This window comes from Triticum dicoccoides, chromosome 7B (genome assembly GCF_002162155.2).
Source record: "Triticum dicoccoides isolate Atlit2015 ecotype Zavitan chromosome 7B, WEW_v2.0, whole genome shotgun sequence".
NCBI classification, from domain to species: domain Eukaryota; kingdom Viridiplantae; phylum Streptophyta; class Magnoliopsida; order Poales; family Poaceae; genus Triticum; species Triticum dicoccoides.
Genome location: NC_041393.1, coordinates 539,077,020 through 539,148,275, shown reverse-complemented (window position 1 = coordinate 539,148,275; position 71,256 = coordinate 539,077,020). Strand labels below are relative to the sequence as shown.

The 71,256-nt window shown below is 44.8% G+C and overlaps 2 long non-coding RNA genes across 7 annotated transcripts; one reads left to right on the top strand and one right to left on the bottom strand.

Annotated features, from left to right (window-relative positions):
• The first annotated feature begins 14,808 nt into the window (after positions 1–14,808).
• LOC119338053 lies at positions 14,809–61,879 on the top strand. 6 transcript variants are annotated; one of them, XR_005163774.1, is made up of 16 exons: positions 14,809–15,080; positions 15,551–15,623; positions 16,692–16,832; positions 17,860–17,953; positions 27,276–27,370; positions 47,437–47,525; positions 48,207–48,308; positions 48,406–48,487; positions 58,978–59,034; positions 59,318–59,359; positions 59,558–59,634; positions 59,719–59,901; positions 60,061–60,283; positions 60,372–60,561; positions 60,939–61,041; positions 61,471–61,879. It is a non-coding gene; the product is annotated as an uncharacterized LOC119338053 (long non-coding RNA). The 6 variants fall into 6 exon arrangements; XR_005163773.1 differs by lacking the exon at positions 47,437–47,525 and having other exon boundaries at positions 48,207–48,487; XR_005163775.1 differs by lacking the exon at positions 59,719–59,901 and having other exon boundaries at positions 48,207–48,487.
• On the bottom strand, positions 27,287–30,423 carry LOC119338054. The gene is made up of 3 exons (XR_005163779.1): positions 29,403–30,423; positions 28,873–29,066; positions 27,287–28,332 (listed from the first exon to the last, which is right to left on the bottom strand). It is a non-coding gene; the product is annotated as an uncharacterized LOC119338054 (long non-coding RNA).
• Positions 61,880–71,256: the final 9,377 nt, after the last annotated feature.

Genomic DNA, 71,256 nt, shown 5'->3' with positions numbered 1-71,256 from the left:
CACCGACGTACTTCTTCCTCCTATATAAGCCTACATACCCCAAAAACGTCCAGGGAGCAACCGAAACACAATTTCCACCATCGTAACCTTCTGTATCTGCGAGATCCCATCTTGGAGCTGTCACCGGCGTTCTGCCGGAGGGGGATTCCACCACGGAGGGCTTCTACATCAAGACCATAGCCCCTCCGATGAGTTTTGAGTAGTTTACCACAGACCTTCGGGTTCATAGTTATTAGCTAGTTGGCTTCTTCTCTCTTTTTGGATCTCAATACAATGTTCTCCCCCTCTCTTGTGGATATCTATTCGATGTAATCTCTTTTTGCGGTGTGTTTGTCGAGATCCGATGAATTGTGGGTTTATGATCAGATTTATCTATGGATAATAATTGAATCTTCTCTGAATTCTTTTATATGATTGAGTTATATTTCCAAGTCTCTTTGAATTATCGGTTTGGTTTGGCCTACTAGACTGATCTTTCTTGCCATGGGAGAAGTGCTTAGCTTTGGGTTCAATCTTGCGGTGTTCTTACCTAGTGACAGAAAGGGTTGCAAGACACGTATTTATTGTTGCCATCGAGGATAAAAAGATGGGGTTTATATCATATTGCTTGAGTTTATCCCTCTACATCATGTCATCTTGCTTAATGCGTTACTCTGTTCTTATGAACTTAATACTCTAGATGCATGCTGGATAGCGGTCGATGTGTGGAGTAATAGTAGTAGATGCAGGCAGGAGTCGGTCTACTTGTTGCGGATGTGATGCCTATATACATGATCATGCCTAGATAACGTCATAATTATTCGCTTTTCTATCAATTGCTCGACAGTAATTTGTTCACCCACCGTAATACTTATGCTCTTGAGAGAAGCCACTAGTGAAGCCTATGGCCCCCGGGTCTATCTCTTATCATATTTGCTTCCAATTTACTTTTATTTGCATCTTTATCTTCTGCATCTATATTATAAAATACCAAAAATATATTTATCTTATCATATTATCTCTATCAGATCTCACTCTCGCAAGTGCCCGTGAAGGGATTGACAACCCCTTTGCCGCATTGGTTGCGAGTTCTTTGTTTGTTTTGTGTAGGTTCGTGGGACTTGTTAAGAAGCCTCCTACTGGATTGATACCTTGGTTCTCAAAAACTGAGGGAAATACTTACGCTACTGTGCTGCATCACCCTTTCCTCTTCAAGGAAAACCAACGCAAGCTCGAGACGTAGCAAGAAGGATTTCTGGCGCCGTTGCCGGGGAGGTCTTCGCTCAAGTCAAGACATACCAAGTACCCATCACAAACTCATCTCCCTCGCATTTACATTATTTGCCATTTGCCTCTCGTTTTCCTCTCCCCCACTTCACCCTTGCCGTTTTATTCGCCCTCTCTTTCCCAATCTTCTCCTCTCTTTTCCGTTTGCCGTTTTCTGTTTGCTTGTGTGCTTGTTTGTCCTCATAGCTTTGCCTAAGAGTACCGACCTCCTTCTTAGGAGGTTCGAAGAGATTGAGTCGAATATTAGAAACTTTATGAATTTGCAATTTGAGCATAATAATTTCTTCAGAAAAGAGTTTAAAGAACAAAGAGATTTTTTGGGTCTTATGAATAAGGAGCTTGATGATATGAATAAAGAATTTTATGGCGTGAACTCTCAAACAATCCGGCTTGAGAAGGCTATAGCTCAAATTTCTGATAAGCAAGCCACCTTAGTCAATAAGATGGCTGTCAAACCAGAAAAGTTAGATGAAAATAATGATGAAGATCTCAAAGTTATTGATGTGTCCCCTATTAGATCTTTGTTTTGTAATTTGAATCTTGAAAATAATGGGACTGGAGATGAGTCAACTTTATTTAGAAGGCATCCCAAGAATTCGGAGTTTTTAGATCTTGATGCTAAATTTGGTAAAAGTGGGATTGGAGAGGTCATGACTTTAAATAGCATTAAACCCACTATCTCGGATTTCAAGGAATTTGATTATGATAATTGTTCTTTAGAGAGTTTTATTTCCTTGTTGCAATCCGTTGTTAATTCTCCACATGTTTATAGTCAAAATAAAGCTTTTACCAAACATATTGCTGATGCCTTGATGCAATCTTTTGATGAAAAACTTAATTTGGAAGTTTCTATACCTAGAAAACTGAATGATGAGTGAGAACCTACTATAAAGATTAAAATTAAAGATCATGAGTGTTTTGCTTTGTGTGATTTGGGTGCTAGTGTTTCCACGATTCCAAAAACTTTATGTGATATTCTAGGTTTCCATGATCTTGATGGTTGCTCTTTAAATTTGCACCTTGCGGATTCCACCATTAAAAAGCCAATAGGAAGGATCAATGATGTCATTATTGTTGCAAATATAAATTTGGTGCCCGTTGATTTTATCGTTCTTGATATAGATTGCAATCTTTCTTGCCCTATTATTCTTGGTAGACCTTTCGTTAGAACGATTGGTTTGATTATTGATATGAAGGAAGGGAATATTAGATTCCAATTTCCATTAAAGAAAGGCATGGAGCACTTTCCAAGAAAGAAAGCCAAATTACCTTATGAATCTATCATGCGAGCTACCTATGAATCAAGTGCCAAAGATGGCACTACTTAGATCTATCTTCGCTTTTATGCCTAGCTAGGGGCGTTAAACGATAGCGCTAGTTGGGAGGCAACCCAATCAAGTGCCAAAGATTTGATGGACTATGGAATAAAGGGTGGCAAAAGTCTAAGCTTGGGGATGCCCATGGCACCCCAAGATATTCAAGAATAGCCAACAGCCTAAGCTTGGGGATGCCCCCGGAAGGCATCCCCTCTTTCGTCTTTGTTCATTGGTAACTTTACTTGGAGCTATATTTTTATTTGCTACATGATATGTGTTTTGCTTGGAGCATCGTGTATTATATTAGTCTTTGCTTGTTAGTTTACCACAATCATCCTTGCTGTAACACACCTTTTGGGAGAAGCCTATTTGTTTAGGATTTGATAGAATACTCTATGTGCTTCACTTATATCTTTTGAGCTTGATAGTTTTTGCTCTAGTGCTTCACTTATATCTTTTAGAGCACGGTGGTGGATTAATTTTGAAGAAATTGTTGATATATCATGCTTCACTTATATTATTTTGAGAGTCTTTTAGAACAACATGGTATTTGCTATGGTTATAAATTGGTCCTAGAATGATGAGCATCCAAATTGGGTATAATAAGAACTATCATAGGAAGTGAATTGGATGCTATGATCAACTTGATACTTGATGATTGTTTTGAGATAGGGAGGTAGTGATATTAAAGTCATGCTAGTTGGGTGATTATCAATTTAAAGAATGCTTGTGTTGAAGTTAGCAAGTCCCGTAGCATGCACGTATGGTTAAAGTTGTGTAACAAATTTGAAACATGAAGTGCACCTCGCTTGTGCATCCTTATGAGTGGCGGTCGGGGATGAGCAATGGTCTTTTCCTACCAATCTATCCCCCTAGGAGCATGCGCATAGTGCTTGGTTTTTGATGACTTCTAAATTTTTGCAATAAGTATATGAGTTCTTATGACTAATGTTGAGTCCATGGATTATACGCACTTTTACCTTTCCATCATTGCTAGCCTCTTCGGTATCGTGCATTGCCCTTTCTCACCTTGAGAGTTGGTGCAAACTTCGCCAGTGCATCCAAACCCCGTGATAACGCTCTATCACACATAAACCTCCTTATATCTTCCTTAAAACAGCCACCATACCTACCTATTTATGGCATTTCCATAGCCATTCCGAGATAATATTGCCATGCAACTTTCCACTGTTTTGTTTATCATCATCATGACATACATTACTTTTGTCATATTGCCATTGCATGATCATGTAGTTGACATCGTATTTGTGGCAAAGCCACCATGCATAATTTTTATACATGTCACTCTTGATTCATTGCACCATCCCGGTACACCGTCGGAGGCATTCATATATAGTCATATCTTGTTCTAGTTTCGAGTTGTAATTCATGTGTTGTAATCAATAAAAGTGTGATGATCATCATTATTAGAGCATTGCCCAAAAAAGGCCAAAAAGAAAAAAAAGGCCAAAGAAAAAAAGAAAAAAGAAAAAAAGGGGAAAAGAAAAAAATAAAAAGAAATAAAATAAAATAAATAAATAAAAGGGCAATGCTACTATCTCTTTTTCCACACTTGTGCTTCAAAGTAGCACCTTGTTCTTTATTGAGTCTCATATATTGTGCTTCAAAGTAGCACCATGTTTTCATGTAGAGAGTCTCATGTGTTGTCACTTTCATATACTAGTGGGAATTTTTCATTATAGAACTTGGCTTGTATATTCCTACGATGGCCTTCCTCAAATGCCCTAGGTCTTCGTGAGCAAGCAAGTTGGATGCACACCCACTAGTTTTCTTTTGTTGAGCTTTCATTCATTTATAGCTCTAGTGCATCCGTTGCATGGCAATCCCTACTCCTCATGTTGACATCAATTGATGGGCATTCCCATAGCCCATTGATTATCCTCGTCAATGTGAGACTTTCTCCTTTTTTGTCTTCTCCACACAATCCCCAATCATTATTCTATTCCACCCATAGTGCTATATCCATGGCTCACGCTCATGTATTGCGTGAAGGTTGAAAAAGTTTGAGATTATTTAAGTACGAAACAATTGCTTGGCTTGTCATCGGTGGTATAGAAGTTGGGAACATCTTTGTGTGACGAAAATGAAGCATAGCCTAACTATATGATTTTGTAGGGATGAACTTTCTTTAGCCATGTTATTTTGAGAAGACATGCTTGCTTTTATTAGTATGCTTGAAGTATTGCTATTTCTTTTGTCAATATGAACTTTTATCTTGAATCATTTGGATCTGAACATTCATGCCACAATAAAGAAAATTACATTGAGAATTATGCTAGGTAGCATTCCACATCAAAAATTCTGTTTTTATCATTTACCTACTCGAGGACGAGCAGGAATTAAGCTTGGGGATGCTTGATACGTCTCCAATGTATCTATAATTTTTGATTGTTCCATGCTATTATATTACCTGTTTTGGATGTTTATGGGCTTTATTTTATACATTATTATAATTTTTGGGACTAACCTACTAATCGGAGGCCCAGCCCGTATTGTTGTTTTTTTGTCTATTTCAGTATTTCGAAGGAAAGGAATATCAAACGGAGTCCAAACGGAATAAAACCTTCGGAAGTGTGATTTTTGGAACTAACGTGATCCAGAGGACTTGGAGTGCAAGTCAAGAAGCAGTCGAGGTGGCCATGAGAGGGTAGGGTGCCCCTCCCCCTATAGGGCGCTCCCCCTGTCTCGTGGGCCCCTCGGGCAGCCACCGACGTACTTCTTCCTCCTATATAAGCCTACATACCCTGAAAACGTCCAGGGAGCAACCGAAACACAATTTCCACCACCGTAACCTTCTGTATCCGCGAGATCCCATCTTGGAGCCGTCGTCGGCGTTCTGCCGGAGGGGGATTCCACCACTGAGGGCTTCTACATCAACACCATAGCCCCTCCGATGAGTTGTGAGTAGTTTACCACAGACCTTCGGGTCCATAGTTATTAGCTAGTTGGCTTCTTCTCTCTTTTTGGATCTCAATACAATGTTCTCCCCCTCTCTTGTGGATATCTATTCGATGTAATCTCTTTTTGCGGTGTGTTTGTCGAGATCCGATGAATTGTGGGTTTATGATCAGATTTATCTATGGATAATAATTGAATCTTCTCTGAATTCTTTTATATGATTGAGTTATCTTTGCAAGTATCTTCGAATTGTCGGTTTGGTTTGGCCTACTAGATTGATCTTTCTTGCCATGGGAGAAGTGCTTAGCTTTGGGTTCAATCTTGCGGTGTTCTTACCCAGTGACAGAAAGGGTTGCAAGACACGTATTGTATTGTTGCCATCGAGGATAAAAAGATGGGGTTTATATCATATTGCTTGAGTTTATCCCTCTACATCATGTCATCTTGCTTAATGCGTTACTCTGTCCTTATGAACTTAATACTCTAGATGCATGCTGGATAGCGGTCGATGTGTGGAGTAATAGTAGTAGATGCAGGCAGGAGTCGGTCTACTTGTTGCGGATGTGATGCCTATATACATGATCATGCCTAGATAACGTCATAATTATTCGCTTTTCTGTCAATTGCTCGGCAGTAATTTGTTCACTCACCGTAATACTTATGCTCTTGAGAGAAACCACTAGTGAAACCTATGGCCCCCGGGTCTATCTCTTATCATATTTGCTTCCAATTTACTTTTATTTGCATCTTTATTTTCTGCATATATATTATAAAATACCAAACATATATTTATCTTATCATATTATCTCTATCATATCTCACTTTCGCAAGTGCCCGTGAAGGGATTGACAACCCCTTTGTCGCGTTGGTTGCGAGTTCTTTGTTTGTTTGTGTAGGTTTGTGGGACTTGTTGAGAAGCCTCCTACTGGATTGATACCTTGGTTCTCAAAAACTGAGGGAAATACTTACGCTACTGTGCTGCATCACCCTTTCCTCTTCAAGGAAAACCAATGCAAGCTCGAGACGTAGCAGTCATCAGCTTCGTGGCATCCATCTTTGCCCAGTGCATCTTGGCACGGGCAAAGGCCATCCGCGCACCCTCAATGCAGACCGATCGCTTGATGACTTTGAGCCATGGGCAAGCACTGACAAGCCGCTTCACGAGTCCGAAGTAGCTGCTGGGCATGGGCTCGACAGGCCATAGCCGGACTATTAAGTCCTTCATGGCTAGTTCGGCCGCTTTATGCAGCTCGACCCGTTGTTTCAGCTGGTCGCTAAAGGGCACCGAAAGTTCTGGTACAAGGTATTGAGACCAGAACAGCTTCTCCATCGATCTCCCTTCTTCGGCTCAATAAAATGCTGCATCATCTAATATGCTGCGCGGCAAATCCATAAATGCCCCTGGAGAGCTTCAAACCCGGGTATGTAACAAGAATGTTTCCTTCACATATCTGCTTTGCAAAATGAAAGCCTTACCCGCTGTAATTTTCTTGGCCGCCTGGATCTCCTGGAGGGCACCCTGGGCTTCGGCTCGGGCGTCTTGCGCGCTCTGGGGGGCCTTGGCAAGTTCGGACTCTTGAATTTTCGAATCATGCTCCAAGGACTCGTACTTCTTTACAGTGTCCTGGAGCTCTTGCTGGACCTCGCTGACCGGGCCACTTGCTTTTCGCGTGCGGCGAGTTCCTTGGCCGCTTTGTCCTCGGCCTCGGCTAACGCCTTCTTGGGGGACGCCACCTCGATCGTGGCCCCTAATAAAGTTCATGACACTTTAGTCAGCACGAACCATTTATCCTTCCTAAAATATACACGCAGGTTAACAACATACCTTTGCTTTCCTCTAGCTGCTTCTTCAAGAGGCCGAGCTCTTGCTCGGCCCGCTCCAGGTTCTGCTTTAGTCCGGAGACCTCCGCAGTATGAGCGGCAGCTGCTAGCAGCGACACCTACTTATTCACATAGACATATTATGTTATACTCCTGCGAAAATTATTTTTGATCCTCTATTTAGCTTTTCTTTCCGAACACCGAACAAAGCATCAAGGGCTACTGTCTACACTAGGATATTCTTTTACAATCACATTACTTACCTCAAAGCCTATTAGAAGGCTAATATAGGCCTCGGTCAGTCCGCTTTTAGCGGATCGAACCTTCTCAATCACCGCACTTCATCCAATGAGCTCACAGTTTCATCAATTTCTTCTTCCATAGACTCCTGCAAAATATTACTCTCTTCTTGGACAGCGGAGGAGTCCTCAATATATGGTTTAACATAGCTAACAATATTTAAGTATGGCAAAATTTTCAGATTTGTAGAGAGTAGCATCATACTTTTCAATCAAAGAAGCAATTTCATAAGCACCCTTAAAAGCAACAAATTCTTCAGTTTGTTGAACATCATAGTAATTATAAACACCCATAGCATACGAAGATACGATTCCATTATCACTAAACTCACATTGGTAGGGAAGGTGTTTCTTAGGGTTTTTAGAACAACAAGTAACATCATATATTTCGCATAAATTCCAAGCATAGCATTGCAAATGATGAATTTGATCCAGTAAAAGTTTCCCTTTTTTAGATATACGATGTCGCACATAACAAGCATGCTCATCCAAAGCTCAACTAAGCTAGTTGGGATTTCAGCACGAGCACAAAGGGATCAAAGATGATCCAAGTAAAAAGCTTCAAGGGTGTGATATATTTTGAGTGGTTCTTCAACCATTGGTGTAGTAGGTACAACTATTTTTTTGGTATTTTGCATTTCCTACCATAACTAAAGATAGAAAACAACTAAGAACAGCAAATAAAAATTACTTAGTGATAAAGCAAACAAGCACACACGAGAACATTCACCCCACGCTATAACTCCCTGGCAATGGCGCCAAAAAAAGGTCCTGATAACCCACAAGTATAGGGGATCAATTATAGCCTCTTTCGATAAGTAAGAGTGTCGAACCCAACGAGGAGCTAAAGGTAGAACAAATATGCCCTCAAGTTCTATCGACCTCCGATACAACTCTACGCACGCTTAATGTTTGCTTCACCTAGAACAAGTATGAAACTAGATGGTTTTTGTAGGTGTTGTTGGATAGGTTTGCAAGATAATAAAGAGCATGTAAATATAAACTAGGGGCTGTTTAGATAAAGAAGAAATAAAGTAAATATAGCGAGTGTGGAAAAGTGGTGGTAGGAGTTGTGAAATTGTCCCTAAGCAATTGACTACTTTACTAGACCGATAGCAAGTTTTATGTGGGAGAGGCATAAGCTAACATACTTTCTCTTCTTGGATCATATGCACTTATGATTGGAACTCTAGCAAGCATACGCAACTACTAAAGATCATTAAGGTAAAACCCAATCATAGCATTAAAGTATCAAGTCCTCTTTATTCCCATACGTTGTGACCCACTTATCTGTGTTTGTGTTTCAGTAACTCATGCAACGCAAACAATAAGCAAACCATGAACATATTGCAACACCCTACAGCGGGAATCCCTCACGCTTGCGCGAAACGGGGAGCACCATAGGACAACAACATAACCAGAAGCAAATTAAACCAATCATAGCAATTCACCAATTACCGATATGACAACGAAAATCTACTCATACATCATAGGATGGCAACACATCATTGGATAATAATATGAAGCATAAAGCATCATGTTCAAGTAGAGGGTACAACGGGTTGAGGGAGAGTGGACCGCTGAATATAGAAGGGGGGAAGGTGATGGAGATGTTGGTGAAGATGGCGGAGGTGTTGGTGTAGATCGCGATGATGATGATGGCCCCCAGCAGCGTTCTGGTGCCACCGGAAGCAAGGGGGAGAGCCCCCCTTCTTCTTCTTCTTCCTTGACCTCCTCCCTAGATGGGAGAAGGGTTTCCCCTCTGGTCCATGGTCTCCATGGCATGGGAGGGGCGAGAGCCCCTCCGAGATTGGATCTGTCTCTCTGTCTCTCTCTGTTTCTGCGTTCCCTGATTCTGGCCTTTCACCGTTTCTTATATTCCCGAAGATCCGTAACTCCGATTGGGCTGAATTTTGGACACGATCTCTATCTGAATATTAGCTTTCTTGCAGCGAAATAAGGGCACCAACCACCTTACAGGGTGGCCACGAGGGCCCAGGGCGCGCCTGACCTCCTGGGGCGCGCCCCTGCCTCATGGCCCCTGTCGGTGTCAAAACCGGCGGATCTCGGGTAGGGGGTCCCGAACTGTGCGTCTAGGCGGATGGTAACAGGAGACAAGGGACACGATGTTTTTACCCAGGTTCGGGCCCTCTCGATGGAGATAAAACCCTACTCCTGCTTGATTAATATTGATGATATGGGTAGTACAAGAGTTGATCTACCACGAGATCAGAGAGGCTAAACCCTAGAAGCTAGCCTATGGCATGATTGTTGTTCGTCCTACGGACTAAAACTCTCCGGTTTATATAGACACAGGAGAGGGCTAGGGTTACACAGAGTCGGTTACAATGGGAGGAGATCTTCATATCGAATCGCCAAGCTTGCCTTCCACGCCAAGGAAAGTCCTATCCGGACACGGGACGAAGTCTTCAATCTTGTATCTTCATAGTCTGGGAGTCCGGCCAAAGGTCATAGTCCGGCCATCTGGACACCCCCTAATCCAGGACTCCCTCAACCCCCTCGGGCATCATCTCGCGTTGATTCTTCTTCCCAAAAATCATAAATATTCCCCAAAAAATCTTCGTCAGTTTTTATCCCGTTTGGACTCCGTTTAATATGGGTTTTATACGAAACAAAAAACATGCAACAAACAGGAACTGGCATTGGGCACTGGATCAATATGTTAGTCCCAAAAATAGTATAAAAAGTTGCCAAAAGTATATGAAAGTTGTATAATATTGGCATGGAACAATCAAAAATTATAGATACGACGGAGACGTATCAAGGCGCTGCACCAAGCCCTCCGGGTGTTGAAGTAAACTTACTAGTAGTACTACCGCACTTTTGTTCAGCATGCTGAGGAGTGCCGGACTCGACGGCAAGCCTGTTTCCATCGAGCTACGTATAGTGAGTAGGTTTGTTTGGAGTCCCTGCTGCTTGCTATCAACGTGTCGTGTCGTGGGATGGCATGACAACGTCCGGGTCCGGGTCACAAGTGGTATACGGGCAAACATAGGTCTCGCAAACATGTTCTAGTTTGTCGTACGAGAGCGTCTACAGCTGGCGTCTCGAACCCGCCACAAACATTTGGGCAGGCCGTCCAGTCACTAATTGGTCACAAAAAAGCGACTCACTTGGGCATCTAAAACTGGCCTCAAATGCCCAGTCTGTCCGGTGTCCCTCGTATCCAGCCCTACATCGGTCACAAAAAAGCGACCCACTCGGACGTCTCAAATTGAGGCCCCTCATATCCAGCCCAAATGTAGGGCGGATATGAGGCGGCCTGGGCATGCCCAGGCGCATCCGCGTCTGACAAGCCCTGCCCATCACCGACCCACTCAGTCCCCACAAAAACCCTAATCTAGAAACCCTAGCTTAGTTTCACTCCATCTCTTCTTATCCCCTGCATTAATTTCTTTGATTTCGTTCCACTCCGGCGACCATGTTGAGTTCCGGCAGCCGCTCCGATTCAGACCTCGATGTCGATGAAGAGCTGCCCCTCCTTATTGCCCTCGAGAGGTTCAAGATGAACACGGGGGTAGTTTTGGATCTGTCGCCTAGCCTCCCCCACCGGCGCAGCGAGGAAGATAGGGGCTTAATGCTTCAACTGCCAACTTACTTATCATAGAGATAATTGATTCATGATCACATATATTTGACTGGATATATGTGCCTGGATCTTTCCTCACCACATGATGATTGCCAAGAGGAGAATAATTGAGGTTGGAATAATAAGTTGACTCAACATAAAAATTAAATAGATAGACCGTTCATAGAGGGAAGTAGGGATTTGCTTATGTGCCAGATCTCATTGCTTAAAACGGAGGTAATTTCATTTAAGAGGTGTGCTTTTCTTGTCAACGATTTAACAATAAAGTTTTCAATATCTTCCATGCTAAACACGTTAATGTCGGTTCTCATAATAAAAAAGGTTTTACTCCCCACAATCATACAAACACAAGCCACGACTAGCCGAATCTATGAGTGCCCTCCAGTCAATCAACTTTACAGGGGGAGTTTTGTTTTTTATTAAGTTAAGCAGGACCGGGCATCCCTTTTACCAGCCTCTCTCAAATTTGACAAGTGAATAAACTTTTGTCGGTGAGTAAAACACACTTAGCATGGAAGATATTTACTACACAATCGCTCCATGAGCTGTGCAGGTACAATAAATAGATGTTCATTTGAAGGTTTTAGAGATGGCACATGCAAAATTTATTGGAACGACAGGGTAATACCGTATATAGGTAGGTATGGTGGACAACCATGGAAAAAATTTAGCTCAATAATTTTGGATGCACAAGCAGTATTCCCGCGTAGTACATAAATATTTTGCTAGCAAAGAGTATAAACAAGCATCACATGTTGAAGGGTCCATAACAATATAACTTCTATGCAATATATCCAAACATAACACATTACATTATCTTGCTTGTCCAACTTAAACTTATTTGATCAAGTTGGGAAAATAATTAATGGATACTCATAATCATAAAAAAAAAGTCCATGATAATACATTTGTATGTGAACTTTCTCTTCCATATATACTAATCTTTCATTAATTGCTTGTATGATCAATATTGTGATTGTCAAATTTCAATATATTTAATTAAACCCAATGTGAAACTAATACTAAGCATATAAAACATATATGATTTGAGGTTTACCAATTCATTCAACAAATTACTCTTAGGATATAAGTGAAGCACAATAGTGCATGATAATCTACATCAAAGAGTAGTTAAGCAAATTAAGTAGTTATGTAAAGATTCTCTCCAAATCAAAAATTTCAGATCCTATTCAAACAACAAACAAAATGAAAAGATGCTCCAAGCAAAACACATATTATGCGATGAATAAAAATATAGTTCCGAGAGGTTACCGGTAATGTTGAAGAAAAAAGAGGGATGCCATTCAGGGTATCCCCAAGCTTAGATGGTTGAGTCTTTCTTGAATATTACTTTGGGGGTGCCTTGGCATCCCCAAGCTTATGGTCTTTTCACTCCTTATTCTCCTCATATCGATATCTCACCCAAAACTTGAAAACTTGAATCACAAAAAACTTAAAGAAATTTCGTGAGATTGGTTAGTATGATAAAGAGCAAATTAAATCATTCACTTAGGTACTGTCAATTCGAGATTCATAATTGTTCTCACACAATGCCTACTGCACTCTATCATTAGGACAAGAATCATCACCGTCCTCATCCACCTTCCAATGATGAACCCAACTTTCCCACACCAGGCGACAACGACTCTGTATTTTTCCTACTTCCTGGACTAACATCCTAGGCCAAGGTTCAGGTACTTTCGTTAGTCTAAGGCCAAGGCTCAGGTTTTCACCTAACTTCCTATACCATGGCAGAGCGTGCCTCCGTAACGAAGCCGCACGACATTCGTTCAAGAGGATAGCCCGCCATACAGAAAAGGCCCACTGTAGCACACTGTACCTCCTTGTATTGCTAGGGTATCTTATTTTTTCGTGGACCAACAGTGTTGCGTCAAGGGCACTTTCTCGCATCTAAGCCCGGGCACCGAAATGCCTCGTCTAGTCTTCTTCTTCCTCCAATAACACCGCCCGCCGGAGATTGAAAATCGCACTAAACCAACAGTAAAGGAAGGCGACACCTACAAACACCCTCACCATACCAAGCTTTGAAGATCACAGTATTCACTCGCCCCTTGAGATGAGGATTATAAATCGCTAAAGCAACATCAACTAGAGCATCATCTCATGCAAAACAGACTTGCAACCCATCATCATCAGTTGAGAGGGTTAAAAAATTAGGCTAAACCATATAACAACACTAAAGATGTCAAAGTCACCACACCAATAACCAGCTAATAGCTCTTCCTAAAAGACACACAAATTGCCAAGATATGAAGGGAACCTATAGATCTAGGGACACAAACTCTCACAACCCTTCGTTGGCGCCAATCGGACGTTGCCGAGGTAGGAACAAACCGGAGAAACTTTATTCCAACACGCTATCATTGCCACCACCTCGTCAATGTCAGCAGAAAAACACAAACCTAACGAAAAATGGGATGAACGGGTCCCCACTCCTCTTGCTGCTGCTGAGGCCGCCTGACAGGAAAGTGGAGGGCGGTCGACGCGGTGGCGTGTAGGGAAGCTGTGACGACGGCGGTTCGGGATGGGGGAGAAATTTGCACTAGTTGTACGCCGGGAGCTCCTAAGGCGCCACTTGGAGGAACGGGCACACACTGTGCCTTGGCGCTGGGCTGGCCCATGTAAGGCAAGCGCTGGGTTCCCCCATGGTCGCTCGTGCATAGTTGATTTTTTATAAAAAAATAAGGAAAAAAGCAAAAGAAAAGAAAAATTCGCAAAAAAATAGAAAAAATTGTGAATTCAAAGATGTTAATGGATTTTGAAAAAATGTTCGCAAACTTAAAAAAAGTTCATGAATTTGAAAAAATCATCAAATTTGAAAAAAGTCATCAATTAGAAAAAAGCTCATGGAATTTGAAAAAAAGTTCATCAACTTTGGGAAAAAGGTCATAGAATTTTAAAAAAGGTTCATTGAATTGAAAAATAGTTCATCAATTTTGAAAAAAGTTCATCGATTTTGAAGAAAAGTTCATCAAATTTGCAAAAAGTTCATTAAACTCTCAGAAAGCATCAATTTTGAAAAATTCATCAATTTTGGAAAATTTTCATCAATTTTCAAAAACACTCGTGAAATTGACAATTGAAAGATAAAAGGAAAAAGAAAAAAGAAAAAGGGAAAGAAAAGGGAAAAAGAAAAAGATAAAATAAAAAGAAAAGAAAGAAGAACAAAGGAATAGAAGGGTTGTAACTAACCACATCGGTTTTTGATATAATTCACATCGATGTGATGGTTTAGTTAGGCTACCGCCTCTTTTTATTTTTGCAGCAGTTTAAAACAGAAATAGGAAGGGGATATGGACCGGTCCAGCACGGCGCGGGGAAGAAACGGGCGTCTTAAGCGCCGTTTAGGAATTGTCCTCCAAGGAAGCCGCCGATTCCAACGCCCGCTTGGGACTCCACATATGGCCCAACGAAGCCCAACTCCAACCCAGTTCTTTCGGCACGGCACCGCACAGCGCAAACCGGGCCGGAGTCCTCCTTCCCCACGGAGTTCCCCGCCGCCGCCGCCTCTTCGTCTTCGATTCCCCAATCCCACTTCCCCGTCTCCGTCTCCTCCCTTCCCCCCCACCCCCCCAAAAAAAAATCCTCCTAAATTGCCAGTCTGCGCACCTGCCGGCGGAACCCTAGCTCCGGAGCTACTTGCCAGATCAGGGCGGCTGAATCGGCGGCTCCTTCCCTAGCGCCGCACTTTCGGAGGCTTGCGCCGCTCGGCGCGTCCCCAGCCCGCATCTTTCCTCCGTCTGCACCTTCAGGATTCGCGCCGCTCCGGCCTGAGGGCTTTGGAGGCTTGCTGTTGCTGCCCTCCTCTTCACCGCCGTGCGTGCAGATGTATGATTTTGACCTTGGTAGCACTAGTCTCTCTCTCTCTCTCTCTCTCTCTCTGATCTTGGCCCTTCTGTCGTTGATGCCCCGATGCTGTTGCTGCCGTCTTTGTGCAATGCAATTCATTCACCAGCACAATTGATTCTGATTCATGCGCCAACTACTATTCTACTATGCAATTAGTATTTGCTGTTAGATGTCAATGGACCATCAAAACTTCAGAATTTTCTTCTTATAAGCTGCTAACCCTTCAATCCTTGCTAGATAGTCTATCATGCTTTCAATTTTCAATGTAAATAGGCACTATTTCATAGCTCACGGACCCCATGTTTAATACTAGTCCGTTGCAAGAATTTACAATATTCAAGGAGGTGTCCAGGCTCAATAGTGGTCTGTATTTCATAACCATAGGTTTATGCTACCTCTGATGAATTCCTAATAAAATGTTATTTCTGTTGCAACTTCACACTTTTCAGGAGTCCGATATGCTTGGTCAAGTTTAGTGCAGCTGCCCCCTATTAATTCCATTTTCAGGAGTCCGATATCCAGGTCAGCATTGTGGCTTCCTCCACACTAAACTTATGGAACCGTCCACCACAATTTTTCCTTTGTGACCTATATATATATATACTCGGCTTCAGTGACAGTCTTGCTGATCTTAGGCAATCAACATTCTCTCTGCTTACTTATCAGATGGGCGTTGCTTTGATGATTTAATCTGATATAAAGATGACACACTAGTACGTAGATGTACACAGAAAATTTCCAGTTAGTTTGTACATGACTGGATCCTCCGTGCAAAAATTGATGATACATAGTTGGTAGGAAAATCTGTGAGGGGCTAAAACTGCAGTCTTCCCTTACCGCCCAATGCAAGTTCTCGAATTAATTCTGGATTATTATTGTAGCCTTTAGGTTAAGTTTTTATTTGGTAAGCATAGCACCTAATTTATGATGAAGTGCATCCATCATGCAAATTGTTTTGATTGTTAATACAGAGCAAACATATCAGAATAGGTGATATTCAAGTCTATTGGAAGTTGCTCCAATTAAGTTAAGATCAACTAAGTTACTAGGGATCTGGATGCCCTGCAAGATACACAAATCTATCTTTGAAGCAAGTGAGATCTAGATGTGCATCCTTCTATTCAAGGATTCCTGTCTGGTCATAATATATTGTGGTTTAAATGTGGGGTTTAAGTGCACAACTGAACTTTAGCTCAAACGAAACAATGGTGTGTTGGTCAGTTGGTCTGCACAGCCGGACATTTTTGTTGCATTCCATGCTTTTCGATCAATGATTTTGACGTGTTCTTCCAGCATGTTTACTGTTTTTGTTGTTGTACCCTTTATACATATATTGATGGTCAGTTATGATATGGTTGTCTGTTTGCATAATGGTCAGTTATGTAATGGAGGTCTCTTAATGATGTACTAGGGCGTAATGTCATTGTAGTCAAAGAGTTGCTATTCTTTGTGCACTTGTTGGATGGAACCGGTAGAAGCCATTCTTTAATGTGTGGTTATTCTTAATTTACATCTTCCTTATTTCACATCACGAGAAGTGTTAAGTCCCTCTTTTGTCCACATGAACTGCCCTGCTTTGCCACATAGAAGGCATCGAGCACTCTATGCACCATCCAATCTCGCCGCTCTACCAACTTCGCCTAAACACCGACTGCCAATGCTCCATATACCATCATACAATCTTGCCATTCTACCTCCTTCGCCGGAACACCGACCGCCGCTCCATCTGAGGTATGCTTGATCACATGCCAAGCTAAATGTGTCTCCGTTGTTTTTGAAAAAGACATGATTTTTAGCTTCCATTGTTATTACCTTGCCATGTACGTACAGTCTGCAAAGTTTGCAAACAAAAAGTGAAACCTGTAATGATGAGTGATGACTATGGTATTATATCTATTTAATTACCAGGATTAAATCTTCATGATTGCAAACCTTAGACGTGTAGTATGCAAGTTTAGAGACTAGAGAGGGACATATCAAGTTTACTATGAACTCAAACAGGACAGGTTTGACAAACAACACACTTCAGGCTCTTTATTTCATTATTATTATTTTAGGGAGCAAAGATGCACACCTGCCTTTCTTGCAATGTGCTGAGAGTATATAATTTCATTCTGATTAGCTTGTTGGTTGGTAACCTATACTGCTACTAAGTTGCCATTGCCTTGTCTGATCTGATACTTGTTAGTTGCCAAGCTGTAGTTCTAGATTGCAGCCCTAATATGATGTCGATTATATCTAAAATCAGTGTACACTATGTTTCTGTAGTTATGCTAATTGGACCTGCTCATTTTATGTTATTTGTTGGATGACATAATGTATTTTTATGTATTCGGTTGTCAAATGGTTCTGTATCAGCAGATCCCTCTGGGTTCTGCAGGTGTATTGTTGATACATGTGAGTTTGGATGATTTAGTTAGATGATGTATTTGTGGGGTCTGGTGCTCATTATAATTGTGTACCGCTAACAAGGATAAAAGAGAAATTCTCCTGCGTTGCGATTAATGTGTATGACCCTACTCAGCAGGAGCTTAACAGTTAGTGTTTTTGTGGTACTTATCTTGCTTGCAGTATGGTTTATATGGCTTCTTTGTTAAACGTACAAGGAATGCTTATTGTGATATGTCTTAGCAATTTTATAAGCTGACCTCCTTGATTCCGTTTAACAACAATGGTAGATATAGTGGCAAAGTTCCATTATTGTATATAGCATCAGGATTTTTACAAGAACTTAACATCTCTTTGCTTTACATTTCAGTTACAAATTGAATTCAACATGTCAGTTGAGGAAGCTGCTGAGCTAGCATGGCAGGCTATTTATCATGCAACATTCCTTAACGGAGGTAGTGATGGTATGCATTCTGTTTCTTAGCATCTATCATGATATTTGTTTTGTTCACTCGATAAGCACGATACAACATGCATGCATATTTGTTAAACACCTTATCATTATATCTTCCTTTTGAAATAGCAAACATAACTATTTGAGTTGCAATTACTTCCGTAATTTTTTTTTGAAGTCTCACAAAGTTCAGAGATTTTTGTATTTTTCATCATGCAATGCACACCCCTAGCTTGGTATAGAGATTACGATGGTGTAAATTAAGCCACACCTTTCTGTTTACAAACGTACAGTGTTGTAGAGTATAGATATGGGTCTTGACATCTAGGCAAACCTCCCTATGATTTCTAAAACAATATAAAGCATTATGGTGAATAGGCGTAGAGAACTGAGTGTGAACCATGACGACAAAAGGCTTATAGATAAGACCTCACTACGAGAAGAAATAAAGCATTTCCAGGTGTGCCAAGAGAAGTCACTAGCGGAGGCAAAGGGAGATGGACCCCTGAGATCAGAGTAAACAAGGTCGAAAGGACACTTAGACACTGTCTTGCTATGACTAGGTAATTGGACCACGAATTAGAGACATTGTCGGAGACGGATCCAAGAAGACCACATTGAACTAAGGATGAGAGATCACAAGTACCCACGACGATGATGCCACTGCGGAAAATAGCCGGTACACAAGGCAACAGAGGCAGAGAGACTGGCGGCGGTGATGGCAGAGGGACTTGATCCAACATCCCACGTGCCTGTGCACTCTTCGCACCCCGCTGATTCGGCTTGGTGTTCTTCTCCTGCTTGCGGGTTGTGTGCCACGCACTTGATTAAGCACCCTAGGTTCTCCTACTGTGCGCCCTTGGCCTCGACTTTAGGTAGCGCCTGTCATCTGCTCGCCCCGTTCATAATTCGTGTATGCGTTGACTGTCCAGCTCCTGGTCACATTGGTGGTGCTCGATGTGCGGTTATGGTGTCGCACAAAAAGGGAACACGGGATGTGGGATTTAGACAGTGCTCATAAAAACCTGCAGCAAGGCAAAGGGTTCCTATGCAGACTCGTAGGGAGCGGAGGTGGTCACAAATGTGGACGTTGGCTCCATAGGAGTCTCAACAATGCGCTCATCACTAAGCGCAACGTGAGCAAGAAGGTCCTGGATATACTTCTCCAGGAAATACGGAACAATCTCAAGGAAGTAGCGAGGACCAAGATAAACATACAAACTTCACTATGACGAGCCTTCACAAAGGTAATGTACTTAAGAGTCGTCGCCGGTGATGATCGACATGTAGAAGAAGTGTTTGTCACGAGTTGAATGGTGGACCAAAAGTGCAGGATCATGAGCACTCGCCAAAACCAGTCGCAATCACTACGAGAACTGAGTGTGAACCATGACAGCAAAAGACTTATAGATTAGACCTCACTACGAGAAGAAATAAAGTATATCTAGGTGTGTCGAGAGAGGTCACTAGCGGAGGCAAAGGGAGATGGACCCCTGAGATCAGAGTAAACAAGGTCGAAAGGACGTTGAGACACTGTCTCGCTATGACTAGGTAACAGGACCACGGATTAGAGACACCGTCGGAGACGGATCCAAGAAGACCATGTTGAACTAAGGATGAGAGATCACAAGCGACCCAAGGCGATGATGTCACTGCTGAAAATAGCTGGTAGACAAGGCAACAGAGCCAGAAACTGGCGGTGGCAGCACAGGGACTTGATCCAGCATCCCACATGCATGTGCACTCTATGTACCATGCCATTCGGCTTGTTCTTCTCTTGCTTGCGGGTTGTGTGCCACGCACTTGATTAAGCACCTCAGGTTCTCCTAGTGTGCGCCCTTGGCCTCGACTTTAGGTACCGCGTAGTCGGCTCGCCCCGTTCATAATCCAGGTACGCGTCGACTGTCCTTGCTCCTGCTCACCATTGGTGATGCTTGAGCGTGCGGTTATGGTGTTGCACAACAAGGGAATGCGGGGTGTGGGATTGAGACAGTGCTCATAAAACTCGTAGCAAGGTAAAGGTTCCTATGCAGACTCGCAGGGAGCGGAGGTGCTCACAATTGTGGATGTTGGCTCCATAGGAGTCTCAACAACGCGCTTATCACTAAGAGCAACATGAGCAAAAAGATCCTGGATATACTTCTCCAGGAAATACGGAACAATCTCAAGGAAGTAGCGAAGAGGACCAAGATCAAACATACAAAATTCATTATGACGAGCCTTCACAAATGTAATGTTCTTAAGAGTCGTCGCCGGTGATGATCGGCATGTAGAAGAAGTGTTCGACCACGAGTTGAATGGTGGACCGAAAGTGCAAGATCATGAGCACTCGCCAAAAACCAGTCGCAATCACCATTGAGACATCGCTCAAACGAGGCACAAGGGTTTGCTTAGGGCCATATAGACAACGACGAAGACGACAAACCATGCCATCTGGAAGAGAACCCAGGTGGTGGCTACATGTTGGCATTCTTGACATCAAGCCGAGAGACAAACTAGCAACGAATAGAAGCCACATTGAGAAGTGTGCGATGAGTGGTCGTGTGGGCCATATATATATATGAGATAACGTCTTATCGTAGTCATGACCATGTTCTCACCACTAAACGAGTTGTGTAATGCTCGAGAGTATCATCAGTCTTAACCTTGTAAACCCACTTACAAGTGATGAGATGAGCACGGGGAAGAAGGGAAATGGTATTCCATGTGTCGAGCGGGCAAGAGCATCAATCTTTGATGCCATCACATTTAACCATTTGGGATGAACAAGCTCATGATAAGAAGTCGTCTCGGGAAGAGCTGCACAGTAGCCATAGCAGTCAATAGGCAAAAGCGAGGTAGAAGCGGGCGAGCTCGAAAGCCATCAGTAGGCTAGGTTGGAATAGAGATTACGATGGTGTAAACAAGGTGTGTCGAGAGAAGACCCCTGAGATCAGAGTAAACAAGGTCGAAAGGACGCTGAGACACTGTCTCGCTATGACTAGGTACCTGGACCACGGATTAGAGACATCGTCGGAGACGGATCCAAGAAGACCACGTTGAACTAAGGATCAGCGTTCACAAGCGACCCAAGGCGATGATGCCACTCTTGAAAATAGTTGGTAGACAAGGCAACAGAGGCAGAGACTGGCGTTGGCGGCAAAGGGACTTGATCCAGCATCCCACGTGCATGTGCCTCTCCGTACCCTGCCGATTCGGCTAGGTGTTCTTCTCCTACTTGCGGGTTGTGTGCCACGCACTTGATTAAGCACCCCAGGTTCTCCTATTGTGCGCCCTTGGCCTTGACTTTAGGTAGCACCTGTCGTCGGCTTGCCCCGTTCATAATCCAGGTACGCGTCGATTGTCCTTGCTCCTGCTCACCATTGGTGATGCTTGAGCGTGCGGTTATGGTGTTGCACAACAAGGGAACACGGGGTGTGAGATTGAGACAGTGCTCATAAAACTCGTAGCAAGGTAAAGGTTCCTATGCAGACTCGCAGGGAGCGGAGGTGGTCACAAATGTGGATGTTGGCTCCATAGGAGTCTCAACAACGCGCTTATCACTAAGAGCTACATGAGCAAGAAGATCCTGGATATACTTCTCCAGGAAATACGGAATAATCTCAAGGAAGTAGCGAAGAGGACCAAGATCAAACATAGAAATATCATTATGACGAGCCTTCACAAATGTAATGTTCTTAAAAGTCGTCGCCGGTGATGATCGACATGTAGAAGAAGTGTTTGACCACGAGTTGAATGGTGGACCGAAAGTGCAGGATCATGAGCACTCGCCAAAAACCAGTCGCAATCACCACTGAGACATCGCTCAAACCAGGCACGAGGGTTTGCTTAGGGCCATATAGACAGCGACGAAGACGGCAAACCATGCCATCAGGAAGAGAACCTAGGTGGTGGCTACATGTTGGCATTCTTGACATCAAGCTGAGAGACAGACTAGCGACGAATAGAAGCCACATTGAGAAGTGTGCGAAGAGTGGTCGTGTGGGCCATATATATATAGGAGAAAACGTTTTATCGTAGTCATGACCATGTTCTCACCACTAAACGAGCTGTGTAACGCTCGAGAGTATCATCAGTCTTAACCTTGTAAACCCACTTACAAGTGATCAGATGAGCACGGGGAAGAAGGGAAATGATATTCCATGTGTCAAGCGGGCAAGAGCATCAATCTTCGATGCCATCACATCCAGCCATTTGGGATAAACAAGCTCACGATAAGAAGTCATCTTGGGAAGAGTTGCACAGTAACCATAGCAGTCAATAGGCAAAAGCGAGGTAGAAGCGGGCGAGCTCGAAAGCCATCAGTAGGCTAGGTTGGAATAGAGATTATGATGGTGTAAATTAAGCCACACCTTTCTGTTTACAAACGTACAATGTTGTAGAGTATCAAAGGTGTTGTAGAGTATCGAAGGTGTTGTAGAGTATAGACATGGCTCTTGACATCTAGGCAAACCTCCCTACAATATTTTAAACAATATAAAGCATTATGGTGAATAGGCGTAGAGAAGAGAACTGAGTGTGAACCATGACAGCAAAAGGCTTATAGATAAGACCTCACTACGAGAAGAAATAAAGTATATCTAGGTGTGTCGAGAGAAGTCACTAGTGGAGGCAAAGGGAGATGGACCCCTGAGATCAGAGTAAACAAGGTCGAAAGGACGCTGAGACACTGTCTCGCTATGACTAGGTACCTGGACCATGGATTAGAGACATCGTCGGAGACGGATCCAAGAAGATTACGTTGAACTAAGGATCTGCGTTCATAAGCGACCCAAGTCGATGATGCCACTCCTGAAAATAGTTGGTAGACAAGGCAACAGAGGCAGGGACTGGCGCTAGCGGCAAAGGTACTTGATCCAGCATCCCACGTGCATGTGCCTCTCCATACCCTGCCGATTCGGCTTGGTGTTCTTCTCCTACTTGCGGGTTGTGTGCCACGCACTTGATTAAGCACCCCAGGTTCTCCTAGTGTGCGCCCTTGGCCTTGACATTAGGTAGCACCTGTTGTCGGCTCGCCCCGTTCATAATCCAGGTACGCGTCGACTGTCCTTGCTCCTGCTCACCATTGGTGATGCTTGAGCGTGCGGTTATGGTGTTGCACAACAAGGGAACGCGGGGTGTGGGATTGAGACAGTGCTCATAAAACTCGTAGCAAGGTAAAGGTTCCTATGCAGACTCGCAGGGAGCGGAGGTGCTCACAATTGTGGATGTTGGCTCCATAGGAGTCTCAACAACGCGCTTATCACTAAGAGCAACATGAGCAAAAAGATCCTGGATATACTTCTCCAGAAAATACGGAACAATCTCAAGGAAGTAGCGAAGAGGACCAAGATCAAACATACAAAATTCATTATGACGAGCCTTCACAAATGTAATGTTCTTAAGAGTCGTCGCCGGTGATGATCGGCATGTAGAAGAAGTGTTCGACCACGAGTTGAATGGTGGACCGAAAGTGCAGGATCATGAGCACTCGCCAAAAACCAGTCGCAATCACCATTGAGACATCGCTCAAACGAGGCACAAGGGTTTGCTTAGGGCCATATAGACAACGACGAAGACGACAAACCATGCCATCAGGAAGAGAACCCAGGTGGTGGCTACATGTTGGCATTCTTGACATCAAGCCGAGAGACAAACTAGCGACGAATAGAAGCCACATTGAGAAGTGAGCGAAGAGTGGTCGTGTGGGCTATATATATATTATATATATATCGTAGTCATGACCATGTTCTCACCACTAAACGAGTTGTGTAACGCTCGGGAGTATCATCAGTCTTAACCTTGTAAACCCACTTACAAGTGATGAGATGAGCACGGGGAAGAAGGGAAATGATATTCGATGTGTCGAGCGGGCAAGAGCATCAATCTTCGATGCCATCACATTTAACCATTTGGGATGAACAAGCTCACGATAAGAAGTCGTCTCGGGAAGAGCTGCACAGTAGCCATAACAGTCAATAGGCAAAAGCGAGGTAGAAGCGGGCGAGCTCGAAAGCCATCAGTAGGCTAGGTTGGAATAGAGATTACGATGGTGTAAATTAAGCCACACCTTTTTGTTTACATACGTACAGTGTTGTAGAGTATAGACATGGCTCTTGACATGTAGGGAAACCTCCCTACAATTTCTAAAACAATATAAAGCACTATGGTGAATAGGCGTAGAGAAGAGAACTGAGTGTGAACCATGACAACAAAAGGCTTATAGATAAGACCTCACTACGAGAAGAAATAAAGTATATCCAGGTGTGTCGAGAGAAGTCAATAGCGGAGGCAAAGGGAGATGGACCCCTGAGATCAGAGTAAACAAGGTCGAAAGGACGCTGAGACACTGTCTTGCTATGACTAGGTAATTGGACCACGGATTAGAGACATCGTCGGAGACGGATCCAAGAAGACCACATTGAACTAGGGATCAACGATCACAAGCGACCCAAGGCGATGATGGCACTGCTGAAAATAGTTGGTAGACAAGACGTACAGTGTTGTAGTGTCAAAGGTGTTGTAGAGAAGTCACTAGCGGAGGCAAAGGGAGATTGACCCGTGAGATCAGAGTAAACAATGTCGAAAGGACGCTGAGACACTGTCTCGCTATGACTAGGTACCTGGACCACGGATTAGAGACATCGTCGGAGACGGATCCAAGAAGACCACGTTGAACTAAGGATCAGCGTTCACAAGCGACCCAAGGCGATGATGCCACTCTTGAAAATAGTTGGTAGACAAGGCAACAGAGGCAGAGACTGGCGCTGGCGGCAAAGGGACTTGATCCAGCATCCCACGTGCATGTGCCTCTCCGTACCCTGCCGATTCGGCTTGGTGTTCTTCTCCTACTTGCGGGTTGTGTGCCACGCACTTGATTAAGCACCCCAGGTTCTCCTATTGTGTGCCCTTGGCCTTGACTTTAGGTAGCACCTGTCGTCGGCTCGCCCCGTTCATAATCCAGGTACGCGTCGACTGTCCTTGCTCCTGCTCACCATTGGTGATGCTTGAGCGTGCGGTTATGGTGTTGCACAACAAGGGAACGCGGGGTGTGGGATTGAGACAGTGCTCATAAAACTCGTAGCAAGGTAAAGGTTCCTATGCAGACTCGCAGGGAGTGGAGGTGCTCACAAATGTGGATGTTGGCTCCATAGGAGTCTCAACAACGCGCTTATCACTAAGAGCAACATGAGCAAGAAGATCCTGGATATACTTCTCCAGGAAATAAGGAACAATCTCAAGGAAGTAGCGACGAGGACCAAGATCAAACATACAAAATTCGTTATGACGAGCCTTCACAAATGTACTGTTCTTAAGAGTCGTCGCCTGTGATGATCGACATGTAGAAGTGTTCGACCACGAGTTGAATGGTGGACCTTAAGGGCAGGATCATGAGCACTCGCCAAAAACCAGTCGCAATCACCACTGAAACATCGCTCTAACCAGGCACGAGGGTTTGCTTAGGGCCATATAGACAGCGGCGAAGACGACAAACTATGCCATCAGGAAGAGAACCCAAGTGGTGGCTACATGTTGGCATTCTTGACATCAAGCTGAGAGACAGACTAGCGACGAATAGAAGCCACATTGAGAAGTGTGCGAAGAGTGGTCGTGTGTATATATATATATATAGGGTTGCGCTATTCGTCACCCAGGGGGAAGAATTCTGATTCTTCACCCCAGCCATTTCAGCGTCCAATCCATCCCCGTTGTAGAAAAGTTGGTCGCCGAGGTAAGATTATGGTTTGCCTTCGTGAGCCAACCATCAGGCATCAGCAAACTAGACGAGGTAACTTTCCTGTTGCTAACGTAATATTATGGAACCACCACCGTGACACCAGATTACGTACAAAATCCTTTTTTTAGCCGTCGTGAGCCAACACCCCGAAACAGATTTCCTGTTGCTAACGTAAATACAAAATACTCCGTGTTACGGGACACCACCCTGAAACCAGATTTCGACAAATTTCATTTTGTTTAGCCATCGTGAGCCAACGCCACGAAACTGATGTAACAACCCACGTAAAATTCTTGATGTACGTTTTATATAGAGATAAATGTAAGCAATCTGCTGTTTATACTATTTATAAAACCGATATTGCGCACATCAGAAATAAAAAAACACAATGAAGGATACATCGCTATAGCTTATTGCTTAATTGTACTTGTCAGCATAAAAACACACGAAACAAGAATAATCAGCAAAACCTTGAGTACTCTTAAAATCACACAGACATCAAAACTTTTGACATGGCCTCATGTGCCCATAAGATTTTGCAACGTAAAACCATTTTCTGTACATTCGTGCAACAAGGACTATGAGCTATATCTCCCGTGCATTGATACTATACAACTAAAAGTGGCACATCTTGTAATCTGCACATGAGTGCCTCTAGATACTTCGTCTCCAACTCACTCACAAACAGCATGTTCCTTCCTCGATTACAGTGGAATCCCTATTTGCCATTTTCCTGATAAAATAACAAAACCTGGATCGGCGAGATATATAGATCACCTACACTTGCAATTAAAAAATTATCGACTTCTAAAAAATGCATGCATATTTGCATATGGTGCAGCCGATGAACCAGAATTGCAACCAATTCATAAACGAGATTTGCCCATGACATATTATGGTACAAAGGTACATATTTACAAAAAAAAATCTTTCTCCTACACCTTACAAAATTCAAGCGATGACTTTCTTTGAGGCAATTATGCTATAGCCGTAAAGTCGGTTCACTAGGGGAATTCTGCAAAGAGGAGAAAACAATATGTTTCATGCAGTTCACCATGATTGATGACAATAACTAGAGCTTAGTTATATGGTGCGGCCTCACCTGGATCACTCCAACAACAAAACTGAACTAAAGAATGAACCGCGCTTCAATTTATACAAACCACAGCAAGACATAATGCTAGTTGGAGACAAATACCTTTTTTTAAGGGAAATACCTTTCTTTTAAAATTGGATATTTGTACTACCATGAGAATCAGGAAACAGTAGAAGAACATGCCAACAAAATTAACAGCAAACTACAAGCTAAAGAAAATTTGCAAGTGGCTAGATACCATGGAACGAAAATTTGTGGTAGTTGCCGCAGACACCAATGCAATTTCTGTTGACAACCACGATACCAACATAGAACTGCTACCTAATTAGAGGTCAAAGAGGCATCACAGGACATGTGAAATTTAATAATGGTGTCTGCAATTTTATTCCACTAGTTCAAAACAGTCGAACACATTACAAAATATGCAACCCAAAAATGCTGGTTCTGAAATTAATAAATGGGTTCTTCCCCACTACAATTTCCAGGAACTAATGGTTGTAACATGGTGATTTTTGGCAGAAACTTTTGGAGAAACTTACAACTACTACTATTGTTCTCTAGTGAAAGAGCACACTGAATATACGTGGACATATCATGCCAAGGCAGATTAAAGGGTAATGCCATCATCCAGATCATGTTTTACACTAAAATGCTTATGTAATTCGGTTTTACAAGACATCTTCTTTGGATCAATAAACATGTAGACAGTTACTATGAGCTAACTAAAGGCCATGTATTTTCGGTCATATGATGTGCTGATCCGAGAATGATTAGTTTTGCGAAGCATACCTTGGAGTGTCCAAAACTGGAATGCATAGTGCTAATGGAAATAGTATAGTACAGGTTAAGCTCAAACTCGGAAGAGAATGAATGCGTGTTCCTTGAGAGGCAAAACCTAGACATGCCCATTCAAATGTGATTGTGTCACCTGTTCTCAGTTACTGTAAGCTACTAGCAACAATATCAAGCTATGTTTCTTTAAAACAAACATCAATTGGTTAGATTTGCCATGTTTCTTCAATGGATCTTCCAAGAAGGCAAGTGTGGCAGCTTTATTACGGTAATTATTGCTAACTTGCAAAATCATCTTGCGTTTCTCGATTCCTGGATCCATGAACAAGGTCAGTAGGAACTAAAACAAGACGAACCAAAGTACAAACAGGATTAGGACCTCTCATCAGTTAAATTGATCCTTTAGTGAATTTTGTTTTATAAAATTACTTGACAGATTTACAAGGGTAACCTACCTTTTCCTTGTTAAGTTCAATAATTTTTTTGCAGCTTCGCTACAAGTCTCACACAAGCTATGTTTCACAAAAGTTTCTGTCTCCGGCCCTATGTTATGTGCCACCTCTACAGCTTGGATATCATATTCTGAACAAAAGATTGACACCTCTGCAGCTTTATAGCAAAGGACAGTATATACTTAAAGTTTGAATTAACTAGCATCTTGCAAAGGATAGGCGCTAAGCATCATACGTACCTTAGATTTGGCCAGTGTAAAAAATGAACCATGAGGCAATCACACTTATATTGCGTATTTCTCTGTAAATTGTGGAGCCTTAAGTTCCTGCATCTTTTGATACAGAGACATGGGGTTTAATTTTCTTCTGTTATCAAATGGGTAGTGAGAAGGGGAGCCTTGGCGCAGTGGTAAAGCTGCTGCCTCGTGACCATGAGGTCATGGGTTCAAGTCCTGGAAACAGCCTCTTACAGAAATGTAGGGAAAGGCTGCGTACTATAGACCCAAAGTGGTCGGACCCTTCCCTGGACCCTGCGCAAACGGGAGCTACATGCACCAGGTTGCCCTTTTTTTTTATCAAGTGACTCGTCATGTTTGACTAATCACCCTTTTTCAGAACAACACACTTAATTTCTTTCTCCCATGTAGCAAACAGAGAGCCTACAATGGAATAGGAGCTTTCTCCTAGAGAAATACTGCAGCCTCCATCAGGAAAGGGTACAATAGGGAAGCCAATCTTTATTTAAATTTCACTATTATCTTCTTTTTCATGACAATTAATTGATTAACCAAGAGCCAGTCCAGTTCATCGGAAACACTGGAGCTGGTAAGAAGGAACAATTCATCTAAACTGAGAAGAGTTAGAGCTATTACCTTTGGCTGTAACAAAGAAGATAATCTTGTGATGTTCTTCCTCCTCACGGGCCTTGTTGTGCTCCTCTTGTTCTTTGCCATTGACACGGCCTCCTTCTCCTCCATTGACATAATGGCATAGTGTCATACTGCCATCCTATTGGTCCTGCCTCTTCTTGATCCCCCTATTCAGCAGCTCCTTTGCAGCACCTCCGCTGTCCATATTTGTTATTTCACACAAATAAGAGTCCACCTAATAAAATTGCTAATCTCACAGCCTAGAGCATAGGCATCTCAAGAAAAATGCGAAAGAGGAACTTTTACGATCCAATTTGGAAGCATCAGTCTCCAAGAAAACAAGAATAAGAACTATATTAATTTAGCTTCTAAGATTGAATGAAGAAATCAAGTGAGGGCCTAGAACAAGTAGGCGATAGCCCTAAAATTGGAAGCACTCGTTATTTACTTATTTTCTTCCATAGGTATGCATCGGATCTGGATCCATGGAAAGGGAAGAGAAATACGAAGTTAGAAAGGGGAAGAGCGCATACCTTACGGAAGATGGCTGGCACCAGCGTATTCTCCTTTCGACGGCTGGCTGTCGCCGGCGCCTTCTCTGACGGAGCAGCCGGGTGATTTGGCAGTGGCCGCCGCCATAGCAGCCGCACCCGAATCGCCGACCGCTCCGTAACCTTCGCCGCCGACCGCCGTTGTCGCCTCCGGATAACACGAGAGATCGGAGGAGAGGAGGATCGGGAAGCGAGCGAATCCTCCACCGAGCACAACGAGCCCATCGGCCGCTGACCGCGCACTATCCGATGTCGAAAGTGGAAACCGCTCGCACCTCCCAATTCCCACGACCAGCCGACCAATTCCTGCGTCAAATTAAAATTACGACGGTCGGCGGCGGGGTATAATTTTACCTGGTTGAGCCGGTTGTCTGTCACTCGGTCGGTCGACTAGGGTGAGGAATAAGTTATTCTTCACCCTGCGTCTTAAATAGACTTTCTCTCTCTCTCTCTCTCTATATTAGTCATGACCATGTTCTCACCACTAAACGAGTTGTGTAACGCTCTAGAGTATCATCAGTCTTAACCTTGTAAACCCACTTACAAGTGATGAGATGAGCACGGGGAAGAAGGGAAATGATATTCCATGTGTCGAGCGGGCAAGAGCATCAATCTTGGATGCCATCACATTTAACCATTTGGGATGAACAAGCTCACGATAAGAAGTCGTCTCGGGAAGAGCTGCACAGTAGCCATAGCAGTCAATAGGCAAAAGCGAGGTAGAAGCGGGCGAGCTCGAAAGCGATCAGTAGGCTAGGTTGGAATAGAGATTACGATGGTGTAAATTAAGCCACACTTTTCTGTTTACAAACGTACAGTGTTGTAGAGTATCAAAGGTGTTGTAGAGAATAGACATGGCTCTTGACATCTAGGCAAACCTCCCTACAATTTCTAAAACAATATAATGCATTATGGTGAATAGGCGTAGAGAAGAGAACTGAGTGTGAACCATGACAGCAAAAAGCTTATAGATAAGACCTCACTATGAGAAGAAATAAAGTATATCCAGGTGTGTCGAGAGAAGTCACTAGCGAAGGCGAAGGGAGATTGACCCGTGAGATCAGAGTAAACAAGGTCGAAAGGACGCTGAGACACTGTCTCGCTATGACTAGGTACCTAGACCACGGATTAGAGACATCGTCGGAGACGGATCCAAGAAGACCACGTTGAACTAAGGATCAGCGTTCACAAGCGACCCAAGGCGATGATGCCACTCTTGAAAATAGTTGGTAGACAAGGCAACAGATGCAGAGACTGGCGCTGGCGGCAAAGGGACTTGATCCAGCATCCCACGTGCATGTGCCTCTCCGTACCCTGCCGATTCGGCTTGGTGTTCTTCTCCTACTTGCGGGTTGTGTGCCACGCACTTGATTAAGCACCCCAGGTTCTCCTATTGTGCGCCCTTGGCCTTGACTTTAGGTAGCACCTGTCGTCGGCTCGCCCCGTTCATAATCCAGGTATGCGTCGACTGTCCTTGCTCTTGCTCACCATTGGTGATGCTTGAGCGTGCGGTTATGGTGTTGCACAACAAGGGAACGCGGGGTGTGGGATTGAGACAGTGCTCATAAAACTCGTAGCAAGGTAAAGGTTCCTATGCAGACTCGCAGGGAGCGGAGGTGCTCACAAATGTGGATGTTGGCTCCATAGGAGTCTCAACAACGCGCTTATCACTAAGAGCAACATGAGCAAGAAGATCCTTGATATACTTCTCCAGGAAATACGGAACAATCTCAAGGAAGTAGCGACGAGGACCAAGATCAAACATACAAAATTCATTATGACGAGCCTTCACAAATGTATTGTTCTTAAGAGTCGTCGCCAGTGATGATCGACATGTAGAAGTGTTCGACCACGAGTTGAATGGTGGACCTTAAGGGCAGGATCATGAGCGCTCGCCAAAAACCAGTCGCAATCACCACTGAAACATCGCTCTAACCAGGCACAAGGGTTTGCTTAGGGCCATATAGACAGCGGCGAAGACGGCAAACCATGCCATCAGGAAGAGAACCCAGGTGGTGGCTACATGTTGGCATTCTTGACATCAAGCTGAGAGACAGACTAGCGACGAATAGAAGCCACATTGAGAAGTGTGCGAAGAGTGGTCGTGTGGGCCATATATATAATAGAAAACGTTTTATTGTAGTCATGACTATGTTCTCACTACTAAACGAGCTGTGTAACGCTCGAGAGTATCATCAGTCGTAACCTTGTAAACCAACTTACAAGTGATGATATGAGCACGGGGAAGAAGGGAAATGATATTCCATGTGTCGAGCGGGCAAGAGCATCAATCTTCGATGTAATCACATTTAGCCATTTGGGATGAACAAGCTCACGATAAGAAGTTGTCTCGGGAAGAGCTGCACAGTAACCATAGCAGTCAATAGGCAGAAGCGAGGCAGAAGCGGGCGAGCTCGAAAGCCATCAGTAGGCTAGGTTGGAATAGAGATTACGATGGTGTAAATTAAGCCACACCTTTCTGTTTACAAACGTACAGTGTTGTAGAGTATCAAAGGTGTTGTAGAGTATAGACATGGTGTTGTAGAGTATCAAAGGTGTTGTAGAGTATAGACATGGCTCTTGACATCTAGGCAAACCTCCATACAATTTCTAAAACAGTATAAAGCATTATGGTGAATAGGCGTAGAGAAGAAAACTGAGTGTGAACCCTGACAACAAGAGGCTTAAAGATAAGACCTCACTACGAGAAGAAATAAAGTATATTCGGGTGTGTCGAGAGAGGTCACTAGCGGAGGCAAAGGGAGATGGACCCCTAATATCAGAGTAAACAAGGTCGAAAGGATGCTGAGACACTGTCTCGCTACGACTAGGTAACTTGACCACGGATTAGAGACATTGTTGGAGACGGATCCAAGAAGACCATGTTGAACTAAGGATGAGAGATCACAAGCGATCCAAGGCGATGATGTCACTCCTGAAAATAGCTGGTAGACAAGGCAACAAAGCCAGAGACTGGCGGTGGCGGCAGAGGGACTTGATCCAGCATCCCACGTGCATGTGCACTCTATGTACCATGGCATTCGGCTTCTTGTTCTTCTCTTGCTTGCGGGTTGTGTGCCACGCACTTGATTAAGCATCTCAGGTTCTCCTAGTGTGCGCCCTTGGCCTCGACTTTAGGTACCGCGTGTCGTCGGCTCGCCCCGTTCATGATCCAGGTACGCGTCGACTGTCCGAGCTCCTCCTCACCATTGGTGGTGCTCGAGCGTGCGGTTATGGTGTCGCACAACAAGGGAACGCGGGGTGTGGGATTGAGACAGTGCTCATAAAACTCGTAGCTAGGTAAAGGTTCCTATGCAGACTCGCAGGGAGCGGAGGTGGTCACAAATGTGGATGTTGGCTCCATAGGAGTCTCAACAATGCGCTCATCACTAAAAGCAACATGAGCAAGAATATCCTGGATATACTTCTCGAGGAAATACGGAACAAACTCAAGGAAGTAGCGAAGAGGACCAAGATCAAACATACAAAATTCATTATGACGAGCCTTCACAAATGTAATGTTCTTAAAAGTCGTCGTCGGTGATGATCGGCATGTAGAAGAAGTTTTCGACCATGAGTTGAAAGGTGGACCGGAAGTGCAGGATCATGAGCACTCGCCAAGAACCAGTCGCAATCAGCACTGAGACATCGCTCTAACCAGGCACGTGGGTTTGCTTAGGGCCATATAGACAACGACGAAGACGACAAACCATGCCATTAGGAAGAGAACCCAGGTGGTCGCTACATGTTGGCATTCTTGACATCAAGCCGAGAGATAGACTAGCGACGAATAGAAGCCACATTGAGAAGTGTGCGATGAGTGGTCGTGTGGGCCATATATATATAGGAGAAAACGTCTTTTTTTATCGTAGTCATGACCATGTTCTCACCACTAAACGAGCTGTGTAACGCTCGAGAGTATCATCAGTCTTAACCTTGTAAACCCACTTACAAGTGATGAGATGAGCACGGGGAAGAAGGGAAATGACATTCCATGTGTCGAACGGGCAAGAGCATCAATCTTCGATGCCATCACATTTAGCCATTTGGGATGAACAAGCTCACGATAAGAAGTTGTCTTGGGAAGAGCTGCACAGTAACCATAGCAATCAATAGGCAAAAGCGAGGCAGAAGCGGGCGAGCTCGAAAGCCATCAGTAGGCTAGGTTGGAATAGAGATTACGATGGTGTGAATTAAGCCACACCTTTCTGTTTACAAACGTACAGTGTTGTAGAGTATCAAAGGTGTTGTAGAGTATAGACATGGTGTTGTAGAGTATCAAAGGTGTTGTAGAGTATAGACATGGCTCTTGACATCTAGGCAAACCTTCTTACAATATCTAAAACAATATAAAGCATTATGATGAATAGGCGTAGAGAAGAGAACTGAGTGTGAACCATGACAACAAAAGGCTTTTAGATAAGACCTCACTACGAGAAGAAATAAAGTATATCCAGGTGTGTCGAGAGAAGTCAATAGCGGAGGCAAAGGGAGATGGACCCCTGAGATCAGAGTAAACAAGGTCGAAAGGACGCCGAGACACTGTCTTGCTATGACTAGGTACCTGGACCACGAATTAGAGACATCGTCGGAGACGGATCCAAGAAGACCACGTTGAACTTAGGATCAGCGTTCACAAGCGACCCAAGGCGATGATGCCACTGCTGAAAATAGTTGGTAGACAAGGCAACAGAGGCAGAGACTGGCGCTGGCGGCAAAGGGACTTGATTTGGTTTGCTGTTCTTCTCCTGCATGCGGGTTGTGTGCCATGCACTTGATTAAGCACCTGCTCACCATTGGTGATGCTCGAGCGTGCGGTTATGGTGTCGCACAACAAGGGAACATGGGGTGTGGGATTGAGACAGTGCTCATAAAACTCGTAGCAAGGTAAAGGTTCCTATGCAGACTCGCAGGGAGCGGAGGTGCTCACAAATGTGGATGTTGGCTCCATAGGAGTCTCAACAATGCGCTTATCACTAAGAGCAACTTGAGCAAGAGGATCCTGGATATACTTCTCCAGGAATTACGAAACAATCTCAAGGAAGTAGCGAAGAGGACCAAGATCAAACATACAAAATTCATTATGACGAGCCTTCACAAATGTAATGTTCTTAAGAGTCGTCGCCAGTGATGATCGACATGTAGAAGAAGTGTTCGACCACGAGTTCAATGGTGGACCGAAAGTGCAGGATCATTATCACTCGCCAAAAACCAGTCACAATCACCACTGAGACAAAGCGCTCAAACGAGGCACGAGGGTTTGCTTAGGGCCATATAGACAACGACGAAGACGACAAACAATGCCATCAGGAAGAGAACCCAGGTGGTGGCTACATGTTGGCATTCTTGACATCAAGCTGAGAGACAGACTAGCGATGAATAGAAGCCACATTGAGAAGTGTGGGAAGATGTCTCGTCGTAGTCATGACCATGTTGTCACCACTAAACGAGTTGTGTAACGCTCGAGAGTATCGCCAGTCTTAACCTTGTAAGCCCACTTAGAAGTGCTGAGATAAGCACAAAGCACGGGGAAGAAGGGAAATGAGATTCCATGCATGAGCGGGCAAGAGCATCAATCTTCGATGCCATCACATCCAACCATTTGGGATGAACAACCTCATGATAAGTCGTCTCAGGAAGAGGCGCACAGTAACCATAGCAGTAAATAGGCACAAGCGAGGCAGAAGCGGGCGAGCTCGAAAGCGTATGCTAGCTTTGATTAGAGATTACGATGGTGTAAATTAATCCATACCTTTTTGCTTATAAACGCATAGTGTTGTAGAATATGGACATGGGTCTTGACATCTAGGCAAACCTCCCTACGATTTCTAAAACAATATAAAGCATTATGGTGAATAGGCGTAGAGAACTGAGTGTGAACCATGACAGCAAAAGGCTTATAGATAAGACCTCACTACGAGAAGAAATAAAGTGGACCCAGGTGTGTCGAGAGAGGTCACTAGCGGAGGCAAAGGGAGATGGACCCCTGAGATCAGAGTAAACAAGGTCGAAAGGACAGCGAGACACCGTCTCGCTATGACTAGGTAACTGGACCACGGATTAGAGACATCGTCGGAGACGGATCCAAGAAGACCATGTTGAACCAAGGGTGAGAGATCACAAGCGACCCAAGGCGATGATGCCACTTCTGAAAATAGTTGGTAGACAAGGCAACAGAGCCAGAGACTGGCGGTGGCGGCAGAGGGACTTGATCCAGCATCCCACGTGCATGTGCACTCCATGTACCATGCGATTCGGCTTGTTGTTCTTCTCCTGCTTGCGGGTTGTGGGTGCCACGCACTTGATTAAGCACCCTAGTTTCTCCTACTGTGCGCCCTTGGCCTAAAGGTAGCACCTGTCGTCGGCTCGCCCCGTTCATAATCCAGGTACGCGTCGACTGTCCTAGCTCTTGCTCACCATTGGTGATGCTCGAGCGTGCGGTTATGGTGTCGCACAACAAGGGAACACGGGTTGTGGGATTGAGACAGTGCTCATAAAACACGTAGCAAGGTAAAGGTTCCTATGCAGACTCGCAGGGAGCGGAGGTGCTCACAAATGTGGATGTTGGCTCCATAGGAGTCTCAACAATGCGCTTATCACTACGAGCAACATGAGCAAGAAGATCCTGGATATACTTCTCCAGGAAATATGGAACAATCTCAAGGAAGTAGCGAAGAGGACCAAGATCAATCATACAAAATTCATTATGACGAGCCTTCACAAATGTATTGTTCTTAAGAGTCGTCGCCGGTGATGATCGGCATGTAGAAGACGTTCGACCACGAGTTGAATGGTGGACCAAAAGTGCAGGATCATGCGCACTCGCCAAAAACCAGTCGCAATCACCACTGAGACAAAGCGCTCAAACGAGGCACGAGGGTTTGCTTAGGGCCATATAGACAACGACGAAGACGACAAACCATGCCATTAGGAAGAGAACCCAGGTGGTGGCTACATGTTGGCATTCTTGACATCAAGCTGAGAGACAGACTAGCGATGAATAGAAGTCACATTGAGAAGTGTGGGAATAGTGGTCGTGTGGGCCATATATATATATAGAAGACGTCTCGTCGTAGTCATGACCATGTTGTTACCACTAAACGAGCTGTGTAACGCTCGAGAGTATCATCAGTCTTAACCTTGTAAACCCACTTACAAGTGATGAGATGAGCACGGGGAAGAATGGAAATGATATTCCATGTGTCAAGAGGGCAAGAGCATCAATCTTTGATGCCTTCACATCTAGCCATTTGGGATGAACAAGCTCACGATAAGAAGTCGTCTTGGGAAGAGCTGCACAGTAACCATAGCAGTCAATAGGCAAAAGCGAGGTAGAAGCGGGCGAGCTCGAAAGCCATCAGTAGGCTAGGTTGGAATAGAGATTACGATGGTGTAAATTAAGCCACACCTTTTTGTTTACATACGTACAGTGTTGTAGAGTATAGACATGGCTCTTGACATGTAGGGAAACCTCCCTACAATTTCTAAAACAATATAAAGCACTATGGTGAATAGGCGTAGAGAAGAGAACTGAGTGTGAACCATGACAACAAAAGGCTTATAGATAAGACCTCACTACGAGAAGAAATAAAGTATATCCAGGTGTGTCGAGAGAAGTCAATAGCGGAGGCAAAGGGAGATGGACCCCTGAGATCAGAGTAAACAAGGTCGAAAGGACGCCGAGACACTGTCTTGCTATGACTAGGTAACTGGACCACGGATTAGAGACATCGTCGGAGACGGATCCAAGAAGACCACATTGAACTAGGGATCAACGATCACAAGCGACCCAAGGCGATGATGGCACTGCTGAAAATAGTTGGTAGACAAGACAAAGAGGAAGAGACTGGCGCTGGCGGCAAAGGGACTTGATCCAATATCACACGTGCATGTGCACTCTCCATACCCTGCCGATTCGGCTTGGTGTTCTCCTAATTGCGGGTTGTGTGCCACGCGCTTGATTAAGCACCCCAGGTTCTCCTACCGTGCGCCCTTGGCCTTGACTTTACGTAGCGCCTTTCGTCGGCTTGTCCCGTTCATAATCCAAGTATGCGTCGACTGTCTAGCTCCTGCTCACCATTGGTGATGCTCGAGCGTGCATTTATGGTGTCGCACAACAAGGGAACACGGGATTTGGGATTGAGACAGTGCTCATAAAACTCGTAGCAAGGTAGAGGTTCCTATGCATACTCGCAGGGAGCGGAGGTGCTCACAAATGTGGATGTTGGCTCCATAGGAGTCTCATCAATGCGCTCATCACTAAGAGTAACATGAGCAAGAAGTTCCTGGATATACTCCTCCAGGAAATACGGAACAATCTCAAGGAAGTAGCGAGGACCAAGATCAAACATACAAAATTCATTATGACGAGCCTTCACAGATGTAATGTTCTTCGAGTTGTCGCCGGTGATGATCGGCATGTAGAAGAAGTGTTCGACCACGAGTTGAATGGTGGACCGAAAGTGCAGGATCATGAGCACTCGCCAAAAACCCGTCGCAATCACCACTGAGACATCGCTCAAACCAGGCATGAGGGTTTGCATAGGGCCATATAGACAGCGACGAAGACGGCAAACCATGCCATCAGGAAGAGAACCCATGGTGTAAATTAATCCACACCTTTTTGCTTACAAACGCATAGTGTTGTAGAATATGGACATGGGTCTTGACATCTAGGCAAACCTCCCTACGATTTCTAAAACAATATAAAGCATTATGGTGAATAGGCGTAGAGAACTGAGTGTGAACCATGACAGCAAAAGGCTTATAGATAAGACCTCACTACGGGAAGAAATAAAGTATATCCAGGTGTGTCGAGAGAGGTCACCAGCGGAGGCAGAGGGAGATGGACCCCTGAGATCGGAGTAAACAAGGTCGAAAGGACGCTGAGACACTGTCTCGCTATGACTAGGTAACTGGACCACGGATTAGAGACATCGTCGGAGACTGATCCAAGAAGACCATGTTGAACTAAGGATGAGAGATCACAAGCAACCCAAGGCGATGATGTCACTGCTGAAAATAGCTGGTAGACAAGGCAACAGAGCCAAAGACTGTCGGTGCCGGCAGAAGGACTTGATCCAGCATCCCACGTGCATGTGCACTCTATGTACCATGCGATTCGGCTTGTTGTTCTTCTCCTGCTTGCGAGTTGTGTGCCACACACTTGATTAAGCACCTCAGGTTCTCCTAGTGTGCGCCCTTGGCCTCGACTTTAGGTAGCGCGCGTCCTCGGCTCACCTCGTTCATAATCCAGGTACGCGTCGACTGTCCGAGCTCCTGCTAACCATTGGTGGTGCTCGAGCGTGTGGTTATGGTGTCGCACAACAATGGAACACGGGATGTGGGATTGAGACGGTGCTCGTAAAACACACAACAAGGTAAAGGTTCCTATGCAGACTCGCAGGGAGCCGAGGGGGTCACAAATGTGGATGTTGGCTCCACATGAGTCTCAACAATGCGCTCATCTTTGAGAGCAACATGAGCAAGAAAATCCTGGATATACTTCTCCAGGAAATACGGAACAATCTCAAGGAAGTAGCGAAGAGGCCCAGTATCAAACATACAACATTCATTATGACGAGCCTTCACAAATGTAATGTTCTGAAGAGTCGTCGTTTGATGATCGGCTTGTAGAAGAAATGTTCGACCACTAGTTGAATGGTGGACCCAAAGTGCAGGATCATGAGCACTCGCCAAAAACCAGTCGCAATTACCACTAAGACAAAGTGCTCAAACCAGGCACGAGGGTTTGCTTAGGGCCATATAGACAACGACGAAGACAAACCATGCCATCAGGAAGAGAACCCAGGTGGTGGCTACATGTTGGCTTTCTTGACATCATCAAGCTGAGAGACAGACTAGTGGCGAATAGAAGCCACATTGAGAAGTTTGCGAAGGGCGGTCATGTGGGCCATATATATAGGAGAAAATGTCTCGTCGTAGTCATGACCATGTTCTCACCACTAAACGAGCTTTGTAACGCTCAAGAGTATCGTCAGTCTTAACCTTGTAAACCCACTTACAAGTGCTGAGATGAGCATGGGGAAGACTGGAAATGAGATTCCATGTGTCGAGCGGGCAAGAGCATCAATCTTCGATGCCATCACATCCAACCATTTGGGATGAACAACCTCACGATAGGAAGTCGTCTTGGGAAGAGCCGCACAGTAACCATAGCAGTAAATAGGCACAAGCGAGGCAGAAGCGGGCGAGCTCGAAATCCATAAGTAGGCTAGCTTGGATTAGAGATTACGATGGTGTAAATTAAGCCACACCTTTCTGTTTACAAATGTAAAGTGTTGTAGAGTATGGACATGGATCTTGACATCTAGGCAAACCTCCCTACGATTTCTAAAACAATATAAAGCATTATGGTGAATAGGCGTAGAGAACAGAGTGTGAACCATGACAGCAAAAGGCTTATAAATAAGACCTCACTATGAGAAGAAATAAAGTATATCTAGGTGTGTCGAGAGAAGTCACTAGCGGAGGCAAAAGGAGATGGACCCCTGAGATCAGAGTAAACAAGGTCGAAAGGACGCCGAGACACTGTCTCGCTATGACTAGGTAACTGGGCCACGGATTAGAGACATCGTCGGAGACGGATCCAAGAAGACCACGTTAAACTAAATATGAGAGATCAGAAGTTACCCAAGGCGATGATGCCACTACTGAAAATAGCTGATAGACAAGGCAACAGAGGCGGAGACTGGCGGTGGCGGTTGATCCAGCATCCACGTGCCTGTGCACTCTCCGTACCATGCCGATTCGACTTGGTGTTCTTCTCCTGCTCGCTGGTTGTGTGCCACACACTTGATTAAGCACCCTAGGTTCTCCTATTGTGCGCCCTTGTCCTCGACTTTAGGTAGCGCCTATCGTCGGCTTGCCCCGTTCTTAATCCAGGTACGCGTCTACTGTCCGAGCTCCTGCTCACCATTGGTGGTGCTCGAGCGTGCGGTTATGGTGTTGCACGACAAGGGAACATGGGATGTGGGATTGAGACAGTGCTCATAAAAACCCGCAGCAAGGCAAAGGGTTCCTATGCAGACTCGCAGGGAGCGGAGGTGGTCACAAATGTGGATGTTGGCTCCATAGGTGTCTCAAGAATGCGCTCGTCACTAAGAGCAACATGAGCAAGAAGATCCTGGATATACTTCTCCAGGAAATACGGAACAATCTCAAGGAAGTAGCGAAGAGGACCAAGATCAGACATACAAAATTCACTATGATGAGCCTTCACAAAGGTAATGTACTTAAGAGTCATCGCCGGTGATGATTGACATGCAGAAGAAGTGTTCGGCCACGAGTTGAATGGTGGACCGAAAGTGCGGGATCATGAGCACTCACCAAAAACAGTCGCAATCACCACTGAGACATAGCGCTCAAACCAGGCACGAGGGTTTTCCTTAGGGCCATACAGACAGCGACGAAGACGACAAACCATGCCATCAGGAAGAGAACCCAGGTGGTGGCTACATGTAGGCATTCTTGACATTAAGCTAGAGATAGACTAGCGGCGAATAGAACCACATTGCCATATATATAGGAGAAAACGTCTCATCGTAGTCATGACCATGAGGTAGGTGCATGTGAGCAATGAGAAAGCACATGCGAAGCTTATCTCGATCACCTAAAGCTTGATGGTGCTGCAGCGGATTGGCGCAAAGGAGCACTTGTTGAAGTTAGTGCATAAGCTCGGCGCACCACCAAAGATCAGGTTGTCGCACGTCGAAGACAGGAGGACGATCATGTCGACAGCGTACAGTGACATGAGGTCCTTGACACCACCCCGACATGATGGCTCCAACATGAGGACGCTCTTTGCATGAACTAACACGGCGTTGAGCACCTCCATCACAAAGAAGAAACAATAACGGCAAAAGGGGGTCACCTTGCCACATGCCACAACAGTGAAGAATATGACTTTTGGGCATCCCGTTGAGGATGATTTTTGAGGATGTCCACGACAGAATCATTCAGACCCACTTGGTGAATTTGCCACCAATGTAGGTGCGCCACGAGACTATAAGATGAAGGACCATGAGACTGTATATATTGCTTTTGCAGTGTCAACCATGAGACCATGAAGGACCACGTGTTTAGCGTGCAAGCCCTTGGCAGTGAGCATGAAGGAGCTTTGGTTTTCCTTGATTTGTTCCGGGAGTCGAGGCACGACGCGGAGAGCAAGCAACTTGGAGAAAAGCCGGGCAAAGGTATGCGATAAACATATCAAGTGGAAGTGCTTGACCTTGTTCTTCCCTGGCAACAAGACGATGAGGGTATCGTTGGGCTTGACGTGGTCACCTGGTATAAGCACATAGAGTTGGTGAACGACGATAAGAAGCTCATCTTTGATGATTTCCCATCGAGCTGGTAAAACTCTACGATGGCTAGCGGCATGTCGCAACCCATGATGGACGAATAGTCCGCGGGCATCTACTCTATCCTCATAGGTCAAGGCGACACCACTATCCCGGGTAATGCCAACCATGTGATTTTTGTAGTGGCGGAATGGCACACATGGATGTAGAAGCAGTGCGTGTTTGTATCTCCCTCGGCTAGGTACTGGAAGCGGAGCGTTGGCGCGTGGTGATGCACTTGAGGGACGCCAACCGAAGGAACTTAAGCTTCAACTCTTTGCGCAGATTAAACTCCTTTTGGGACTGCCATTGAGCCTCCTGCACTGCGTTGAGATGGAAAATGATTTCTTTGGTTATGAGCTGTTGTAGCTTGGTGCTACCAATATGTCAGTTGCTCTATGACTGCAATGTGTTGGCCATATGCTTCAGTAGGACACTATGTTAGAGTGGGCCAAGGTGCCACAACACATGCTAGGCATTGATAACCACCTGGTGGAAACCATCAAAATTCGGCTGGATATCCTTGAAGTGGAACCGGTGAGCCCTAGGCATCAAAAGCATGGTATACATGATGAAATTACTGCCATGGAGGATTCTATGCGGAAAAGTATCTAGGATGTCATTACCCCAATTAGTCGAGCAAAACAAGCGGTCTGGTTGCACCAAAGTTGGTGATCGTCGCTCGTTGCTTCAATCGTAGCACCGCCCGACGAGGTTGATCTCATGAAGCTCGAGGTCATCAAGGAAATGGTGAAATCTGCCCATCTATCTTTTGTCTAGGGTAGCGTTATTCATGTCCATCGTCTGCTGGATCAAGTTGAAGTCACCAGTAACGACCCAAGGACTAGGCTGCTAAAATCCAACCGTTATACACATTTGACCCATCTCGGTGAGATCGAATAGCTAAACTCGGTGGGACCGATTAGTTCAAAATGCGAACGTTAGGAATCTCAGTGGGACCGAGTGGAACAAACTCGGTGGGACCGATGTGCTAGGGCTTTAGGGCAAACATCATCCCGGTGGCATCGATTGCATCAACTCGGTGAGACCGAAGTAAAGCAATAAGGCAACAGAGAAAATGTCAAGCCAACTCGGTGAGACGGATTGCATAACTCGGTGAGACCAAAAAAAAATGCAGCAAGTCACATAGCGTTGGCAAGGCCATCTCGATGAGGCCGAGACCCGTATCGGTGAGACCGAACTGTTAGGGTTTCTGGCAGTGGCTATGTCATATGAACTCGGTGGCGTCAGATAGAAAGAATCGGTGGGGCCGAGTTGGAGTTTAGGGTTTTGACATATTTGGATTGGAGAAAGTGGTTGAGGGCTTTGGAGCGATATCACTAAGCATTTGAGCAAGCAAGCCATTAAGCAATACCTCATCCTCTTTTAATAGTATTAGCTTTCCTATGGACTCAATGTGATCTTGAATCACTAAAACAAAGATGAAGTGTCTTGAGCTTTTGCCAATATGTGTCCTTAGCATTTTGAGGGGTCCACATTTCTAGTCCATGCCATGCCATTCATTGAACTTCCCGAAATATTCATCTTGAGTGGATATTAGTTCAGTGAGATATATATTGTTATGAATTGCCAAAACCATGCAGGGATTAGTTGCACTTTCACTTGTGTGACTGCTTGGACCTTAGATGATCGACTATGCACCTTGATTATTCTAACAAGTGGTATCATAAGCAAGGTTTGATCTTTAGAGGCCATGGAATTGGTGATCTAAAGGAGGAGGTAAAGCGGAAAGATTCGTCAAATTGATTGTGAAGTAATTGGTCATGTAAATGGATGGATGCAAGGAAGATCGATGGTCTCACGCGATTCTATTCGCGTTCCTTGAAGCAATCGGAGTTTGCGATGAGAAAGTGAATCAGACGGCTTGATCCGTTTGTCGGCGGCAACGAGAGTTTTCACGAGACAGTCTGTTCATGCAGCATCCCCGATCGGAGTCTAGGATGTCATTACCCCTAGTTAGTCGAGCAAAACAAGCGGTCTGGTTGCACCAAAGTTGGTGATCGTCGCTCGTTGCTCCAATCGTAGCGCCGCTCGACGAGGTTGATCTCGTGAAGCTCGAGGTCATCAAGGAAATGGTGAAATATGCCCATCTATCTTTTGTCTAAGGTAGCATTATTCCTATCCAGCGCCTGCTGGATCAAGTTGAAGTCACCAGTAACGACCCAAGGACCAGGATGCGAGGAGTGAAACTCATAGCTCTTGGAGGAAAGCGAAGCAATCCGCATCAACGAAAGGACCATATACGGTTGACAATCACCAAGGTGTTCCTGAGATGAACAAAGAGGGCAAAGGTGAGGAAGGCTGCCCCAGAAACTTCCAGTAGTCGGATCTCCAAGCAACCTGGATACCTTCGTGTGTTCCAAAGGCTGGCAAGAAGAGATACTCGAAACCAGGTCCAAGATTGTCGATTGTAGCCAGCTTTGTCTCCTCAACAAAGAGAAGTGAGATGCGTTCGTTTAGAAGTTAGAACAATTGTCAATTGTTGATGCATTAAGGCCTAACACGTTTCACATTGTGGTTGATGTCATCCTTCGGCCAGAGCGCGTCATAGCTCTCCGCAGTGACATCCCTTAGGCTTTTCAGATGCCGAGCACTACCTCAAGGTTGCAGTTGGGCCCAAGGATAGCATCAGTGGCGAGCGAACTGGTGACCTTGAGCAGGTTGAAGCGGTGCTCGTATTTCGTTGGCACTACCTCATGACATAAGTACAAGACAGACAGTTAGAATCACTCAGCCAAATCAATTATGTTAAGCACCAGTCCGAGGAAGGGGACTTACGTTGGGAGGCGTCACTAACGTTCGCAAGTTCGGCGGTCAACGCCTCGACCTTCTCCTCAACGGCTTTCTTGGCAGCCTTTCGGTGGACAGCAGCGTTGCATGGGCTTTAGCGTCCTCGATCACCTGGGAACTGACAGCATGGAACTTGGCGTTCGCGGTATGGAGCTCTGCCGCCTTGGCCATGCCTGCGGAGGGAGTCCATCTTGCATGCCTTGTTGGCGAGGTTCACCCGCTCCTCCATTTTTGTGCGAGAGGCGTTCAACAACTTCACCTCCTCTGCGAGCTTTAAAGAGTGCTCGCTTTGCACCCGCAAGCGTGTGACCTTGTCCTCGGTGGCTACATGATGAAGACTCGGTCGGTTTGAAATTAAGGGAAAATAGACAAGGGTAGTTCTCAAAGAGAGCCCAACGCTTACATTCGGCTGTTGTGACTTGATACCATGAATATGTCGGTCGCTCCATGACTGCAAGATGATGATCGTATGCTTCAGCAGGACACCCAAACGCTAGGATGTCACTTTCGTTGAGCGGAATAAGCGGTCTGGCTGCACTACCATTGGCGAACATCACTCGTTGCTCCAAGTGTAGCGCCGCCAAACAAGGTTAATCTCGCGAAGTTCGAGGTCATCAAGGAAACGATGGACTCTGCCCATCTATCTTTTGTCTAGGTTAGTCTTATTCATATCCTATGCCTGGTAGATCAAATTGAAGTCAGCGGTAATGACCTAAGGGCCAGGGTGCGCGGAACAAAAGTCACAACTCTTGGAGGAAAGTGAAGCGATCTGCATCAGCGAAATGACCATATACGGTTGACAATCACTGAGTGGGTGCTTGAGACGAACAAAGAGGGCCAAGGTGAGGAAGGCTACCCTAGAAACTTCCCAGCAGTCTGATATCCAAGCAACCAAGATATCTCCATGTGTTCCAGCGACCGACAAGAAGAGATACTCAAAACTAGGTCCCAAAAGTCTAAGGATGGATTGTCAATCATAGCCAGCTTTGTCTCCTGAACGAAGAGAAGGTAGATGTGTTTGTTTGGAACAATTGCACGGAGCACATCACATCTTGTCGGTGCATTAAGCCCTCACACATGTCAAGAAGACCACCGAACTAAGGATGAGAGACGAGTCACACAAGTGACCAAGGCGATGATCCCACTGCTGAAAAGAGCTGGTAGACAACGCAACAGAGGCAGAGAGACCGGCTGTGGTGGCAACAGAGGGAAGGTGAAGTCAGCCAAGCTCCCAGAGGCTCTATGAGCCACGACGTCGGCGGCCGGCACGAAAGAGAGCACCAGTGTGATGGTTTGAAATAGAGCATGAGTCAAAGTTGAGAATTACCCGACAACCAGCGTCAACAGTCTGACCACCAGAAATGAGCTGCATGGTAAGTCGAGGAACATGAAAAGATGAAGTGCTAAGAAGTCCTCGACCATTAACGAAGAGGGAGGCATGTGCTAAGAAGTCCTGGACAAATGAAGTATCAAATAATCAAGAAAAAGATAAAACATATGCTCGAAAGGAACACCACCCTGCAAAGTAGTGGATGGCTGAAGATTGATGAGATAGGCGGAAGTGGAGATAGCCTCAGCCCAAAGTGGGGCGGAAGAGAGGCAGCGATCATTAATGCACGAGCCGTCTCAAGAAGATGAAGATGCTTGCACTCGGCCATGCCATTCTAGGGCCAGTTCTTTTGGGGCTTATGGCTGGCTGTGGAAATAAGCTGCCCCCACCCCAACTTATTCTAGAAGCCCAATCTAAAAACTTATTTTGGAAACCTACTAATTAAGGATTAACTAGTAGGCTTGGTGCCATAGCGCGGTCGGGTCATCAGGGTGAGCATCGACGGGCGAAGTTGGGCTTGGCCACGATGGTGCTGAAGGGAAGGTGGTTCGCCGGGGCTCGTGCCTCCCAACCAATGCTAGTCTGTCGTCGTCCTTCATTCCCAATCTAGGCTGCGCATCTTTGCCCTCGCCATCTTCTTTCCCCAGTTTTTGCCTCTTCGTTTCATTGTTTTCTTGATTATCGCATGACGAAGAAGAGGAAGGATCTTGAGGAAGAGTTAAGAACAAGGTGATCTTACTCTGATTTTCCTAGGTTATTTTCCTCTGTTGCTTGCAAAGATTAAGTTGGCATGGTCATGGCACTCATAAAATATGCCTCGGTGCACCCCCTTCTCGTTGCTTGCAAAGGCAGATCCCACGACCTCACACGTGCTATTATGCTATAGATTTTCTCTTTTGGTTAGATGCATGCACACATACGCTTTTATGCAGTGCTTCAAGTAACCTGGACATTTAGTGGTTTACGTGTGAAGATACAAGAAGATTTATGATGCTGTTAAGGAGCATGTTGAAAGGTCTGAAGGAGGAGGAGCAGGGTTGGAAGCTATGAATGTAATATAAATACTTGCACTGCACTATATGATTTTTCATGTGCAAGATAGAATCACCCAGAGTGTAGCTTTTGATTTACTCAGGTCGAGATGGGCAGCTGCAAATTCACTGGTTCACTGACCTAAATTATTTCTATCTTCACTATTTATTGGTTTACTGAACTAAATCTTTCTACTCAGGTTCATTTGTGTATCACCTTTGTTTTGAAAAGAAATGCAAGCTTTATCATGTTTGTTATTAATAGATCAATGAAGCAACAAAATATTAGTTGGACAAATTCCCGATAGCCGTCTTCTTTAACCTGCTTCAGAATCAGAATCAGGAAAGACTAGGCTGGAGAATCAGGAAGGTCCACGATATTTAAGTAGGCAAGAATCCCATTGTATTCTTCCCTGGAAAGTCACTATCCCTGTTACAAATAGTATGCCTTAGGTTTTTTTTTTCTGAACATCTATCTCCAGATAAAGCTTTTTTCGGAACTGGCTTCGACGAGGCGGAACTCAAGGGCTATACGGCAGTCATCCATGTCAGCGTGTACCAGACAATCAAAGTATGCCAATACTGGAACGAGTGTGTTTTAATATAATTTTTCCTCTTATTGCTTGGTGGGGATCATGTAGGCATCCTATTTTGTTCAGTAAGTAGAGTTAAATTTGGCTGGGCATAAACACCAATATCTTGCAACATGAACAACTTGTTACAGCTGAAGCAGCATTACAGTTAACACTCAGAACTAGGCTATAATCAAACTTGTTCAGACCTTGCACCTGCTTTAAGCTCTGCATGTTTTGCTGCTTTTCCACTGTCATTCTCGGATATGCATTCAACTGTAGATGATTCAGCCAAATGAAGTATACAAAGTTTTGTCTCTAACTTGTCCTTTCTATGTATCTTTCCTTTGATTTCCCATGAAATCATTATTCTTCTGATAACTGAGGAATATATTCTCGCTTGTTACTCCCTTCGATCCATAATAAGTGTCGCATCTTTGAATTAAGGTTGAACTAACCTTAGTTCAGAACTGTGACGCTTATTTTGGATCGAGGGAGTATTACACTTGATTTCTTCGGAGAAAGAATACTAACTTTATACATTGTTCTTCTGATAACTGAGAAATATATTGTGGCTCATCTCGTGGCAAGGCTACTACTATCCATACTTTGTCAAGTATAAAGTATTATTGAGAGTATGAAGTTTATTTATTTATGGTGTGCTGCTCTTCTATCTTCAGGAGATTGGAGAAAAACTATCAGAAATCAGGTTGGATTACCCACTCCTTAATAAAGAAGTCATACAAGATGTAAGAAATCTATGGGAAGATCCATCCATCCAGGTCAACAGAAGTTCATATTTCTGTAAATGTGTATACTGTCAAACAACCAGCTTTATTATAAATAAATGCATTTATAGAGAACTTACTTGTGTGGAAGTGTGCTGCAAGTTCCTGACTGTGCACACTACTTCATGGAGAATCTGGACCGGTTAGCTGAAGCAGATTACGTACCAACAAAGGTCTGCACTTATCCATAATCTAATCCTTGTCTAGAGACATTTATTTACCATGCATGTTTCTTCTTGTTGCGATTGTGTTTGGTTGGTTTCGGCTGCATGCGGTGCCTAAATGAGATGGTCTATTCAACCTATGCTGAAAATGGTGTACATGCATACTAATCAAATATATAGTTGGGCAAAGCATCTTCTTATGATGCCACTCGGCAGCCTCTTTGGGCGAGCCTGCCCTGTGAAGAAAGCCTCCGCGGCAGGAAAATGAATGCAGTTGAGATAGAATTTGCATTGTTCACACACCCAAAAAAATTACTGTGTCGTAGCACCATTTCAGTTTCATTATGAACATAAGATTGATGAGTTTAAAACTTGGAGCACAAGTGTTTCAAAGTGAATCCTGAAAATGAGATGCATGCTGAAAATGAGATGCATGCTGAGTAGAAGTCAACCATCTGTCAAAGAGATGATGACATCTATGCCTATTGTTTCCTGATAAAAAATCTTCATGGTACACCATGTCCTTTTTATTTCACTTATTGCTTTGCTCCAATATTTATGTAAAAAGCGCAGTATAGTTGTACAAAGTACAAACCTCAATGGAACTTATTTAGAAAGAGTTCATCCACTCCATATCACTCTTTATGGCATTTGTTGGCATGTGGTTGAAGACATCAGTATCATCAAAACAATATGAGATAGCTTGCTAACTGTAGATTTTTTTCCAGCTTTCTATATTCAGTTCTCTCTTTTAGGTTAAGTGTCCACATATATGAATCTAATGCCATGGATATTATCGGTTGGGATGACCTTTTATTTATAATGAAGATTAGGTTCATCATTATAATCTTATCGCCCTTCACCTTTGTGGCATTGATGTAAGCTCTTGGTGTTTTAAAACAACTGCATACATTAGGTGACGTATTAAGATGGTTGCCAGAATTCGTCGATTAATGTGCCCGCTTGCCTGGTCTTAACAACCACGTCGTCCACATAAGCCTCGATAGTTTTTCGATCTACGGGTGAAGGCAGGTTTGTATCATTCGCTGGTACGTGGCACTAGCGTTAGTGTTGAAGCAAAACAGGCCATAGGGGGTGATGAAGGTAGTAGCCTCTTGGTCAGATTCTTTCATCTTGATTTAATGGTATCCCGAGTATACATCAATGAAACATAACAGGTCATGCCCAGCCGTGGCATTGACGATCTGGTCAATTCGAGGTAGAGGAAATGGGTCCTTTGGGCAATGTTTGTTAATGTCTTTGAAGTCGAGGCAGAGGCGCCAGGACTTGTCCTTTTTCGATACCATAACCAAATTTGCCAACTAGTCTGGATGTTTTACTTCCCAGATGAAGCCGGCTTCCAGTAACTTGCCAATTCTTCCCCCATAGCTTGTCGTTTGGGTTCCGAGAACCTTCGCAGCAGCGCCTATTTGACTGGCTTAAATCCGTCGATGATGTTAATGCTATGCTCAGCGAGGTTCCTCGGGGTTCCTGGCATATTAGAAGGATGCCAAGTAGATATGTCCCAGTTTTCTTGAAGAAAACCCCGGGGTGCCTCGTCCAGCATGGCACCTAGCTTAGTGCCAATGGGGGTTATCTTGGATGGATCACTGGGATGGGCCTGAAATTTGACGGTCTGATTGGCTGGTTTGAGCGATGTTGACTTGGAACGTTTATCTAGGATGACGTCGTCCTGGTCAATTGTCGCTCGTAGGTCGGATAGTTCCTCGGCTACTAAAGCCTCGGATTCTGCCTCAAGGACAAGAGCTGCAGTCTTATCCTCGGCCCTAAATGACCGATCGGGGTTGTTGTTTATTGTGATCGCACTATTCGGTCCCGACATCTTTAGTTTCATGTACTCCCCCTGTCCGTTGAAAAGTGTACATCTAGAAATTTTAGGACAAATTATGGAGTGGAGTAAAAAATGCATTGGGAAGATGCAAGCCACCATCTCTCTCCTCTTTTATTACCCACCCCCCAATGAGCTAAGTGCATGTAGAAATTAAGACGACCATGTATAGAATGCTATTGGTCTTGATTACCGTGTGATGAGAGAAAATACTTTAAAGTGCATTGGGAAGATAGAAGTACACTCTTTTGTGGACAAATTTTAAACCCAAACGTACACTCTTCACCGTATGGAGGGAGTATGCATAGTGGGGTACGACGTGGAATTTAGCCAACGCCGGTCGCCCGAGCAATGCGTGGTAGTCGCTCTAGAATGGGACAATGTCGAAGACTAACTCCTCGACTCGATAATTGTTGGCGATCCGAATATTACGTCAAGCGTAACTTTTCCGGTGCACCGTGCTTCTTTTTTGGGGACTATACCTTTAAAGGTTGTGTTGCTCGGCTGGATGCGAGATCCGTCGAACTGCATCTTTTGTAAAGTATATCCTCGTATATGAGGTTGAGACCGTTGCCTTCGCCATCACGACCTTTGATAAGAGATACCCATCAATAATAGGGTCTAGGACGAGAGCCGCAACTCCTTGGTTGAGGGCTCCTATCGGTTGATCGCAACCACCCGTTTTCCGATATTGGTGAGCGGGTTTCTTAGATCATAATGACGTCCCTGACCCCGGATGGGTACTACCTTTGGTGGTAGTTTGATTGTCTCGCCTCCCCTTTCGTGAATGTTGGGGTTGTCAAGAAACTCCACTCCTCCCTTTGACACTTGTCTGATGGCCTAGCAATTTCTGAGCTTGTGGGTGGCCGGTTTATCCGAAGAAGCAGAGTGGACGGCGCATGATTCGACAAGCATGGTGTCTAGCTGTGATTTAACCTTTCCGCTGCTGGACCGACCTCTCTTTCGAGAAGGCTGCTCGTCGTTCCAGTTGGTGGTGATGCGCTTGGATCGTCGGTTGCAGCATAAGCGCTAGTTTTCTTCTCTAATCTCGAATAATTCCGAGTTGGCATTCTCGCGCGATTCATTGGCTATCCAGGCGTCCTCCATGATGTAGTATTTAGCTGCTATGTTGGAGAGTTCGGCGAATGTCTTTAGCTGATGACGAAAGATTTCTCTCATGATCCCTTCGTCGAGGGTGTTGTCATGGAAGGCTGCTAATGCCTCTTGATCCGTACTGTCTGGGATTTGGTTCTTCATGAGCAGAAATCGTGTTCAGAATTACCGGGTTGTCTCGCTCGTCTTTTGTACGAGAAGGGCTAGATCCCAGATGTTAGTTGGTCCCGATTTATCCAGGCGGTATTCGACATGGGAGGTTGGTCGGATTGAAGATTTCATCCTGATCCTATCTGGCGTCGACGCCTCCGATGAGTTCTCCCGGGGTCGATCTAATGTTGTCCCTGGTAATTTCGATGGAACCTGGCTTGTCAAGTTTTTTGTATTGTATTGTCGGATCCGATCTCCAAGCTTGGTCCGACCAGTTGTAGTTTCCATCCCAACCCGAGTAGATCCTCGGTGCTTGGGCGGAGATAGCCTGCCGCTCATCGCTTGATCTAATGTCATGGTGGAGGAGGCCACGACAGGGTCTGAACCATCGAGTTGTATGTCTCGACTGATGGTTGGAGTTTTGATCTTCTTTGGTGGCTCGATTAAGCCGAGATGCGACGCAGAGGCTACGTCGGCGCCGATATGATTGTCGGCGCTTGAAGCCATCGAGTTGCTTCAATTTCTCAGAGGGACCTATATATATGGGCCATCAATGTCAGAGCTAAATCCGACGGATCTGTGGTAGAGGTTCCCGATCTGGTAGTCTTGCTAGATGGTAACAAGGACACAAGGTTTACCTAGGTTCAGGCCCTCTTGAAGAGGTAAAACCCTACGTTCTGCTTTGTGTGTATTGAATGTGGATGGGGTACAAGTATGGGTGATCTACCGTGAGATTGTATGTGAATGAATCTCCCCTCTACGATCGGGGTACCTAGGGCTTGCACATGGTCGGCCATATCTAAAGGGCAAACGTGGCGAGGACTATCTCTATGCTTGGAGTATACAACAAGTCTTCATGTCATTCCTTCTTGAAGCTTCTGGACCATACGAACAAGGCCCACTAGTGATAGGCTTGGGAGGGGGGGGGGGTGTACTTGGCCCAACCCAAAGGATGGGCAACCGACATGCCGAGCAGAACTTAATCTAGGACAAGTGGGTCAATAGTAACTCATGTGGCTCTTGTGATAGAAGCATCGACTTCCACTGGTGATGTGCATATTGGCACATCGATAGCGGCTTAGGTTGGTAGTGTGCCGAGGTGGACAGCAGAGCAAGAGGAGCTACTAAAGGTGTATTCGGGGAAGTGTGTGCTGGCTCAGATTGGTACTCTGTCGAGGTGGACAACAGAGCAAGAGGAGCATCTAAAGGTGTATTCACGAAAGCGAGGTGAGGGTATTGCACATCAGCGGAAGCAACTAGATCAGCCACTGGCGGAACAACAAGGTAGTACTAATGCGATTTCCATCTCTGCGGGGATCAGGCTGAAGGGTCAGTGGCCTTGAGGAGAACTACTCGAACAACAGCAGGTAGTACTAATGTGATTTCCATCTTCTCTTGAAGAGTCTCCAGAACCTGTCGAGTCAAGCGAAGGGGATAACAAAGAGATGGTACATCAGAGAAAGACACTGCAACAGTAGAAGATATAAGATAATTATCAAGAGAAGATGGGTTGTCAAAGGAAGATGGCACATCAAGAGAATAAAGCATTGCACAGAAAATCATAGTCCACGACAACTGACAACTGACAACGAAAGAAGCCTGGCGTCCAAGACAATGAGCATAGATCAACAATGCAAAAGGAGTCAATGAAAATCCCATAGAAAACAAGGGCATGTAGGCCACAAAAGTTGTATAGAAAGGACCAGGACCAGAGAAAGGCTGCCAAACAAAGGTATTGTGGACTCGTATGGCATCAGAAACACAAAATATTAATGGATTTGGTGGATGCAGTGAAAAATATAGAAAACTAGAAAACATAAACTAGGCGATGGCTAAAAGACCAGGGGTGGTGGCAGTGGAAGAAACATGAATCTTTTTTTCATGCATTGATACTACAAAAGATACTAGGTAGTAGCAGCCGATCTGCAACTGCACACGTGCCCAAAAAGAAGCAAAAGCAGTGCAACTATAGTAGAAGAGTAGCGTACTAGCAGCAGGAGAGCAAGCGTGCCAGTAGTAAGAAGCAAAGGGCAGCGACACAACAGCCTGATGTGCAGCAGAGCAACCAGCCAAGAACAACGCATAAGAATGGAGTAGCACATGCAGCCGGAGCAATATGGCGGGAGGCAGAGCTTGGTGCAGAGAGTTAAAGCCTCGGAGGTCTCATCTTGGTGGCGGGCAAGAGGCGTCCCGGCTGCCGCATAGAGCTAGCAGTGTGGGCAACACACATCGACAGAGGAGCAGTAATGACTGCAGCTGAGCATGCATGGGAGCAACTGGTGGGAGGCACGATGTGAATGGAGCTTCTATGGGAGAACACAACCAAAGGAGATTGGAAGGTAGGGGCGGTGGCGGACGACGCGACCTGTAAGACGGCCGGAGGAGCATAGGTCGGGTGGGAGAGGCATGATCCAGCGGGAGAGACATGCGGCAGGGTAGTTGACTTCCAGCGAGGGAGACCTATGGGTGGGCATGATCCAGCGGGCAGCCTGGAGGTTAGGGCCTGCTGATGGAGCCGGATGAATCGTTTTGGGAGGCAGCTGTAACGGGAGAGTAGCAAAGCTAGGAGAAGACATCAATGTGAATTAGATCGGGAGGGCGAGTTGCAGCGCCCAAGAAAATCCCTAAACCCTGGCTCATGATACCATGTTATGATGCAACTTATCTCTATTGCAAGGCCCAACAGGCATACATATCCTAATAATGACAACATGACTTGAGATGCAAGGAAAGGAAACATAGCCTAATAAGGACTCCAGGACCAATTACTAATACTTCCTAACAGGAACTATGTTCCCTATGAAGCATTATCTTCGGCCAACAAAGTGTTTGTTGCCTCTCTTTAGTCTATGTCAATTCCGACTGACTGGAAGAAGGCAAAGGAGGACTCAAAGTGGCGGGTGGCCATGGTGGAAGAGCCGGAGGCTTTGTGTAAGAATAAGACATGGGTACTAACACCCCTTTCAACAGGAAAGAAAGCAGTCAGCTGCAAGTGGGTATATACAGTGTACACTATGAAGCAGAATGCAGAAGGAAAGGTTGAAACGTACAAAGCGAGGCTTGTGGCGAGGGGTTACAACCAGACATACGACATTGACTACGATGAGACCTTTGCTCCAGTAGCAAAGGTGAACACCGTGAGGATTCTGATCTCATATGCAGCAAATTTCGGGTGGCTTTTACACCAACTTGATGTGAAGAATGTCTTCTTGCATGGGGACTTGCAGGAGGAGGTATACACGGAGATTCCACGTGGGACTTGAGAGAGACTGCTGGCTAGGTATGCGGGCTAAATAAAGCTTTTTACAGACCGAAGTAGTCTCCAAGAGCTTGGTTTGACAAGTTTAGACGGACGGTGTGTGACATGGAGTATGGACAATGAAATGGTGACCATACATTGTTTTATAGACACTCTAAAGGGGCAATGACCATCCTCGCAGTTTATGATGATGATATCATTATCGCCGGCGAAGATGACGTAGAGATAGCAAGGTTAAAGGGGTGCCTAAGTAAGGCATTTGAAGTTAAAGATCTTGGTCCACTCAAGTACTTCCTTCTCAAAGAAAGTGGCAACGTCTGAAAAAGTAATAGCTCTTTCTCAAAGAAAGTATACCCTGGACCTCATCTATGATGTTGGCATGTTGGGTCGTCGAGCTGCTAAAACCCCAATTGATCAAAACCATAGAGTATCTGCCCAGTCTCTTGTAGTTATGGATTATTACCTTACATATCCGCTCCATGTAAGATTGCACTTTAGTATTGTAATAATATGTGTGTGAAGAATGATCTTATAAGATTTATACGTAAATTTATTGCCATACTTATGTCGCATCATATCAATCATCCATGGTATGAATTATCATCATTGCTCTTGGTTCTTGTTAGTTGTCACATGCTTGAAAGCACTAATGATTTCCCATTAAAAAGTAGTAATATTTTCTCCTTGATGCTTATATACATGTCGCCTTAAATGATCGTAAGGATGTGATAATGATAGTTCTTGTGTGATTTCTAATTTTTTAATGTTGTCGTGGTGATGGTTCAACTAAAGAAAAAGAGAAGCTGGAAGGCAACATTTGTAGAGTTTTGGATTTGTTTAGTATGTAGCGTTCAATACCAGGGGTCGACTTTGAGCCCTTATCTTTTTGCTTTCGTGATGGATGAGGTCACACAAGGGATATACAAGGAGATATCCCATGGTGTATGCTCTTTGCGGATGATGTGGTGCTAGTTGATGATAGCAGGGCGGGGGTCAATAGGAAGTTAGAGCTATGGAGACAAACCTTGGAATCCAAAGGTTTCAGACTTAGTAGAACTAAAACCGAGTACATGAGGTGCGGTTTCAGTAATGCTAGGCACGAGGAGGAGGAGGTTAGCCTTGATGGGCAGGTGGTGCCTCAGAAGGACACCTTTCGATATTTGGGGTCAATGCTGCAGAAGGATGGGAATATCGATGAAGATCTGAACCATCGAATCAAAGCCGGATGGATGAAGTGGTGCCAAGTTTCTGGCATTCTCTATGACAAGAGAGTGACACAAAAGCTAAAAGGCAAGTTTTATAGGACGTCAATTCAACTTGCAATGTTGTATGGCGTTGAGTTTTGCCCGACTAAAGGGCGGCATCTTCAACAGTTAGGTGTGGCGGAGATGTGCATGTTGAGATGGATGTGTGGCCACACTAAGAAGGATCGAGTCCGGAATGATGATATATGAGATAGAGTTGGGGTAGCAACGATTGAGGAGAAGCTTGTCCAACATCGTCTGAGATGGTTTAGGCATATTCAGCGCAGGCCTCCAGAAGCTCCAGTACATAGCAGATGGCTAAAGCGTGTTGATAATGTCAAGAGAGGTCGGGGTAGACCGAACTTGACATGGGAGGAGTCCGTAAAGAGAGATCTGAAGGACTGGAGTATCACCAAAGAACTAGCCATGGACATGGGTGCGTGGAAGTTTGCTATCCAGGTGACAGAACCATGAGTTGGTCGCGAGATCTTATGGGTTTCACCTCTAGCCTACCCCAGCTTGTTTGGGACTAAAGGCTTTGTTGTTGTTGTTGTTGTTGTTGTAGCATCCAATACCACAATCACTTAGTTTCTTTTTCAAGTGCGAGTCTTGTACACATGAATGGTCAGCTAACTAGCTGCTTGGTAGTCTAACCATGGAACTATCTAACTACATGGTACTACCACTGTACCACTTGCTTTGGTGCCCATGACATTGTGCTTGAATGTCGTGAATACACAAATTTCAGGACTGGAATTAGGGATCCAAGTTTGCCGCTCTTTATTCACCTTCTTCCTTATGTTGCTACAGGTTCATGAGCTGACTCAACAATTTCCTGCGACTTTACCCCTTGCCTTAGTTATGAAGAAGTTTTTGGCAGATCGTAGTTTGGACCACCCATATTCGGCTGGTCTAAGCTCTTACTGTTTGGTATGCTGCTTTTCATGGTACTCCTGTGATTTATTTTCATGTTGATTTATGACTATGAAAGTTTGTTTGCACCGGATACTTCTTTATGTTTACCTACATGCTCTCCGGATCATTGCCCTTGAGTTAGTAATGAGTAAAATTTCTTCCTTAATTTTAGTAGGAAATTTTCTCGCTAATTTTATCAGGGTTGGTCAGAGTTGAATGTTCTATACTTTTACCGAAAAGGCTTTCGCCCCGCTTTATATATAAAGCAAAGATCAACAACATTCCAGTACAGACGCACTCCACCCCAACACACACACACACCCAAGGCGGGATACAAAGGCGCTGAGCGCAGCAACACGACCCCTAGCACTACAAGAGCAATCGGGGGCTCCAAGACGGTGCCTTCAGGAAGGTTACGACACCGGAGCGCCGCCACCGCCCGATCCGAGGATCAAAGTTTCCCTAGGAGCCACACGAAGACAATGAGAGCCGCGACGACGCCTTCAGGAAGGGAACGAGCTACGCCATCGCCGGTCTGTCCGAAGACAGAGCAGGTTTTCACCCCGGACAATACTCACCGCCAACGAACGCCGCACCCCGACAACCACGCCGCCCACACGGCCATGGCCATCGGGCAACACCAAGCGACAGGCTCTGCCCAAGAGCACCGCGCAACCACCACTAGGGCCGCCGCCCCGGCATCCGAGACCTAGATACCACCTCAGCCGACACCCGCCGCTACCCCAACTGAAGAGACGATCGGAACCAGGGCAAGCCTCCATCGATTCGTCCTGCAGCACCGGGCGCGAGACGAGCGCGGTCCTGCTGCCGGGCGCGAGACGAGCTCGGTCCTGCTGCCGAGCGCGAGACTAGTGATGAGCTGCAGCGCGGAGAGGGTCATCCTTCAACGGAAATAGCACCCGGACGACGAGGAGATAGATGAAGGGCCGCCACAAGCCACCTATGGACGAGCCGACGCCGGTATAAGCCAGCCGCCACCGCAGCCGACTTGCCAAGGCACCGCCGAGCCATCCACAGCTAGAGCAGCAGCCGCCCTGGCCACTGCCCAACCCGCGACGCCCGGCGAGCTCTAGGCGTCGGAGCCGCCGGGCACGCACCCGCGCATCCAGCCGTCCCCAAGCACCCACCCTCGAGCGTCACCCCAAAGCCGGAAGGACGGAAAGGCCCCATCTTGAGCTGGACACCCCCGACCTCCCACAATCCAGCCCGCAATGGGCCCCTGGCAGCACCGCCAGCCACCGGGAAAGCTGGATCCGGCGCCCATTCAGCCAGATCGGAGCGAAAGACGAGGGGGGAGGAGTCAGAGACGGTGGAGAGGGAGCCGCCGCCCGCCACCGCCAGCCGCGGCCTGCCGCCGTGCGCACGCCGGCGCGCCGCCGCCGCACGCCGAAGCCCAGCCGCGCCACCACTCGCCGAGGCCCGCAGCCCCGCGCCCGACCGCGCACACTCCGGGACACCGCCGGCCGCCGCCCAGATCCGCCGCCCGCAGACACAGGGGAGCCGCGAGAAGGCCTCCCGCCGCCGCCGTCTGCCGCGGGCTTCGCCCAGCGGCGTCCTTCAGCGGCGGCGCGAGGAGAGGAAGGAAGAGGGGGGTGGCGGCGCGCTAGGGTTGGGAGCCCCCGAGTCGCCCTGGGCAGGGGCGACGCGAGGGAGAGAACAGATGTTCCGATGATGTGTGACAGTTCCCACCTGTTCTATACTTTTGATGGTTTGTCTGGATTAAACCTTTCAATCAGATAATATGTACTCACAGTGATTGGTAATGTATGTCTAACAGCATTGTAAGCACGAGTCCGAGCTAACTTATATTTTCTTATATATTCTCATCTTTTGATAACATAGTTGATGCTTACCGCCTGGTCTTACTTTTCATGTTAGCATATTATATTAATTAATGACTCTTGAGATGACCTGCGAAAAGAACTTCATTTTTTAATATCCTTTGCAGGTGTTGTTAACCACTCATTTTCTTCAGCATGAACATCTTGGCCGGCCTATTTACCAAGTAAGTTGCACATCTTGAATAGCATAGCTCAGTTGGGATCTACACTTTTTTTAGCTTAATCACTATATCCTGTTTCTGTGAGATATTTGTTTCTGTATAATATATTCTATTTTAATGATCGGCTCACATGTATGTAGATATTATTTGGCCAGCTTTGAATTTCAAACTTCAGTAGTAGCAATGGAAAAATAAAAATTTATCCCTTGCCCCTCTTCTTAGCAAGTTTATATTTTTATTGTAAATTGCCACTAATGCTACATTTTTGCTGTTTTGTGTTTGGCAGAATCTAGGGAGCCTTTTGATGGATTTCCTGTAATTTTTGGGGGTAAGTGAGTATGTATGAACACTTTATTGTTTAAAACACAAGGGAAAAGATGAGTGCCGCCTGATGTGGAAAAAGCATGTAAAGTATGCTAGAATGACTATTGGACCCTTGTGTATGGTTTCTCTTTTTTCGACAGCTAAATTAGCAATATATTGTTGCATCTGACCTCTAACTGCTTTCAAACATTCTGGATGACAGGAATGTGTTGATCCACGTCATAAGCGTATTTCCATCCAAGGAAGAGGAATTTGTTTGAACCGAGAAAGAGGGCACAGGTAATAAAAGTCGATGTCAGTAATACATTGTTTCTTTCTGTCACCTTATGTCTATGGTATTTTTCCATACTGTTGATTTTGCAGCATTGATCCAATTCACATCGATGATCCTCTTTGCCCTGCTAACAATGTGGGACGGAATTGTTTCCGGGTCCACCAATGCATCAGGGTTGGCTCAAATTATCTTTTCTGGACTGGTTGAATCCTTCTATTGTTGTCTAGAGCTTTTGGAGTTGTGGCAATGCTGTGATTATGCTCTTTTATATGGTAATTTGTTTGACCGGACAATCTTGGTATTGAAATTTAGTCTTTGTGCGGTACTAGTACCAATGCATTCTTTGTTAGGCCTTTGAAGATATAAATATTCCTCTGGCAAATCACGAATCAGCAAGTGTTACTGGTATTTTCTGATGCTTTTCATGGCAGGCTTTTGCTGTTCTAGAGAACGAGCTACTGCAGTTCACTGCAGAATATAACATGCCCGCATCATCATTCAGCCTGCTGAAGAAAATAATTCCAAGCATTGATTCCAATGAGTTGTACCAGTAAAAAGAACCTATGATTCCACGAGCTGCAGGAACTGTTGGGTTGGAATGGCCTCCTCTGTGTTCTAGACACTGAGTTACTACTGCAGCTGGTGGAAAAGGAGGTCAGTAGAGATTAATTTCCTAGCTGGTCTTAATTCTGGGTTACTTTCTTTTCTCTGGTGTATTCCCTCCTAAACGATCTTATATTAGTTTACAGAGGGAGTACATTTTAGTAGTACTACGTTATTTATATGATGGATGCCATGGATTCTTAGTAATGCCCATGAACATGATGGTTGCATGTTCGTGTGGGACCGCAAGTACCCCATGAACGCGCCGCTGAAAGAGACGGTCACCAACATCTAGCCGCAGGTAGCCAAGATCGAGGATGGCATGAAAGGTAACTCTGCTGGTCTCTTACCTAGTCTTGTGCTCTAGCTTTATACAAATAGACTTGAAAATTTTACAGGTGAATTATTAATTGTTGCTTCCAGAGTTTGGCATGTCGTTAGAGTATAATTATTTGGTTTGTTTATGTCTCAATTGACTGAGTTTATTTTTCTGAATCACTGACAGTCAAGAAAATGGTCTTAGACCTCAGCTAGTAAATTCAGTTATATTCATAGTTTTTAAGGTTATGATGCACTGCAATACTGGTTTAATTAGAGCACTGCTTAGCATCCAGACTGCCTGTCATGTTGTCTGCTACTAGTAGTGTAGTACTACTTCAGTCGCCAAATGGTTTTCAGAGTCTTCATTTTCGTATTACACATGCAGTCATGGTTGCTGTGGCCCAAGTCAAGCTGAAGAGAGTAGAAACACGTACAGTTCTGTTGGTAGTTGTGTCCCAAAAAGCCATGGAGTGGATTCTGTACTTCAGGTCAGTTTGCTGACTTCCTTGTATATTTTCGTGCTATCAGGCATTTCTCAAGTTTCTGGAACTAACTTTGCATTTTTGACAAGCCACATTCCGATCTTTCTCAACTGTCGCATACCATTTTGTTCGCCAATTCTGTATTATGTGTGTGATGTTGAATTATAATTTTGGTGGTGGCACGCCCTAATTTTTTTCCTGGCTCAGCCACTACCCATTTATTATATGTAAGCTTATAAAATTTGGATTTTGCAAATTAACTACTGAATGTCATCTTTTCCTTCACAAATTAGTGTTGTTCAGTTGTTTAAGTTCTCCAGAAATTTTATATTGTTCTAAAGGTCTGCATATATAATTCAAGAAACATTTAATGTTATGTTGATCACAAACTTATACTTAAATTATTTGAATTCTTTAACTTTTTTTGGCCTGTAGGTTCGCTGGCTCAGAACTTGGAAGCGAACAAGTGCCATGGCGAACTGCTTTGAGCTTGATGAAATGCATATGAAGGCAAAGGTTGCTGGATGTTACATACTCCCTCCGTTCCAAAATAGATGACCCAATTTTGTATTAATGCTTTACTTTCAAATTCTCTGAATTCTTTCACGTAACATTTCTTGCTTATAGGTTCTATCTTGTTTTAAGTTGCCTGGTGGTGTATGAGCAAGGCTGGAGATATATAGGCTTATAGTCCAACAGTCAGAGGTTGATTTGCTATTCCTCGGTCTATGTAAATGTATAAATCGATGATGATGTACAAACAAATGATATTTTGTTTTTTAGAAAAGGAGGATGACCCCCGGCCTCTGCATCTGGGAGATGCACGCGGTCATTTTATTGATTATTCTTGAGGACCTTACAAAGTAGAACAACAATATGCATGAATCCAAAAATTGCTAGCAGTGGCCGGCAGAGCACAGTGCTCGCCTGTGCAAACTTGCTCTGGTGCATCCTTTAGTAGTGGCGGGTGCTGGTTAATGCCTGCCTTGCTAACTGATTATCAGTGGCGGGCGGGCGAGTAGTGGCGGGACGTCAGTGGCGGGCTTGTTGGGCCTGTAGCCCGTCACTAATGTCATTTTGCGCCTGCCACTGCTAGGCATTCCTGCAGTAGTGTGGGTGTGGCGTGGGTGAGACTCCGAGCAAAATCTAAGTACTCCAGCGCCGACGGCGGCAATGTATGTGGGTGTCGCGCCCCTCCTGCCCCCGCTCTCTGAGCAAGGGCTCTGAGGTGAAAACCTTTGAATGTCTCTTCGGTCTTGATGGTGGCGGGGACGTAGCATGGTTACCCTCTTCGGGGGTCATCATGGAGCTCAGGTACTTTCCGGTTGCATCGCGTCTACATCGGGAGGCAAGCTTGGATCCTCACTTGAAGCACAACAATCAACTGGTGCTATGGAGTAGCCATTGATGCTCGACAAGATCATCTTGGACGGCGGGTGAATCATTTTCCTTAGACAAAGGGTTTGTCTAACGCTCTATCAACTGAGTCTTACTTAGTCGACTGCTATTATTATCTATGCTCATTGTGTCCAATAGCATGTGCAATGCACACGTGATAATGACTGGGTCGGCCCACATGTAAGCACTGAATGCAAAAATTCCCGAAAAGCATCGCTATCGCGAGGAATCGAATCCTGGCAGCTGATAAAGGGTTTGTCTAATGCTCTTGTCGACTGAGACTTACTCAGTCGGCTGCCGTTATCCTAGACGCTCATGGTGTCCAATGGCACGTGGAACACATAGGCGATAATGCAAAAATTTCCCAAAAAGCACAGGAATCGAACCATCAAACTCCCTGTACACCAGGCATGCTAGTAGCCACCATAGTTGATGGTTGTTAACTGGCTGCAGCGCCAAATTTTTAAGAACTCACGGGCTACAGGATATTCACTGTAGCATACACTAGACAATTTGACGTGGTGAGCATCATATAGGGATTTCCAGGTTTTGTTTTGTACAAAGGTTGTGACTTGTCTTATGCGGAGTTTTCACTTTTCTTTTGGGCTTGCAGTTGGCGGATGTATGTGTCTCAGACGAATACAAATACTTCCTAATACTCCTATCAATTTTTAACGCTCGTAGGTGCGAAAAACATTGGTAGAAAACTGTTCATATCCAAGTCTTCTATTTACTGCAGGCTTGTTCTAATGTATGATGCCAGCTGCCCTCCTCTCGCCTCTGGCTGCTGAGAACCCGAGACTGTTAATTGATGTTTTAGGCTTGAACTGGACGATTCGAAAGCTAGATAGGGGGTGCACTCTGCACACATAAGGTATATTGTACCTGTCACTTCAGTAACACGATCTTATCTTACCACTTTGTAAGTATGTAAATCTCATCCACTTGATACCGTAAACTATTATAGATTAGCCAAGAGAGGGTGGCCAAATTGTGGTCCGTGTTTACTTTGCAAGAGGGTGCAAGAAAACGGGTCACACCTATTCTTTAAGTGCCGCTACACTCTAAGGCTGTGGGCCTTGGTCATTGAAAAATTTCACATCTTCAAGTTGGACACCTCTTCGTGGCACTTGATGGACTCCGTCGACGCTTGGTGGGCAAGCACTTGTGACGCCGGCACGCCAAACCGACAAGCCAAAGCCTCCCTCGCCATGCTTGTGTGGTGGACAATTTGGAATGACCGAAATGCAAGTGTCTAGGTTTAAAAGCGCTCCACCGACTATCATGCTTAACACCATCTTGACCGAATCCAACCTTTGGGTCACCGCCGATGCTAAAAAATTAGGGTATTTTATATTGCGAGAGTAATAATTCATGTGGTGTTGTGGGTGAAATCGTAACAAACTGTATTCTCGCTTATTTAATGGACGAGGCAAAGCTTTTGTCTCTGTTTCAAAGAAAATAAAAATAAACTATAGATCCTTAACCTCTTGACGGTGGTATGTGCTGCCAAGGATGTGAAAGTGGACTCGCCTAATGATGTGTGCTGCCAGACGTATAAGGACACGGAGGAGCAGTACAAGCAGGCCCACACAGAACTCTTGACCCGGAGGAGCACACAGGATCAAAGAAGTTAGGCAGTTCGTATGTAGGAATGTAATATGACCAATGTAATTTATCGTGTAATTGTAATATGACCAATGTATGCTGGCGGTGGCTTTGTGGTTTTGCAGCTTCGCCGTCGGCTAGGCGTGTGCGCGGCCTCGGGGCCGGCGTGGAAGTCAGAGCGACGGCTCCGGATCTAGTCCTCTTGGAGGGGTGCCGGCATTGGTCACGTGGGTGACAGTGTCGTTGGCCAGCCTGGTGCGGGGCCTCGGGGTCGGCATGGATGTTGGAGCGGCGGCTCCGAATACGGTGGTTGGGTGTCGGCTCCGGTTGCTCGGGTGGTGAAGCTGGCGGCACGCCTGGTGCGCGGCCTCGGGGTCGGCGTGTGGGGTTTCTGTCTGTACGTCGGAGCGGTGGCTCCGGACATGGTTGTAGGGTGTCGACTCCGGTTGCTCGGGCAGCAGAGCAGGCGGCTCGCCTGGTGCGCGGCCTTGGGGTCGGCGTGGATGCCAGAGCGGCAGCTTCGGTCTTGGTTGTTGGATGTCGGCTATGGGTTGCTTGGGTGACCTAGCCGGCAGCTAGGCTGGAGCGCGGCCCTGGGGTTAACCCTGATTAACCGAGAATGTTAGGTTTTCGGGTCCGGTTTTCCTTATAAACTGGACCAACTCTCTTCTTGTTAATGAAATGCAGGAACCCCTGCCCCTTTCGAGGTGTTCTCGAAAAAAATTTATCGTGTAATTGTAATAAAAAATTGCTTGTATATTGATGTTTACTTGTTTGAACTTTAAGTATAGCATTGAGGTATACATACAAGTTCTATACAATGTATGTGCAAAATCATATTGTTGTCTAAAAGTTGCACTAGTATATGATTGTTCTTGTATATTAATGAATCGTGCAAGTTATATAAAATTGCTAGCATTTTTTGTCATCATTTGCTTTGACTTTTTTCTTAATCTTATTTTTGTTTATCATTGTCATTTAAGTCATTCTAGCTTAGAATTTTTAATTATGTATTTGTGTATAGATGCTTAGTCGATTTTCTAGTCATTGGATTTTCTCTTACTTTATGCAAGGGACGATGTATTTTATGTTGCAATCCTCTACCACTACTAAATTTTTTGTTAGAAACTTAAAATGAAATCATTTTTCATAATTTATCTAATTCAATCAATTAATAATTAGTTTATTATGTATGTTCAGCCGATGCTTAGTCAAATTTTGTGGTTGTTGAATTTTTTTCCCTATAGTTGTGCATGCGGCAACCTATAATTCCACAATTATGTGACACTACTTAAATTTTGCTAGCAAGTTAAAAAAGGAATTCCTTTTTTGTGTGTCTTTATATTTTTAAGCATTATTATTATTGAATTTGCACTAGTTTACACTTGTTCTTTCCCACTACGAATTGTGCAATTTTTGCATATTTTGTGTGCAAGCTGTTAATACATTTTGGTTCCCCCATACAAGAAGTTTTTTGAGAACAGAGTATTTACGATTGTTCATGTTAGGCATATTTGGATAATACTCTTTATTTTTACTACGCACATTAATTATCTCTTCAGTCAAATTTTGTGAAGTTTTTTTTTTTTGCAGGGAAAATTTTGTGAAGTTTGACTAAGCTTGTGGAAAAGAATATCAACATTCACAATACGAAGTTTTTCTTTCATTTTGTTTCTTCTTTAGGGTAATACCAATGCCCTTAATTCATTCTTTCTTAGAAAAATAAACTGTTTTTGATTTTGTATTTGTATTTGTTTTTGTTTTAGTTTTCTTTACTGCAGCAAATTTTGTTCACCTGGTCGTTGTGTTGATCTTAATTCCACACCTTAAAGCTTTTAGTGTAGGAATATTGTACAAATCAGATATGATAATTTGTTGTGTGATTTTAATTAAAAAATAGCACAATTGTTGCTAAAATAAAAGACTAGAATCAGGGTTTTAATCTCGTTTTTTCTCCTTGAATTAATTTGTATATATGTACGGTGTGCTCCTGGCAAGTAAATGTACCTGTCAATATATAGAGTTATACACTGATGATTATACAGTGATTGACATGTATAGTGCGTGTGTGCGCATGCATAAAGGACAAGTTCACCTTTTTTTTTGGACAAGTTCAGCTAGTACTGGTGGAGTAGTGGTATACGCTGCCGCAGCCATGAATAAGGTATGATTTTTTATTTTTTTTGCGAGTGAGCCATGAATCTCTACCTAACATTAAAGAAAGAAGCGTTTCTCGGAAAACTCAAAACGGTGCCCGGGCTCATCTGCTCCCTCTCAGCAAAAAATTCAAAAAAAATACTAGAAAAATTCAAAAAATTCCAATTTTTTTTGTGGTGGTAGATAATTTGACGCGTGAGGTGCGCCCCAAAATTCAACTCATTTGGACATCTGAGCAGCTCTCTGCAAAAAAGACAAATCGGGTCAAAACAGTGCGTGAACAGTATATATTTTTACAGACCCTGATTTTGTCTTTTTTGCCGAGAGCTGCTCAGATGCTCAAATGAGTTGAATTTTGGGGCGCACCTCACACGTCAAATTATCTACCAGCACAAAAAAATTTGGAAGTTTTTGAATTTTTCTAGTATTTTTTTGAATTTTTTTCTAAGCATGGGTGCAGATGAGCCCGGGTGCAGATTAGCCGCACTCGCGTTTCTCCACTTTTCTTGGTCACGTAATTGTTTTGTACGTTGTCTCAAGTTTTGTGTGTCGTCTATTTTAGAAATAGAAAGAAAATATATAAAGCCAGACTCGAACTGTGGTCTCACAGAAAGAGCCACACACAAGCGAAGCCAATGTCTTTGGTGGAAAAGCGAGAGTTTCCCTATTATTTGAGGCCGGCGGTAGCTCCCTTTTTTCGTGGGCTGACCCAATATGAAAGGATGATGTCCCACAGAATTTTCCTTTTGTTTGTACTTTATGTTCTTTTTATTATCTTATGTTTTTTCTTTTCATTTTCCTTTTTTCTTCCTTTTAGGTTTTTAAAGTATTCATCGTACTTTAAAAAAAATGTAATTATCTATTTGAAATGTTAAACATGTATAAAGAAATCTTCCTGATATATACAATTAAATGTACAATGTGTAAGAAAAACATAGACAATAAAACCTATATAAAATTAATGTTGACCATTTATTTAAAAAATGTTAAACACATGCAATAAAATTGTCCCTTATGTATAAGAAAATTTTACATTATGCGTGAGAAAAGTAGACAAGTGTTGAAAAAGGAAAAATGATTTTTTTGATGAAAACCTGAAAGGGAAAAAACTAAAGGAAATCATAAAAACAAAGAAGAAAACAGTGAAAATGGAAGAATGTAATAGGAAAAGGAAAACCGAAAATACCAAAGAAAATATAGGCTGCAGTTAGGGAACCCCCCAAAAAAGATAAAAACATTAAGGTACAATGTTGGGGCCAGCCCACCCTGTGCATTTCAAAACCGAACCGAAAAACCATACCGAAAATAAACCGAACCGAACCGATTTTATGGTTTTTATGGTTTCTGGTTTCGGTATGGTATGAACTTTTCATACCGATTTAAACTTTGGTTTTTATGGTATATACCGAAAAACCGAACGGTTAACCGAATAAACCGAAGTAAAAATAAATTTATATTTCTTGAGATGAACAACCATACAAGTTGTCATTTTCTTGTACATGAGTCAAATTCACTAATAAGCATGTAAAATTTTCTTGTAACATAGTCACTTTTCTCTTTTTAAAATGCTAAGCATGTCGATAACCATCAACAGATGAATTAATGCATGCATATATACTTATATATATATAGTCATATACTATTTGTGTAAAATAATATGTGTTTTGAGTCATAAATTTGTAAATTATTAGTACATCATTTTCAAATTCGCGTCAACTTTGGTTTTTATGGTATATACCGAAACCATACCGAAATAATTTGGTATATACCGAAACCGAACCGTATTTTAATTTCATACCGTATTTATCGAAGTATTAATACCGTACAAACCGAAAAACCGTATAAACTGAACCATGTAAACCGAATAAACCAAACGCACAGGGTGAGGGCCAGCCCACTATTTCCTATGCATAGGTGTTCCTAATAGGAATCAGTACGAGAGAGAAATAGCCCTCGCGGTCTTATTGTGGAAGAGAATATTCTTAACAAAAAAGTAATCTGCTCGCTCCACAAGCCCAGTGAGTTGGGCATATACGCTGCCCATCAAAATATCGTTTTGTTGTTTCGTCGTACATTACTTAGCATTTTTTCGTTGCACCGCACACCCCTATTCTAGATGCTTTTTTACTTTTGACAATCAAAGCGTTTGAGAACCAAACTGTACTTGCTCTCACTTATAAAAAAAACTACAAACCAGGAGAAAAATATATTTAAAAATTTAGGAGAAAAGTAATTCCACGCAAGGTAGAAAACTAACTCTACCTCCAAGAGCTCATGGAGCACATGTTGGACCCTCATCATTCATCTCCGATTTGTTCTTGCCTCCATGACTTGCACCGTCACGGACATCTCATGTGCGTGTGATGTGATCAGAAACCACCCATATCGGATTGATTGCTAATTAGTACTACATCCGAAGACATCTTCTAAGGAAGGCCTACATATATCCTTTTCATTTTTTGATGAAAGTTCTCATCGATAACCTAGACATATGAAATCGTCCAGGAGCCGTGTCCAAGGCGGTAGCATTAGATGGGGGGTGTTGGAAGTGTACAAGGTGCGTGCATGCACACGACATAGAATCACATCTTCACCAGCTACCGCATCAACTAGCCGACGCCCGCACTAATGCGTTTCTGTCTTGGGCGCCATCGGCCAGGAGCCCACCTCATTTGCTCCACTACCATCGCTTGGTGGCATGGTCTGGAGGTTCGTGTGTCACGCTGGTGAATATTTTGATGGACACGGTAATTTTCTCTCCCGCTGTAACGCATAGGCATATGCACTACAAGAAATATGTCAAGTTGTAACCTTCTGCCAGTGACCCTGAAAGAGATGATCGTAAATCTATGACTATTTTAGACCAATTGATCATAAGCTGTTCGGGGGGCTCCAAATCTGTCGGGGATATACCCCGCGGTATGACCCGACCGGATATATGACCCGGCCGGACTTGATGTTTCATTGGTAACCGCCAGAGGATTGGCGACTCACGTGTTCGACGGCTCACTGGTATGACGACTCACAAGCCTGAAGACTCATGGGTGACCCGGTGGGTGCTTCAGACGGACGACAAGGCCCAAGGCCCAGTATGCCGGTTCATATAAAGGTGGGCCGGCTTAAGAGGAAAGGGATGACGAATATTTCCTTTACGAGGAAGCAAGACCCGGACTTGTATTCAACTTGTAAGAAAAGATAGACTAGTCCTAGTCCTACTAGGACTCCACATGTAACCCGCCCCTCTAACTTATATAAGGAGGGGCAGGGCTCCCCAAAGAGGGACAAGCAACAAGAAACAATATCTAGGGCTAGACACAAGGAGGAGAGCCGGCTTACGGCGACTCACTCATGATCATAATGAGACCTAGCCACAAATAGCATGTAGGGTTATTACCGGATGATGTTTCCCGGGGCCCGAAGCTGTCTAAATCCTCGTCTTGTGTGTTGTGTCTCTCGATTCCGCTCAACCCCTTCAAGCTACCACATAGATGCGTTGGCCTCACGACTAAGTCCTTACATTAGGACATCTGCCGTGACAATTCCACGACAGTTGGCGCCCACCTTGGGGCACGCGCACGGTGGTGTTGAGTTCTTGAAGGGATCTCTTCAAGGGATTGAGAAGCTCGCAAATTTTCGGATGAAGAAAGATTCAACATAGAAGGATTCATATCAATTACAAGTTCATCCGTCAAGATCAAAGAAGTTTTCAGCGGCGGCATATACAAAATTCAGATACAAGAGAAGCTAGGGTTTCAGATTATGCGTCGCCGCACGTATCTGTAGCGATTGGTCAATCCAACAGATCGATGTTTGCTGCTGGGATTAATTCGAGACTAATTGGCGCAAATCAAATGCTGCTATTTGTTCGGTATACGAACAAAAGAGAAAAACAGCCTGTGTAGAGAGAGTCCGAGACCCATGTACCCACATGAAGATCAAGCAAAAAAAGGGGAACGAAGGAAAGGGGCCACGACCCGGGAGCAAATTGTCCTCAGACTCGGACTCCTTCATTGACCCGTCCCGTTGTCGACTTTGCGGCGTCCGGCTGGTGGTTCGCCGCCGACAGCCCGCGGCCGCGGGTACGGCTTCGGGTCTCCGGCCGCCTCAGCCCTTTTCCGACACCTCCAGACCTCGCGCTCCAACCGCCGCTCCAGTCGCGCCCACCACAAGTCGCCGCCCGCCTCAGTCTCCGGTCTGAGTCGCCGGGCGCTTTCGCCTCTGGCGCGTTGAGCCACCCCAAGCCTCTGATGCCTTCGCCCTTGCGTGCCTCGTGCCTCTGAGACCATCTCACCCATATGGAGAGCCGCCGCGCCACCGCGCCTCGAGCCGACCCGGCATTGCCGGCCGTCTCCGCCTCCGAGTCGCCACCTAACGCCCTCTCCGAGTCATTCCCGAGCACCCTGTTCTTCATTGAGCCGCCGCCGTGGCTCGCCTCCACGCCCGCCGTTGTGCACCCTCGCCTCGGCGGTCGACCGCCTGCCCGTGCCGCTCCCGTGGCCGCGCCCACTTGCCAGCTCACTGCCGCAAGCCGCCGCTATGTCTCCGAGTGGCCGGGCCTCGTGTTGCCTTCGTGGGAACATGTTTGAGCCACCGCCTCCGCCTTCTGAGTAGTCAAACAAGCTGCAGGTCACCATCGCTAGCGTATTTTTCCTCTGACCCGCCTCTCGCACGGCCCCAAATTATCCTCCTCCTCCAAATTTCAGCTCAATCCAATCATATATGTGAGCCCAACTTCAATTTCTATTTCTGGCCAGATTGGCACATTGCAAAGCAAGTGCTATCTAGAACTCACTATTTTGGGGTCCCGGAGTTATTTCCACGAGTAACAAACCGTGGGGTGCGTTTACGTGTCGGTCATCAATGCTCGCAGTTTTGGCCGATCCTGAGGCGTTTCGTGGACTATTATTACTCACCGTTTTGGGGCCCCAAAGCGATTTCCATAGTTGTTGAACCCCAAGGTGCGCTTACATGCCGGTCATCGACACTCGCAGTTTTAGTCAATTCTGGCCCGTTTCGTGGGCTATTACTCACTGTTTGGGTCCCGGAGTGATTTCCATG